Source organism: Patella vulgata, chromosome 2, assembly GCF_932274485.2.
Source record: "Patella vulgata chromosome 2, xgPatVulg1.2, whole genome shotgun sequence".
In the NCBI taxonomy this organism is placed as follows: Eukaryota; Metazoa; Mollusca; class Gastropoda; family Patellidae; genus Patella; species Patella vulgata.
The window spans coordinates 31359882-31431970 of record NC_065880.2 but is presented as its reverse complement, the minus strand read 5'-3'; the positions used below and the strand labels follow the sequence as shown (position 1 = coordinate 31431970).

Below are 72089 nucleotides of genomic sequence, written 5' to 3'. Positions count from 1 at the left end.
ACACGGGGAATCTAACAAAACGAGCACAGTTCCGACACAAAAATAATTATCATGTGTTTATGTTTCAAGATGAAAGGAATTCTATATTAAAAAAACTAGCCATACAAAATTTAAATTAAGATTTGGGAAAATATAATAATAAAAGTGTCGATAACTGTTAGAATTTAAACTTATTGGTCTACAGATGGAGCTACTTTTTTTTAAAAAAATATAACTGATTTTGTTTTCAACTGTCGACGTTTTACGACAAACACGAAACTGTTATTAGAAAACAAACCGTCTATAGCAAGCGGAAGAATAACCTATTTACGATTATGAGCAAGGTGGTGTTGGCACGTGATAATTTTAGGGAAGAAGTTAAAGCCGGCCTCAGAGACCATCATTAACATTGTTAAAATGAATTGGAAAATCAATGGTGACATGCGGCCATCTGCAAACACCGCAAGTGATTTGCCTATTTTTTGGAAACGCATGTAGTCAAATTTCGGTCAAATATTTTCATCTATCATATATCGAATGTAAGTTTCGTACATGCTATATGATACCTGGCTCACCACATAGACTGTTAGTAGACCATGTAATGATGTAATCATGTATATTGTGTTAACGAATATTTAACATAAAATTAGCAAGGTAATTAATTAGAAAACATGTACAATCGTGTTGTAACTAGCCAATATCATTAACCTTCTCCCTTTGGCCTCCGACTGTCGTGAGAAACATTGACTACTTATAATGAGATGTGTCAACAAAAATTGCTACTCAAAAGGGGTAAGGGGGGTCTGGACTAAAAATAAGAAAACATTATTCGTGGTCTGTGTCAAATTAAGAGGGAATGAAGACAGGTGAGAGAGAAATAGAGTTTAACGTCCACCGAACACAAACTAGGTCATCTCGGGACTTAACATAATTCGCTTGTGTGTAAGGGGTCTTTAACAGTGGGAGGAAAATCCATCAAGATAAGTAAACATGAAACAAAATGATTTCCTAAGTGTAATGTATGATTTTTCTAAGTAATGGGGATACATGTGTTATTAAATGGCATTCTCTATTTCCTGTGTCTTTTTATACGTAGTTCCAAAGCTTGGGACGTGACGCATACGAGAAGTATTGCTCCGTGTGATCTTACGACACATTGCTATATTTTGGTTTGTCAATGCAGTGACACACGTACACGATAAATCAATCAATTAACAGATTTGTTCCGGCAAATTTGCACCATGGTGGTACAGGGGTATTAGGGCCTAATCTTATTTCGAATTTTAACTGTCAGTGGTTATTTTACGTGCAGGACAGGTCGTCTGTTATGCGTCCCGCCCGAAAGACTTTGTCCTGTACCAATGACGAAGGCGTAACATCTTTGGAAAATCCCGGCGAACATTCTCGAGCAACACTGTTTTTGCCAGCACCTTACACACTGTGACTCAATCAGTCAGTCGAGTAATGAATTACGAAAATATCATCTCTATCAGTTATTGGAATATGGTTTGGTAATGGATGTCGCGAGGGAAAGTTCCAGTATTTTCGATTGGATACTTCAATCTATTGACAACTCACGGATAGAAATCTTACCCTTCAGCCGTACTATATCATCTGTTCATTAACTTCTTGGTAGGTGGTTTAAATAAATATCACAATTAAACATATGCATTTGCATGTAGATATCCCCATTATGTCATCAGATACTCGATGTAATTATGCAATTAAGGTAATTAATATTCAGATTCCCACCGCGTTACATGCGATTAGGTTATCATAGAAAGACCACCCATGCTGTTTGTTCTATTACATAGACCTATAGAAATAGTACATTTATAATTGGCTAGTCTTTTTGTCTCGACATCAAATATCACCTTGTTAGAGATCTATCATAAAAACATGTTATTATTGCCTAACCTAAACTATTACACTGGTATTATTGTCTGCTTTCATCATTAAGCTGTATACCAATCGATGCTCTTTGTCGTTCTAAATTGATAAGCATTTTCGTAGCTAAGAGAATTTCCCAGAGGAAAGATATAATTCTCCAAACCTTTCAAAAACGGAAGTTGAAAGGAAATCAATTTATATGAATGTCGTGTTTTTGTATCCTAAATTGTATGCCTACATTTTGTCGACTGCAATAAAACCTGGTTTGGGTATTTTGCTCAGCTGAAGGATTTCTCAATTTGCAATCACCTTTTGCTAGCTCCTCAATTAAATTATGCAAGTCCAAATAGCTTCACTATATTCCAAATAAACACCTTACTTCAATCCGACCAGTCCAAGATATGCGTCGCATCTCTTGTATGTAGTCGTGGGGGCTTATTTACTGGGGGATCTCGGGTTCGATACTTTCCGAGAATGTTACTAGGTTTCCACTTGACAATGGTGCAACACATTCTGCACATATAGAACTAAATTGTAAAAATGGTGTACCGATAAATTATGCGGTTCTAACCCATTTCATACACACAATAATGGACACAGAGCACAATTAATATACGAATATAGTACAAAAGTTATTAATAATCCCTCTCTCCCTTTCCCTATTTCATTTATATAAACTAGGCATGGTCATAATCTAAACGTCAGCATTATTATTTTCACTGGCTCAATTTTTTCTCCTTTTATTGCATCGTGACATATTACCTAATGTAATTATATAATGGATTAGATAACTTAGCCCTCGTGTTTCATTTTAACTATTAATTAGGAGAGACGTATTCTGCTTCAACTTGTTATTTAAAAACTAATTACCTGTATTCCTCGATGTTTCTATCATTATTTTGGTTTTCAATCCGTTGTATGGATTTCTTACATTGTTAAATTAAATATCGATCGATTTATTATCAACCCATTTTAGTATTACAGAAGACAAGTTCATTAAACTACTACATATTCATCCCATAATTTAAAATCAAAAATATTGTTCCAATAGAACAAACATGGAAGAACACCTGCATAGTGTCTTAGACAATACGACTTTTACCTGTATGTGGATGCCAGGTTTTTTTATAATCTACCTGCATGTATTCCTTTATCTTAATTACTATTGATTTTCTGTCTAAATCCGTCACTCACGTTAAAATAAAGTTTTTCTGTAACATCTCTTAATAGTGTTTCGTGATATCATTCCAGGCATGATTCTTAATTCCTTTTTTTTATTTTTCCATCTTAAATCTTCTATGGTAATGTATGATTGTGATGTTCAGGCAGTTTTACGCTGATGATACTCAACTCACTGGTGTGTCTAGTCCTATGCTAATCAGAGATATTTTATAAAAAACTACTGACTGTTCGCTCGCAGTTAAACAGTGGATGAAAGCCGACAAACAGAAGCAGATCCAGAAAGTCCTTAATACCGCAGCCCGAATAGTGACAAGGACACAGAAGTTTGATCACATCCAGAGTGTGCTAGCGTCGTTACAGTAGTTATCTGTATAGGTGCGAGTCAGATACCAAATACTAACATTATTGTATAAATTTCGCAATAACGCAACTACTCAATACTTATCTGAACTCTTATGACTATAACCTCGATCTCAAAATAATCAGTCACTAGTTGTTCCAAGATACGACTTAATGTGATACGGGTATACGTTCTTCAGTTCAGCTGGTCATTATGGAATGAACTTCCAAAACAGACCAAGAATCAACAGACTTTTAATCAATTTAAATCCACACTAAAGACTTTCCTGTTTCGACAGTTTTATCAGTAGTCATTACCAAAAGCGTTTGTCAACATGTAAAAGACGCTATATAAAACCTTATTTTTATTATTATGGTTTGGTTTATTTTGCGGTTCTGCCGGTTGTTTTTTCACAATGGGGTGCAGCAAAAGAAAAAGGTATCCTCCAAAAACTTAGTCATATCTTAGAAACATTAAAACAACAATATTTATGGTTGGGATGCTGTTACTTTTGCTAAACAATAGAACAGTCAAGCAGTGGTATGTATGTATGAAATAACTGTCGACACAGAATTATCTCAGACATACTGTTACATACAAAATATATATTTGTATGAGATGACTATACTGAGGGCCATCTGTCCACCAGAAGTTACCGTCTACCCAGTATCTTTGACTTCTGAAATCCAAGTTCGAAGTGTTTTTCCATACAGGTGACCGATATCGTGCAGAACCTAAAATATGACTCACGGTATTTCAGAGTACTGAATCACATTCTCATTTCCCTCAGTTTTTAGGAACAAAAAAATACGCCAAAATCATTCGCATGTATCCAGAAAAGAACAATGTTCGACAAAGGCAAGGTAATTACACTAAAAGTCTGATTAGTGTGATATTGATGTAGGTTTTGCCAACTATTTAGCGATATGAAATAGATAAGAAAACTATTTGACGACAGTGAAACCATTCATTAGTCTATATAATTATATTACATGTCACTTTTAAAATATTACATTTATCATCAGATACTTTCACCATCTCTCCCATGAATATCAGTTCTGTCAAGTGAAGTGAAATGAAATGGGGTTTAACGTCCTACTGTTCTCCTATACTGGGCTAATTAAGACGGGCATACGCCATACAGTGTGCTACGAGGGAAATTTTGCCCGGGCAGCGACACTATCGCCTACTCTTATATCGAATTCCAACTGCCAGGGGATCTTTTTCGTGCATTCCAATATATACACGGGACCTCGGTTTTTCGTCTCATCCGATGGACTAGACAGCTGTCTGCACCACTGACAAGGGGAAACCACGTCGGACAATCTGGATGAACTTTCATGGCCAATGCTGGGATCGAACACCCGACCTCCAGGCTAGCGAGCCAGCGTCTTAATGTCAAGTGAAGCAAGTATAGCCAAGTCTGCAGAGATCTATAAGACATCATATGTTAGTCCCGAAATGCACTAGTTGCGTTGCATGGACGTTATCTCTGCATCTCTCTAGATAAAAAGCAATCGCGCTATTAATCAATAATCGAGACTATTGTCAAATACCGTTGCTACGCTTCGTCTAAACTTCGCCCATAATTCGCATAGAAGAAAATAATTTGAATGATATTGTTAATACATTAATGTTTCATTATCTATTTTTGAACTAGTATAGCAAGAACGGACAGCCCTTTATCTGAATGGTACATAATGCGTCTTTAACATACCAAGGAAAAGGAAAATTCGGAATATAATGTGTAAATCATTTATTTTCAGAATTTTCAATGATTTTAACCCTGCTATTGGCTGTTTTGGTTCTTTACTCACTAAATGTGACCAAGTTATCCTCTGAACACAAATTCTTTATGGACATTCCAAAATATTTGTGAGTTAAAACTTGATATTTTATGTGTCTGTGATTGACGCTTTGGGTGAAATTAATTTCAACGCTCAAATTTGAAGAATTACAAATGTTCTTTATTCTAGGAATTGTAACTATACTATAACATGTATATATCGAATAAGTTTATGACCAAGTACACGCATACCTATATATAGTAATTCTCTAATCCTTAAATCTTCAGACTATATTTATTTAAAGATTAATTATATTTCTTGTATAGAAACATTTGGTTTGGAGATTAATATACACGATAAACAATCAATATCATAATATAGACGTCTATATTGACATAAACATAATCAAAGAAACAACTGGAAGTAGAATATTAATAAATAGTTATTAATTCTATTATTTTTGTCTCATAGGTAAAAAAATAATAATCATGAACGTAAATAACAATGCGGAAAAACTGCACAAAACAAGCCGCAACATCATAACAATTTCGATTATATTTTGGAGAATAAAACTGCTTAATTTTGTGTTAAAGCCCTTAAAATCCTTTACCTGTGATACGTTTTCAAACAACTTAAACCCGTCAGTCTTCATCTGGAAATAGGGACCGGTGTCCCAAGCTGTATTATACGGAGAAACATAGCGCGTAGGTGAAATTTACCTTTCGTTATCAAGTACAGCACATGGGTCATGCACTGTATAGACCTCTAAAGGAACGGCAATAGATTATTAGGTTATCCAACGAAAAAATTGACCCGAAATCTTAAAAGGGTTATGCGTCCGGATAAGCGGTTTTGAGACAAGGTAAATACACCAGTGCTCTATGTTTTTGCGCTTAAATTTCATATGTACAAGTACAAGGTATTTTATTTCTGAGACAGTTAAAATCGAGATGGTCCCTTTAACATGCTAACATGATGAGACCAGTAAATCTTTGAGGAACTAAATGTTAATTTCACAAAACATGTTTCTACTAGTCGTGGCTGCTCAACAAATTTCACCCAAAGCTTTATTATGAAATTTGTAACATATTGGTCCATAGAGTGGATAACCGTGATCATAAAAACAATAAGTTTTGTTTATTTCACCCTTTCTCTTCCATAAATAATTGATGATAATGATAGCCGCTAGACGAGGCTACTCAATAACTTTCACCAAAGCTTTGTCATGGTGGATTTTAAAAGAGCGGGGAAAATATGACGGCAGAACAAAAAACCTCAATGTGTTTTTTCACACTTTCTCTTGCATAAGTAATTGATGATAATGCTAGACGATGCTACTCGATAAACGTCAGCAAAGCTTTGCTAAAATGTTTACTAAGAGAATGGGAAAATGTGACCGCACCCGTTCCCAACCGCATACAATTTTGCTTTTTCTTCCATAAATTAGGGGTGATAATATTCAGGTATGGAGTATAGCCACGGGACCAGATGAGATTCCAGGTAGGTTTTTTAAGGAATATGCAAATGAGATAGCACTTCTGCTAACCCAGTTATTCCAGACGTCGCTAGATGCAGCCAAGATCCCAGAGGAATCGGGGAGGTCAGCTATCGTACCTCTCTTTAAGAAAGGTGGCAAGCATAGTCCTGCCAATTATCGCCCTGTGTCACTCACCTCCACCTCATGCAAAGTGCTGGAACATATCATTCATAGAAATATCATGGGTCATTTAAAACATCATAGCATCACTGATACGCAGCACGGATTTCGCGTTCGACGATTTTGCGAACCGCAACTCCTGATCACCATCCAGGAAATTGCCAGCAGCCTATGAGAAGGAGACAAAGTGGACTTCTCAAAAGCGTTATCGCACCTTGCCATCTTCATGATCAACCGCCCATGAGAGAACAGAGCAGCAAATACCTGGGAGTCACGATCAACCAGGACCTAAAATGGAACAAGCACGTCAACAACATCACCACAAAAGCCAACCGAACTCTTAGTTTTATAAGACGTAATAATGACTGACATCAATATTGTCCTTTAACTGTAGATTCCCCTCTATGGTTTTTAACCAGCTACTTTCTGCAATGCGCAAGGGTAATAGCGTTTGGAAGAACCCTACACTTACAGCTTTACCATGAAGGTTTTCAAAAGTGCGTCAACATGTAACAGCCGAAACAAGAAAAAAACTCAGTATGTGTTTTCACCTTTCTCTTCCATACAACGTCATGATAATTTTCGTGTTAACAATTAAAGCTGGACGCTTACATACATCTAATACATTTAGGATGTGTATAATTCCCACGGGTGTCTAGATAAATACCAAGTGTTATTTTAATGTAGAGTTTTATAAGAACTAGTGTATATAATTTATACTCTTAGACTTAATATAAAACAAACAGACTTCGTATACCCGATACCTGTTTTTTCTAACTACTGCCTGGATTTTATTACATTTAATATCAAAGCGAGGTTGTACAGGTATATTTGATACATATACAACCACTGTTTCGTATTTTATAGATATACTATAATGAAAAACACCTGCAATCCAGATGCGGACGATAATAAATAGTGTGTTTTAAGCTCGTGTCTAATCAACGTCAGATTCCAAACGGCATTTGGCCACCTTAAAACCTACGTGCAAAAAGTTCAAATATTGACATGCGTAAATCCCGACCGGAAGTGTTTCCACGGTTTTAGAGTGGCTTAAATATCATTGTACCGAAAAGACTTCAGAATTCTTAATTAAATGCATATCTGACCTTCAGAATAACTCTGTATATTTTTACACAGTAAAACGACTTTGTTTTAAGATTAACTGCTGACATGAAATAGATAACAGATTATGTCTAACCTATAGGCTATAGCTATTTTGTATTCATTTTTCTGTATCGCACTTTGTATTCCGATTGTTTTTTTTAAATACAACCTATGGGTTCACTAATGTCCTCAATTTATACCCATACTGAGTTTAGTTCCTTGGTTTAACGAACTAGGAAGATATTAAATTTGCTTTTTCAAAACCAGTAGAAGCCGATAGTAAACACCAAGCCCGATACTACTACTACTACCGCTACCAGACAAGTGTTTATTTGTTATTAAGTAAACATTTGTATAATTATGCATTTTCCTTCTTAGCCAGGACCTTGGCAGTGATTATTGAAATATTGAAATACTTTAACTATTATATATTGTTCATCAAATGTTGTGCATGTTACAGTGCGCCAATCAAAGTGGGCAGCTTGATTAATCGAAATGGTGGAACCATCTTTGATATTCTGATGATCTTCCAGTATTTGTAATCAATCAAAAGTCATCTGAATTAATGACAACATTGAAGCATCAGTTTCAATGATGTAGTTCACGCTTTCTTACATAACATCTCCTTATCCCTGAGTGGTCACACGAAATAAACTTTTGATCTTGTTTCTGTTAACACGTAATACACTTAAAACCAGCCTGCTGCGCTTGACAGCGGTAGTGACGTCTTCACACTCTCTGTGTATTATGTAGCTGAAACTGTCGTTTCGTTTCTGACGAATTATTAATATGTGTGGCGTATAAATAGATCGTATGCATGTGTTAATAGCAGAGAGATATATATTGTCAAAACTTAATTCCTAGACATATGCTCAATAGCATTAGTAATGGAACATTTATGTCGACGAACATATAAGCGCCGAACAAATATTTTTGTTTTTTGCTGTCTACAGACGACGAATATGAATATTTCTAGCGCCACATAAAATCACCACAGACGGCGAACATGGTTCTGCAGACGAACGAGTTTTTTTTAGCTCGAGCAATATACTACCGCCCAATGATGTATATTAACATATATGTCATTTCTTAGGCCACATAAAATCAAATGATTTCAAATTGACATATATATCACTTGACATTTGAATGTCATGTGATATGTATGTGATCGCTGTTTTTGTGCTGCGTATCACACAATGTTCAACGAATGTTCGGGTTGCGAACAATTTTGCTTGAAAACGTTGAGAGAATACTCTTCGAAACGTCGCCCAAATAAATCAGTAATTGTTCTTCCATAAGTATGTGTTATAGTTTATTAATTTCCAAATAAGTTTGATTTTACCAAAATTTTGTTGAACATTTTTCTTCCGGTTTTTTTTTAACTCTCAGACGGTGAGTAAACTGATCAGAACAATGTTTTCATGAATGTTCGGCTAAAATGTCCCATCATCTGCGTTAGGCTTAAAAGTGACATAAATTTTTATATAAACAGTATTTTATCCAGAAAAAGTGATTGGGAAACAGACTGGACGTATATCATCTCTCTCATACTCTTTATTACTGAACTAAGTTTCGACTACGATTTTTGTTCTGGTGGGGCGAAAGTTGGCGTACACGTCGAAGAATCCTTGACGGTTGGAATTCGATATAGGCACAGGTGTCCGGGAAAAATGTCCCTCATAGAATACTGTATGTCGTATGCCCGTCTTCATTAACCCACTCGGTGCAAAAACGTAGGACGTTAAATCCCATTTGATTTCATTTCCTTTGGACTACGATTCTCTTATATTTATCACACAATAATGAATTGTAATTGTATTTCGTAATAGTGTTTACTGCGTGTAATGCTTTTGCACGGTTCATTTATTTGCTGTGTAAACGAGTCAAACATAAGTGTAAACGCTATACGGTCTGAGAACGGTACTCGGTACGATTACTGCGCATGCGTCAAATGAACCTTGACCTTTTTTTCCCGCGAACTTTGACAGTTATGTCATCAGTTCTGTCAAAATAGTTGCATAAACCAACCGCAATAATTGTTTTCATCCTCGTTATTTGCATAGGGACTGAAATAAACTTGTCTGACAAGAGTTCTACATTTGGCGTGCCCGGCACGATTCCGAGACCGGTTATTATAGGGTAATGTAAACAGTTCAATTTCTTGAAATTTATCGCGGCCTGGTACCGTGCCGAGAACGGCACGCTTATCCCGGCCAAGTGTAAACGGGGCTTATGTTTAGATATTTTCTTCATAGTCTACCTATTGTACTAGAAAAACATGTTACTTTTTGTAATATCATAATTGGAAACATGAATTTAACCTTTTCACATCCTTTTTTGTATGTTGTTTATTGGCATGTTTTTCATGACAATAAAATACAATTTACAAAATAAAGAGTTATTCGTTGCGAATAATATGTAAGGCTGATCTGCACACCTCCAAAAACTCTTTTCCCAACGTCAGAATGACCCCAACGTAGATTAAAGCTGAACCCACATGTAATATGGAACCTATTGATATTAATATGAATTTGAGTATTATGGTCCGAGCTGGTGAGGGAATTTATACTCTTTTGGTCAAGATTTTAATTAGGTGTGTGTGTGTGGTCATATGTATACTTTATAATTTATTATATATTATTCCGCATATCGTTTTGACATTTTAATTTTAGCAATAAAATGAAATTCATTAACCAACTTGACCCTTTACTTTGTTCACTATGTAGACATAAACCAAGGTTACTCTATTAAATGTCTTTATTTATAGGCTTCTTGTAATAAGGTTCATTTAACATAGTACGATTAGACATGATCTGATGTTTAAATACTGATAACGCACACTTTACATTATCATAAATATATCAACATAATCAACTTACAACTTCATTATACTGGCAACAATAACTGGTTATTGTATTAGCTTTTTAAGAAAATTCTGTACTTAGTTTATATCATGGAGTCACAGTGGTTCACAGAGTAAGGCGTTGGCTTGCTAACTAGGGTCGCACGGATCCGATCCTGGTGTTAGATTGGTTTCACCTAGTCATCGGTAACAACATCTAGTCGTTCGGCTTCGCCGAAAAATCGAGATCATGTAAACATGTTGGCATGCACGTAAAAGAACCCGTGACAGTTGAAATTCGATGAAGACTAGGTGAATTGGGCTATAATATAAAAAATGAAGACGAATTTAACCGGATTAAAGCCGAGAAGTTTCTAATAAAAAAGCAATGAAAAACAAACAAATAAAACAAGTACTAATCACGTGTAAATGCGTCCAGTATATTCGTCGACTTAATAAAATTGGTGGATCTGGACAACCGTTATCTGGTCGATTACTCCGCACTGTTTTATTGTACAATATACACGAATGACATAAATTGAAATAATTCTTTGTTTTCATTAAGATAAAAAAAATGTGTGGGATGTTCATTGTCCACTCTACGTGACACCCCTGGGGGATGGCTTGTGACAAATGGTCAATAGGGATGAACACAATGCATGTTATTGTCGGGGACGGAAAAAAGAGCTCGTGACAAATGGCGAGAATCCGACATCTGCACTCTTTGACACTTCTGACAGTGGTGGATGACCATTTGAATGAGAAACTGACCAATCACTGAATTCCCGGTGGACATGTAAGCTACATATCCAGTGGTGTAAAGATATCGCAAGTTATTCGTGCTTAATAACAATTCCCCGTTGTCCTGTGCGACATGCAAGTACGTGTAAATTTTTTAGGAACATCAACAGAACGTGTAAATTGACACGAGCCACGAGTTCTCTATGGGGACAGTTAATTATAGTCACAGAGCAAATGATAATTTAAGCATCTTAAAGGATAAATTATTAAACAATGAACAAATTGTTGATGGATTTCTGTTTCTTGGTTTTTATTGGACACCAACGCCAAATTAGGATAAAAGTGTACTATACCGTGTTCATTTCGCACATGGGGACAAATCTTTATGGTTACCGCTTTTAATCAAATTTTAATATAACGTAGATTGAATAACCATAATTGATCGTATGTTAAAGTTGGTCGGAGCCACGGTGGCTCAGTTAGTGAGGAGCTGGCTCACTAATCAGGGGGTGCTGTGTACACGATAGTGTACGTAAAAGAACGCCGATGTCCGGTTAAAATTTCCCTCGTAGCAGAATGCATTTGCGTATGCCTGTCGTCATTAGCCCGACTGGAGCAGAAAAGTAGGACGTTAAACTCCATTTCATTTCATTTGTAATTAGTCTGGTGTTTTTATCTTTAACATTCGTACAGTTGATCACTATATTTTATTATAATTAAGACGATTAGAAAATTGGGTTACTTATCCAAGAACCGTAAGAGGTGATAATCTAGACTGTACATGATAACGCTATGTCAATACAACAATAGTACCAGACAAATGGAAATCAGAACGTAATTTTATGTTTTTATTTTTGAATATTGTTTTCAGGAGGGATATAATGTTGCACATTTTACGTTAATTGATCCAAACCCATACTGCCGTGTATCAGCTTAAGGGGGAGAAGAAAAACGTTTAACACTGTACACTAATTATAGATTTGTGTTAAACACTAAAATTCCTGAAAGTCAAAGACTGTTAGATTATTGATTTCCATATTCCTCCATCCCTTCTCTTCATAATGTGAAGTGCTAACCTTCTCCAAAGGGGTAGAAGTAATTTCTAATATTAGCCTAAAAGGTAGTGCCAAAGCAGCAATTAAGAAAATTACCCTCCGATCTAAAATTCCATTTACAATGCATTGTATATTAAATCGGATATGTACGTCTTGAATGGGGCACGCAATCTAATCTCGGTTAAAAAGTGGAACTGTCCTTTAAAATTGACTTCTGAAGATGATATTCTCATATTGTAGTCATTTCGCTCTATTCGCGGTAAAGATCGGGTCGGTGGTGTGAAATAGTTGTGAAAAGGGGTTATATGTGCGAACATCCGTAATTTGTAATGTCGGTGAGGGCTGCAGTGATAAAATGTCTTGAGGAATAAACAGATGTCAAGAATAATTAATATTGCAACTTTTTAATTTCCAAAAGCGCATATACCATGTACAATTAACATGACATCTGTTTATTCCCCCAAGACATTTTGTCACTGCAACCCTTCAGTGACATTATAAATTACGGATGTTCGCACCTATTTATAATTTGTTGTTCACGATCTGTGCTGCACCGACCGCTGAAGATGAACAGTTTTCATAACACAAACCACTTCCTAAAGGGCGCATATATACTTTCGAAGATAAGTCAACAATGTTTAGTTTCGTAAAATATATTTAGTCATGTTCCTTATTTTCATTGTGATTGAAGGCCAACATGGATTAGAGCTTTGGGCAAACTTCTGCGAATACAAGGCGTCGGGAGAACGAAAGCACTTCTGTGATTTATATTCCTAAATGTCAAACAAAAAAAATCGTATGTTATTAAAAGAGAAATGAAATGAAATGAAATGAAATGGGGTTTAACGTCCTACTGTTCTGCTCCTATCCTGGGCTAATGAAGACGAGCATATGCCATACAGTGTGCTATAAGGGAAATTTTGCCCGGGCAGCGGCACTATCGCCTACTCTTACATCGAATTCCAACTGCCAAGGGATCTTTTACGTGCATTCCAATGTATACACGGGACCTCGGTTTTTCGTAACATCCGAAGGACTAGACAGTTGTCCTTGTCAGGCCCTCCGTTCTGCACCACTGACAAGGGGAAACCACGTCGGAAAATCCAGATGAACTTTCTCGGCCAATGCAGGGATCGAACACCCGACCTCCAGGCTAGCGAGCCAGGATCTTAACCAACTAGCCACCGTGGCTCCCCTTATTAAAAGAGTGAACTTTACAATTCTTGCGCATCTAAAAAAAAACTAAAATGTGATGTTCTGACGTCAAACGGTAATCCGAATGTCCAATGAACCCTAGGTGATACAGAATGGTGGATGGTTCACAAAGCATTCTCAGACTTAAGTTAAGAATTTACTCAACTTCCAATCACTGTTTATGAGAAATATCTTTGATCCAGAAACACAAGTTTGCACATAGTTTCTTATTCTTAAGTAGTTGATACATTAAAACAACAAAAGTTTTTTAAAGGGCTATATTTTAGTTAAAATAAGGCAAACAATTTTGTGTAAACTCTTAACTTAAATCTGAGAATGCTTTATGATCCGGTGTTAGCTAAGGCAGTCCCCTCTCTCTTCTCAGTGGTACATAAATGAGGAATTGACAAGAAACGGGCGACTAGTAGTTCTGATGGGGTGTGAAACAGTGGTCCACCAGTGGACCCGTTAGATCACGCGTAACAGAATCCTTTGCAGCGCAGGCCATTCTTCAGTAGCCCATTTGGTGTACAGACAAGTATAAGGACGTTAAACCCTAGTCCGAGTCTTGTCTCTTAAATGATAAACTGCGAGCTATTTCTATTATTATTTGTCAACATAATTTACATTAAAGTTTGAAATAGAAATTTGAGTAAATTATTTAGCTGGGTAACAGCTGATACCACTTGTCCCTTGGCTTATTAGAAGATTGGTGGCATTATCTATTAGTCCACTAATAAATTAAAAATTTAGAACGTACCCTATAAAAAACAATCTTATGTTTCATAATAAAAGTTTCTCAACTCACATGTTTAATGCTGTTTTAGAAGCCTCGTGTGAACTCCTGTTATCTCGTGCTCATTACGAAGATATCTTTAGTGTTTCAACTGATTATGTAATGAAGTTAACCTCGTTAAAGATAATTTATGTCGGCTGTGTTGTTGATTATTACGATGACATTAACAATTAAATATCCTTACTGATATCATACGTCTTCATTAAAAACCAAGATATAATAAATACAGTTATATTTAAAGCAGTCGAAAAGCCAGGTGGGAGTTCAGTTCATCGTTTTAGTCTCTTACATTATAATTTAATTCAACGTTTACAGGGACTGCCGCGCCTCTCCGACCTGCCAAGTGGGTTTAAAGTTCACTCAACACATTCTAGGTCCTTTGGGGACTAACATATAACGCTATTTTAATTTCAGTGGTGGGACACATGAGGATAGGATCCACAGAAAACCCTACTCCTTATCGCGTACAAGTGTGCAATCGACGACTAGCCGTTTTACTTAATAATAGGCGGCGTTAGACCCCGCCTCCTCCCAATGCTAAATTCAAACATCAAATACTTGATATGTTTAAGTTTTAAAATGTATGTCCAACATATCCGTGTGTCATTTCTAAATTTATATTATTCTAAATGAAATGAAATGGTGTTTAACGTCCTACTGTTTTGCTCTATTATTCTAATTTTACTTTATTTTTTATATCTGTTTATGGTCGTAACCTTTTGTTCTCAGTGAAAACTAAATAGTGCCTGGGTCGTGGTCCAGTCTTGCTGTTTTATAACAATTATGTAATATTCTCTAAAGACGTATAGTTATCAATTAATTATAATACATACAAACATTATACCATTATTAATTGTTCCTGGTGTAAACTGATTTTATATGGTAAATGTCGGTTCCGCGCATGTATGTGAGACTTAATATTAGTGTACTGATAAAGGAAGTCTTATAGAACTTCTAGATAACATCCTGTTTGTGTTCTGTTGTGACGATAACGGTATTTTTGTGGTTTTATTTCGTTTTTTATTACGTCTATTATTCTCGAGATACAGTAAGTGGTCTGTACAAACGACCCTGCTCTGGTTCTGTGAATTAAAAGACAAAAAAAATAGCGTACTGATCTTGAACAGAACGGCAAAGAAATCAACTTTTCTATTCTTTGTAGTCAAGTTAACCAAGAATAAAGAATCACGACTGTAGTAATAGAATAAAACATGGAACAAGAGCGAACATGTGTCTTTTAATTATTATCAGCAATCAAAACAGATTAATCAAACCTTCATTAAAGACTTTAATTACTAGATTATTGGACTCTTAATTTGATATGCCAGCTGAGTTGAGAGGATGTCGAGTGGAGAAGCATCTCTTTCTTTGATGTCGCCGTTCACGTGAAGTATCTTCTAAGAGTTTTGATTAGATATTAACATCAATAGAGCAGAAGAAGATTAAAAGAAAGGTCGCCACTTAGAGATGGTGGCAATATGTTCCAAATAATATTTGACTGAATAAAAGGTCTTTAATTCAAAGTATTTAGATAACAAAATAATGACAGATTTTGTCATACATTTCAACATATGACATACTTGTATACGGAATTATTTTAGAGATATACATCATGAACTTTCCTATAATTTGGATTAATAGTATGATTAAGACCGGGTAGTAGTCATCCCGTTTTTCTTAGAAATAGTGAAAATAACGCTAATGGGTGGACCTCATGTTTTTATATCCCATCCGAACAACACATGATTCTTGCCACGCTGGCATGCACTTCCCCCGACATCTGATGATCTGACTCAAACAATCCCGAATGTTCTTCGCGGTCCATACCTGGCAGAGCATTCCATTCAAGAGTACAGTGCCATGATCGCTTGACTACAACGGTCCCAACATTGGCTACTGGAACGAAACTTACTGGTGATATATAGTTTAATTTTATAAGATTCTCACACTTAAATGAGCTAAATCTCTATTCTTTAACACCTGGAAATGAACACAAATAGGCCAGGTCGTAACGCATATAATAATGTAATATGAATGTATATAAAGTGAATTACATTCAATCGTTTCTGTTTTAACTAAAAATCCGAATCAGTTATGTTCGGCGAAATACGGGGGGTTGGATGGCCGAATGGTTAGCCTGTGCGCGCTGTATCATAAGGCCTGTCATTGAGTCAACTGGCGTGGTTTCGAATCCCCGGTTGTACGTGACAAGGAGTAGGGTCGCCTGTCCAATCTCGTGGGTTTTCTCCGGGTCCTCCGGTTTCCTCCCACTGCTAAAGACCCCTACGCGCAAGCGAAATATTGAAATAAAATTAAACCATATGTTAGTCCCGAAATGACCTAGTTTGTGTCGAGTGGACGTTAAACCCCATTTCTCTCTCTCTCTCTCGGCGAAATACGTGAATAGTCTAAAATGAATGACAGTCTTTGGCGTTTGGTTATTCCAGTCCACATCGGTAGTATTCTTCTGTGGGATATGTTTAACCTCGTTCATCGAGTCGCTTCATTACAAATGGCGCTCGAAAGCATTATGGCACGCGATTCATGTGCCAATTTTAAAATTTTCATTTTGTCTTTTCACAGTAAGATAACAACATCAATATTGATTTAAATTTACCAATAAGTCTTGTTTGCAATGTCGAAGACTGCATGGATAATATTGACTTGCCTCCTTTAAATCTAATAATCATTTTAAGACTTCGTAAACAAGTATCATTAATGCAGATGCATATAATTTTGACATAATATTGAACAATTTTGGCAGCTGATTTTCATGATATTGTTCTTTCTTGAACATTGGTACAGGTGAAATTACGTTTGTACTAGGAAATGTCTTAAATATCCGCCGCACTCAGCATATTTCTAATTGCGTACTCACTGATATTATTCTAATTGGTTAGTGTGTAAGCGGATATGTTTTCGTTTTCCTCAGATTTTTTTTTATATTTATCATTTACCGGTTATACTTTGTTATATATTTTACGCGAATAATCCAAACGTGAACACGTTAACCCATCCCGTAAGATATGCCAGCGTCTACTTATAGCCTGTTAAATGAGAATCGTCCTTTATTGTAATGGAAATGTCAAATGTAGCAAAACTTCAAAGACATGTGATCATTAAGCACGTACATGTGTGAAATATGTAGTCATAGGGTACATTAAACTTAATAGATAAAGGTCTACAAGTACATTGTAATCAGTGCGTGTACATATAGGTGTAAGTATTGTCGCTGATTGATTCTTCTTTTCCAGATATTTTTTTATACTGACCCTTTTTACCAGTCTTTACGTCAACACGGCCTTCCCCCAACTGCATCTACTCGTTCGGATGAGACAGTTAGGATTTCCCCTCATAACACACTGCAGAAACTAGGACGTTGAACCCCAATTCATTTCAATTCTTTCGTAACCAGTACAATTTCCCATAAAGTGTCCAACGTTAATATAACATATTGTATTAATGTTATATTATATATATTTAAAGTCTTAAATTGCCTATAGGTACATTTTAATGCTCGGATGTTTTTTTCTATATAAACCCTAGTTATATAACCATATACCTATTTATCACGCTTCATGCTTTGCGGTTATCCTTTATCCGCTTTTCATCAGAAATTATTATTTTTGACAATGAACAAGGATTTGTCTTCCATTCATAAAATGATTTACAACCCATTAACTTATATTTCCAGTCTCCACTCGTCGTCTTTAAATATTATTCATTCGGGGCAGGTCTCTCGATGATGAAAAAATCGGGTCAAAGAATGCAAAATACTAACGTTATTCACTAACATTTGAGTCAAAGTCAGGGAGAGAAAGAGAGAGAGAGAGAGGAGGGAAGAGACCGCTTAAGGTCAATTCGACAAAAACTAGGTAATTTCGGCACCACCATATGATTCTATTTATTTCAACAATTGGCTTTAGCGTTTGAGTGTTTAGCAGTGGGAGGAAACCGGACGGCCCGAAGAAAAAACACGAGTTTAGATAGCCAGAAGTCATTAACAGCCGTCTCCACATTTAAATGCGTCTTGGTTTGAATTACTCCCGTATTGTGGTTATTTTGGGGTCCGTACTTCCAGGAGCTAAGTGATTGGGATACAATAACGAGCTTTTCAGAGCCCCCCCCCCCCCGCTCAAATGGACAAAAATGGGTGACAGGATGACACGAACTTCTATTTTCAAATTATATGATCCTCATTATATTGCTTAACCAGTGTCAGACATGCCACATATCGACTATAGCATGTCCCTTAAAGCCCCAAATTCTCGACGTTGTGGGTAGGGGGACTCAAATCACTACATATCGAGTGTTGGGGGGGCCGACGTTATCTCGTCCCTGGTGCAAACTTAGTGGTCACCACGCATCGACTTAGTTATAATGCAATACAGCGAACTCGTATTTAGCTTCACGAAAGAGTTCCAAATAATCGTGTATTAAATGCTTGTGCTCTACTTCTTCGACATATTCCCTGTAATACTGGTGCAAAAATCAAACCCTAGGGATTAATCCAACATTTGTTTCGCTACCTGTTTCTAAAGAGGCTTACAAAAGGAGGCTCATTTCTCTCCGTTTATAAACACATTTGAAGTTCACTTCAACTAGAATTTAATGCATGTTTTAAAAGGTTTTACATGAAATCTTATACGCTTCACTGGTGTTCAAAATGAAATCATATCCACAGCTCTTTAAAAAAGCAGCCTGTGTAAAATGACCTAAAAATATAAAAAGACATTTGCTTTTTGAACCTTGTAACACAATGCCATTTTAAAATTGAATTGAGAAATTATATCTTCGCCCGGATAACTTTGAACTACAGGGACTATACATATGGTTATATGATTTGAAAAGAAGGCTTGTATAATATATATTTATTTGCTATAGTGGGTTTAGCAGGTGAACATGGGTCCTTATACAATAAACTCTATTTTTTCTTACATTACTTCACTTGACATTGGTGAATATATGATCATGATTAATCACTTATGAAATTTAATCTTGAATCAAAGAGCCGGGTTTGTATAAATAATTTATTTTCATTGAACCGAATAGGGTAGTAGGTACGCCACAGCAGGGAAGCACATCCATGGGTAATTTTAGATGATCAAGTTTACGACATATTGGTCTGGTGTCGTCACTTTTGATAAAATCTGTACTCTGTAACAACAAGTTCAAACTACACTTATTTTATTAATATATCTTTGATAATGGTGATGTGGTGCTATTTCTAGAAGATGGGTGGGATAAACCCAACCTCATAGTTTTAGTGTATGGGTGGGGTGGGGTGGGGTGGGGTGGGGGGAGGGGGCAACTGAAGGCTCTCTGCTTCCAAAGAGGCATCAGTGTTTAAAGGATCTTCGCCGGTCGATAAACAAATAATTCAAAATTTATACCTAGGGTGTCCAAATTAAATTGTATGCAAAATTGGAGACATATTTTTTGATCCACTGTTGAGGGGTATACATATGTTTCAATATATTCTTTATTATATTTAACATAGTATTATCTAATTTTGTATACATTGAATTAGATTTGCATAACCCTAATATTCTAAGAGCAGTCTTCACCCATACACATAAGCGGGAGATTTGAGTGTTTGTCTCTCTCTCCTCGGCCGTTAGATTTGTAATATAATTCACATTACTGTTGTCATGTACACATCATATCAAAGTGACCGCTTAAGCAAGATATTTCAAATCTTCTAAAGTGGTACGAGGGTGGTCGAGTGGTCTAACACCTGCGCGTGTTTTTTTGTCGATCTTCCGGTTTCCTTCCATCGCTGAAGGCCTTTGCGCACAAGCGAATCATTGAAATTTGGAAAATGAACCATAGTCATACCACGAAATGATCTGTTTCGTGTCGGGTGGACGTTATGCTGTGCAGTTGACGGCAATAATTGAATTTTAATCCGAGGTACATTTTTACAATGATTCTCTTGTTTAAAAATACCAAGTATACTGCAGTGGTGAACGTCCAATGACGGACGCCCTTACAAAGGCAGACCAATTACTTCTTTTATCTCGGTACCCCCACCATCTTGCCTCTCTTTCCCACTCCCTGTCTTTTTTAATGGTTCAAAGCAAAATTCAAAGTGTCTTTATCCTGCTAAAATACCACAGATAATCACATTAGTTACCATTATTACATTTATTTCATTGACAGTAGCTTTCAAATGACACCCAGATAAGAAAAGCCTATTATAATAGTGAAATATTATCTTTAATATGTTTTACAAATAAAATATGGCTCTATATTTGGATATTATTTTACAACATAATACACTCCACTGTTATTAGGACAATTAATGTCTAATTTAATCACTTAACATTAGGATATAAAAAGTCGAGATAGGAAATGTGAATATCCAAGTAGTGTAGATATATTTCTTCTTTTTTTAAACCAGCGGCTGCCAGGCAGGATACGCCCACATTTTGCAAGAGATGGATAGAGAACAAGCTGAAAACAAACGCGATTTTTTGTACAATCAGGGGCAATAATCCAGAAAGCTATGGCCTGAAATGTGCAAATATCAACAGGGACTGGGATCTTTGGGACAAAAAGATATGTTTTAAGTTTCATCAAAATTGGATGAAAATTGTGTCCTATAGAAGGTCCACAACCTTCGTATTACACACTTCGACACAATTTGCGTACATTTTGTCGGGCAGTTTCATTTCGATTTTCCCGAAATTCGAATTCAACCTCCATTATAGTGGAATGGTGATGTATTTAAAAGGTTTTTAAAATCGGAAAATCGGAAAAAAATTCTAGAGAATCCGCAAGCTATATTTCAAGTTTCATTGAATATTAGATAAAAACTGTGACCTGTAGGGTGTTCACAAACAATTGTAGACAGACGGACGGTCGGACGAACAGGGGCGACGACAATATACGTCCACATGAAAATGTGGGCGCATAAAAAATATTTTACCCAATTATGCATCTTGCATCTATTTATAGCATGTTTTATCAACCATTTTGGGTTTCACAATTAATGAAATGGTTTGGAACCAAGGTGGCACAAGAATGTGGCCCTGTGTAACTAATCCGGTGGAGGTGGAGGTCTGGGTTCGTAAACCCCCTTTCAATTCACGTATTATTGAGATTTGGTACATAGCTGAAAACATCGAAACTTATAAGAAATGTATTCAAGCAACTTAATGTTCATTTCAATAGGATATATAGATATATTCGAGAAAATATACATTAGTATAAAACACAACAATTTACATTAGTGTAATAGAACATATTGAATCGCTTGGAATTAACGTCCACTCATATACTTGTTTACGCATGCAAATCAAATCAATATTTCTACTTTCCAATATAGAATGATAATCGACAATTTCTTTCGATGCAATCTCATTCCCTTTACAGACAAACTGTTCGAAATCAATCTTTAAACTTGAAATTTTAACAAAATCGATACTTAAACTTGAAATTTGATTGCATTCAGAAGTTTAATGCTTTTAACATACTAGTATACCTGTTCATCTACTTATAACCCAAACGGCTGTTTTACAGAAATCAATATTCATCGTATTATATAAGTCGATTATTTTCACATCAGGTCAAATATTTTACACATGGCCACCTTTTTCATGTCAGAACCGACATCAAAGAAAATGTAAATTCACACGGCTTATTTATAACATGCAATTTCATAACTCCCCATGTTCAAAACGTCAGAAAATCGTTGAAGTTATAGGACTTTTGGGACACGTTAAGTTACAGCTTATATACCCTTCAATTTGGTAATTGTAAAGTATTCACATTGCAGCGTGAAATGACGAGAATAGGCGTTATCATAATCACCCAAGGGAAATCACTCACACAAATCCAAGGATTTTGTACCAGGTTTAATGCAAGTTGTTCAATCTTTCATCACAATTAGCCCAGACTTGCCGACTCTGCAATAATTATTTGTCAATTTGCATTTCAAAAATCCTTATTTATAGCAACATATGTATATTGTTTCCAGTATTAGATCTAGAGCTCATAAAATACCGGATGATCGAGAACTGTAAAATGATATTATCTGACAACGCCTTTTATTTTCGTGTTTAATTGAAATCTAAGCTAATTTTTCTTTTTGGAATTTTGATATTTTGTCTGAACACTGAATATATCAGTGGGCTATTTTAAATTCCACAGTGCTAATTGATCCTGTAAACGAGAGCGCGTTTGCTTATAGAATCTGAAGTGGACTTTGATAAGGAAGACCGACATAGGCCATGGTAGGCCATTTTGTGACCACTAGTTACAAGACTTGCATTACGTGTACCTGTGAGTATACACGTGTGGACTTCGGGTTTTATCCTATTTGAACTAACAGAAACACGTTTACTTGCTATGCCCTCCGTGCTGCACAATCGCCGAAGGGAAACCATACAGGCCGGCAAATCCCGGCCATCACCAGGATCGAAACCAGGACCTCCTGGTTAGTGAGCCAGTGCCGTTGTCACTGCGTTGCCGTGGCGTCCATCTTATCTGAGCGACAATACAAACTTTCTTTGAAAAATCCAAAGGTCATGGATTCTGGTCGTGAATCAAGGACCCTAATCAATAATGAAGAGAATGTTAAAATTGGAAAATCCTTATCGTCACTAAGTGGTTTTGAAGCAGAAACAACAATTCAATTTAAAAAGATTACAGAAATTTGACCGGAATTGCATTGCGCATGATGTCTAGCAGTAAAATATCTTTCTAATTAGGTATCAAATAATGATGGGGTGTGGCAGTCAGTTGAGTCACCAAGTCGTCTTCCTGAAGAAGTCATCGAGTCAATCAACTTCAGTCCATCAGACAGAATCAAACAGGAAATTCAGATTACACAAATTGGAAATGTTTTAAAAAAGTGACAAATCTCACAAATAATTGATTGACTTCATGCAGTTATCGGCTCTAGAGAATTTCTTCAAATTATGTGTTTCCAAACATTTAGCCTTCATTTCTGCGTTCTTTATAATGAACATGCGTTCGGAAAGGACGGGCGTCTCATTAAAGGTATTGTATTACAGTCGGGTCGATGAGGTTATCAATGCGTCTAATTCTCATTCTTTCTAAATAGTCTGTCCCCGTTTTCAGTAATGTTTTCTTAAAATTAACCCTGTAGCGGTTTATAAATACTTTGGGTAACTCACTTGATGACAAATGTGCTTCTAGCTACGACCGATTACACCTGAATACGAAATTGTTCACGAGGGGAAACCGATTCAGCAATTCAGCCTGGTTATTATTGGTATCTTGGTGGGGTTGGTATATATCTCAAATGAATTCGAGTTGGATTTCGAATTAAACGTGTACTGTCTGTAACATTTCGTTTTAGCCGCGTAAATACTATTGTTAATGTTGCTTGTGGTTCAGCCGCATGAATATACCCCAGTTTGAAGAAATATCCTTATCATAGTCATACATACTTGTCACTGTATCAGTTCGTTATTTAGCAATATATAATATAGAGGTTTTCACTTTGAAGAGCATGCTGTGTGTATGCAAGGTATACTACGGATTAGAACCGCATTATAAAATAATATGCATGTACTATTTTTTTAATATGGGGGCTATTCAGGGCATATATCTCTGTTCTCTGTGTGTAGAATGAGCTTCTGTGGAAAAGAAGTAAAACTTATTATGTACATGCTTACACAAGAATACAGATTGATCTGAAATTTAACGGAAACTTCAAATATCCATAACTTAGGTTATACGTAAACGTTTTAAATAATTTACCGTTATGTTTTCAGTAAGATATTGGGTTTGATCTTAGACTCTGTTTTGGACGTTTTATCTAATATGTCGCACTTTTCAGTAAAAAAGGTTGTCCCAAATAAATAATATTCTATATTCAGTTACTAAACTGGATTTAAAATATATAATAGTATGTTAATATTCATTGCGAGTTCCCCATTCTCCCATCTGGCCTTGGTGAAAAATGTTTGGAAACAAGTTGTCAGCAGTCGTTGTGGGAAATGACAGCTCCAACCGATGTAGTTAATTACCAGCCTAATAATTGTCTTTGATTCAGTATGGGGGAGACTTATAATATTAAGAAACTGGAAGACAAAAGAGGGGAGGCAATTAACTAAACCAGCGGGCCTTGAACGATTTCAACCATGCATCATTTCAAAACAACCGTTCTAAATGAAATCTTAATCCAGCACGGAAATTAGTACGATTATTCACGTGGATGGCATCTCAAATAATCCGACCGTCTTAAACAAAGAGGCTTTGTTTTTAATTTCCCTCCATGTGTAATATAGTATCATCATCGTATTAAGGGAAAACACGAAACGATGTTGAAAAAACACTAGTCCAAGAATAATTGTTGCTGTTATTGTTCATAAATTTGTCATGAAGATGATCACATTTTTTAATTCTTGGGTTTAATTTACCCTGATCGACTTTTATACCAGCATATTATTGGATAATTTGAATTCTTTAAGAGGAATGTCAGGATATTGTGATCCTAAATCAGACTAACATGGGATGTAACATTAATTAATAAATCCCTCAAAGATGGAGCAATAAAAATTGACATAATGGAAATCTGCTTTCAGATCAAACGTTATGTTTATTTAAAATGGAATAATTCTAATTATGGTTGAGTTATTATTAGATTCGGACCATGAAGACCCCAACCAAACAAGTTACGTTTTAAATTTTGCTTATCTAAATTTAATATTGGCATACAATCGGTTCCGCTATTTTTAGATTCAATCACATGTTTACGTACCATCCAATAAAAACCTCAACCAGATACATTTTGATTTTCTGGTGTATAAACTGCTAAAGGTGTTCCAATTTGTCCATAGGAAGTTCCATCGTTTAAACTGTTCTAGTTGTTCAATTTATCCATGACGAGTTCCGACAAATGAGGTTATTCCTATTATCGGTTAACTGTGACTAGCATTTCCTATAAATGGTTCAAATAAATGGGTTAATGCTGTTCATAGAAGTAATTTGAACCGAGTCAACCTTAAAATGAAATATGGCATGGCGAATTACCAAAACCGCTATTTCCATTTTAGTTTTGAGTTTGCCGTAATCACTACATCAGATGGGAGCACGAGCAAGGGTGTCTATTTAAGAACACCAGATCCCACTTCTATTTACTAATTAACTGTTGATGCAATTTTCTGATTGTGAAATGAAAAAGGGGATTGTTAATGTCTTACCCTTCTGCACAAACCGGGATAATGAAGATGAACATGCACCATGTAGTTTGCATTTTGCCAGGATTCCGCCTATTCTACATCGATTTTCGACTGTCAAACGTTATTTTACCTCCACGGGATATCTTGTTTTCGTCCCTTGTAAGTGAAAGCGAAAAACCACGCTGAAAAATCCCGAGGATCTTTCCCTGCCAACGCCTTAATCGAAACCGGAAGCCCCTGCTTAGTGAGCCAGCGTTTTACACACTGAGCCACCGTTGCTCTGTAGAACATTTCTTAATTCAAATTGGTTACACGGTATGCTAACATAATATAGCTGCGGAACACGCGCTTATGAAATAAGGGATGGATTGTATAATTAGTAATTTGACTTGAATGGATTATTTAACATATTGGTGATTTTGTTAAAGAATTAAAACCTATATTACCAAATATCCCCATTAATCTTTTTCAACTTTAGAAAATATCCTAATTAAATGATCATTCATTTTGCTTTTGATTAAACAATTTTCCAAATTAAAAACATTAAATCGTCGTTTCCCCTGTTGGCTAATAATCATTGGAATTCAGATGTCTGTATTTGACAAGGTTAAGAAATCAATAATGAATTAGATTAAATGAATTTTCTGGAATAGCTGTGATAGAATTGCAGACATAAAGTATTATTCAAAGTGTTTTATGTCAACCAAGGTATAATTGTACCGGTTTACATGTTTATACGATGTTTACGTCATGATTACAAAAGAATTTCGATGAAATCGGAGAAGTCTATAGTCGCTGATGTAATTACTCGTATAAAACGAAAATAAAAACAGTTCTGGAAAATTGGATCTGGATTTTTTTTTATCAACAGATTTTACAAATGGCGAGTCAGCAATATATCAATGTACATATGTTTTAGAAAGCACAAGCATATCTTATATACGACACACATCAGTACAAATACAAACCCTACAACTACAGCATAACAGTGCATTTTACGGTGAAAACTAAGGATTACATCTACAAAAGGGCATTTTCCGATGAAAACATAGGAGAAATCACACCTACAACCCAACAGGGTGTTTTACGGTGAAAACTAAGGAGACATTACACCTACAACGTAACATGGCGTTTTACGGTGAAAACTGAGGAGTAATTACACCTACAACGTAACAGGGCATTTTACGATGAACACTGTGGAGAAATTATACCTAAAACATAACCTGGCATTTTATCATGAAATTGAAGAGAAATTACACCTACAACATAACAGAGTGTTTTACGATGAAAGCTGAGGAGAAATTACACCTACAACATAGAGGGCATTTTACGGTGAAAACTGAGGAGAAATTACACCTACAACATAGTGGGCATTTACGGTGCAATTACACCTACAACATAACAGGACGTTTTACGGCGAAAACTGAGGAGAAATTACACTATCAACATAGAGGGCATTTTGCGGTGAAAACTAAAAAGAAATTGCATCTATAACAAAACAGGGCCTTTTACGATGACATCTAAGGAGAAATTGTTAATATGTTCCTGTACTCAGTGAAGATTATTGCTACAGAAAAGAAAAAGAGACTTCCAAAAGCTTATGCTCTGTATTAACTCCACGATAATTGATATTCGAAGCAATTCACTATTGGTGTAAGATAATTATGGCATAAAATAGATGGTGTAACTGCTTTCAATGCCGAAGACACGTCCTGAAAATTATGAGTTGCTTTTCCATATTTGAATGTTTTTATGGTTGATGATCTCTATATTAGCCATGCGTTACGATAATCAAAGTTTGGAGCGAATGACTATTCGGCTAAAATCTGTCTTATATTATAATCTCTAGATTGAAGACAGATAAATGTCAGTAGTGAGAATTTCTTGTGGGTTATAAGTTATTAAACTAGGGTCGATATCAAGTGTATATTGGATTTAGAATAAGATTCTACGGAAGCCTAAAGTGCGCAATGCGTATTAAGAAGGTTTTACTGATCTGTGTCGTCTTTATGGGACTTGATAGGCTCATTTTGACATTAACCGGGTAATTACTCAGGAAAGACCTGGCTTTTATTATTAAATTGCTGGAAATACCAATTGAATTATCATGTCCATTTGCGCCTTGAGTATTAATTTTGATGGAATTGTGCGCAATACTCACTATTATTATTAAGTCAAAACGTATTTTAAAAGCGAAGGTATGGCTATAATTGTCCTTGCCTCGAAACTATAAAACTATTACTTTGTATCAAAATACATGAGAGATTTAATTTCAGAACGTCACTGGTTTTGTTTCCCAAGCTGTATTTTGTATGTACAAAATTGCGTTGATGCATACCTAACAAGTTCAACCCTAAACGCTGTTGATTCCACGCCACCTTGTCCTAATGACGAATAATATTCGTAGTTGGCGGTTTAACATCGGCTTCCGCAGTAATAGTGTCGCATACAATCTGTCGCGTAGAATTTGCTCTGGAATTCCTTCATAAATATGGTTTCAGTTGCTCGCAATGGGCCACCATAGTAAGTTTCCATATAATGATGAACAACTTGAGAGTCAAGAACTAATGATGCCAGCCATCAATCCCAATATTTCTATAACACACAGAATCATTAATTATCTAGACTTTCTTACATAAATCGTTATATATTGGATAGAACTAGCTTCTTAATTAACAATGTTGTCCACCAGTCCATCCATTTGTTATTATATTATATTGAGCTTTAGACATTCCAGCGACCTAATAGACAAGATAAATCTTCGCCATCCTTTACCAGAACAGTCAATATTATAGATATTCTCTAATTAAAACCATTACTTAATGAAGTCTTCAAACAATAATCTTTCCTTAAAGAGCCTGGTGGTTTGCTTCCAGGTGCCAACCATGTCTCGAATTATATTGAGTAGTATGGGTGTCTTGTCCGAAGAATGGTAAGGTTGCCTTTTTTTAGAATAACTGATATCATTTCCCATTTGACGGGTTACACCACTAACATTTTGCCAAAGATTTTAAGTCATATCTCTCCAGGTGTGAGAAATGACGCTTCAGTATGAACTCCTAAATCAGAGGTAATACAGTTTTTTTTTTTTGGGGGGGGGGATAGGTCAATCTTTTGGTCTTAATAAAACGAGATCTTAAGCTTTACAATTTTTTTGCAGGCCCAATGGCGTTTTTAAAAAGTAAATATTATTCAGTTATGTATTTAATTTTCTTCATTTTAATTTACCCCATGGTTTGATTCAACATCATGTAGCATTCGCAATTAACAAATTTCATTTATATACCAACAGCAATCTGGTTGTATTGCGCCATATTTTCATTGCAAACATTTGTATACGCCCACTGCAAAATGGGGTGTACATGTATACTCGGCAAATGGCTGGCTGTGGTTTATATGTGGATATTATGTATAACGTGTAGATTATTTATGTTTTAAAAGTTTATATTTTTGATTTATTGCATTAGTTATCTGTTCTAACAGACTATTTAGTTTGACGCGTGCCATTTTGATTTGTTACTTACTCTGAAATAAGAACCACATGCAATATAAGTGAATGTTCAAAAGTACATTCATTATGATGCCTAACACCAGCATAACGCAATTAATCAGTTAGAAACATGCAGATGATAATCGATATATAAAACTAAACATGCAACAGCCAAATGTGATGTTTATTTAAAGCATGCTCGCTTTGGGGTTACACTTTCGGATGAAACCAAAAACAACGGAGTTTAATATCTCGTAAACGAAATACCTCCGTTATTTTGCGTTGGGACTTTCATGAAATAAGGAGAAAATGTTTGCCTGAAGTGCCACCTTTCACCTATGCCCCTTTGAATTACAACTGTCAAATTTTATATACCAATATATTATGTATGCATGGCTGGGCAACGGTTTTTGTTTCATCTGGATTCTGGACGACCAGGCAACGGGCTCTACCCCCGGAAATTGTACAACTGGTTGGATTATCCCAAATCTCTTTCGCAACCCTAGCCGTGATTCTACGCTGAGCATGCTAACCAGGTGCCCAGTTCCCTGACCGCTCAGCTACCTCGACTTCTAACCCTTAATAGTTCAATTTGTGGTTGATATAGATGTAGCTGGTGGTTTAACGTCTGCTTCCAAAGTAGTGATATCGTTCACAATTCATGGTATGTATATACCAAGAGACTTGGTGATCGAATACCTAAGCCATTTATTTCGTGTCCTTTTAGATTTATTGATGTTATTTGTGCCTGTTGATATGTCTGGTGTTTCGATTAGAATTACTAATCAAATGCCTGTTGCCAATTGAAATTTACAAACCCCGATCCATTCCAGTATCGCCTTATCTGAACGAACGTCGGGGGGCATCTCGCTACAGCGTGTTATTTTTCAACCTCGACATAACTTCTTCCACAATTGAATTTGACGCTATTATGATTTGGATTGTGATCTCAAACAAATTTATGTGGCCCGTTTTGACTTCTTTTGTCTTCGTTCTTTTAGTGCCAATTCCTAAAATAAATACCGAATTAAGAAAGTTTGAATGAACCAGTGTCAGCTGATGTCAAACACCAAACAATCTTCTTTTTAAACACAGGAAGCCTTCAAATCCCCATATTTTTTTCTGGTCCAATTTAAATCGCATATCAATCCCTGGCCTTTATTTCCCTGTTTCCTTTCATCTAATTTCCGAACCCAGTTTTAAATTTCGTCTCGTTCGTGTCCTCGCGTGATTGCATTCTTAATGACATCTGCCAATTTGATTTGAATTGGGTGGCAATTAAAGACGTCACGACACGTGCTGATGACGTTATGTTTATGAGTTATAAAGTGATGAAGATGACGATTGACAAAGTAATGATGTTATAAAACTTATTACACAGTTTGACCCTTCAACAATATCAACATTTACTATAGTTGTCACCAATATTGAGTAATTATAGTTGAATATAAGGCTAATAATAGCCGAGATATTGAATTCTAGATTGAAATTATTAATTAAGAAAATTACTTCCTGGGTCGCCATGTCAATTTAAGTTTATTTTACAAATTAACGAAATATTGAACAAAATGTCAATTTCGGAATGTTTAATTCATAATTTCCTCGATAATTGGATTGTCTATCATAAAGGTCGTATGCAGCAATCTATCATATAGCAAAATATACAATGAAGATTAACGTGTCATCAAATTAGTTTTACGGGAAGTCCTAACTTCATTTTCATTCCAAAACCAGAAACAATTTGCGCTCACAATGTATCAAAGTATTTACAATTGTGTTTTTAAGAGAGAAAGAAAATCGTGTAACTTCAAATTATATCACATTTACCAAACTTTACTATTTCCGTTATGAATCGGTATTAAAGTCGTCTTGATAAAACATTAGACACGCCCCTCATCAGTTATTGTCTCAAAATATTGGAACTATTGCTATTAAAACTTCAAGATGGGACATTGACAAACGCGTATTTTTTTCAAATGGGTATTATTGTCGACGTCCAGACGAAACAATCGAAACAGACTCGGTACAAATTGTTAACCAGTCTCCAAAAACAGTAACAGAAGGCGATTTAGTTGAAACGTGATATCAATGTCAGTTTTAACAAAATTTTAGTATTTTGGTGACTTGGGAGTCAGCATGTCACCCAAGCCTGTTATTTTAATTACAGGACCAGACACAGTCTATAAATCACGATGGAATTTCATATAAATTGGTTGTTAACTAACTGAAATGGCCTGTGACTGTTATATATTACGATTTTAATGATAATGGTCCACCTCCATGGATATATAACTCGATCTGCTATACAGATCACTGACAAGGGTAACGCCATTTGTAAATCGTTGAAATAAACCAGAGCCGGTTACAGGCGCTTTATTATCACCTGATTGGGCGTTTGCTCGGCACGTCACCGTCGTGTATGACGTAATGTTATACTGCGCATGGTTAATTTATGTCAAGATTACCACCATTTCCGGATGCCTGTTAACATCATCTTATAGATTCATCAGACAGATAATTTAATTTTGAAAATAACATAGCTACTTTGTATTTAAATAAGAGGACACCATGTCCTTAACATAATTAAAAGTTTTTATACACGACCAAAGAAATATAATTGACCATTAGGTTACAAAATTGGACATGTGTACGACAGTGCACGGCTAGGGAGAAGATGACCCGCCCGCTCTTCTCACCACACCAATTTTTAAACTCCGCAACGAAAATGATTTTTTTTAAATCTCCGTAAAGTGACATTTCTAGGTACAATAACTTGTTTTCTTTACCTTCTTCATATGTACATAATTAACCTGACCACAATATCATAGATAATGTATTGGACATGAAAATTGTAATAAACAAAAAACAACAACTATTTTGCAGCTATTATGTAACATACGTTATAATCTAATCGGTTGCGTTACCAGGATGTAAGATTTATTTTTAGATAGTTATTGGGTCGTGGGTTTGCAACAAGATATATATATGCCAGATATAGATACAATGATGTGTTTTTTTTAAACTGTAGAGGGTTTACTAAGTTAGTAATATCCACTACCATGGCAGTCATTGGCGCAATGACAGATCCTTCTATTATTGAAAAATGTAGCCTATTTCTATTCACCATATTACAACAATCGTACAGTTAGATATAAGAAAACCCAGAGATTAATCCGGACAATGTTCAGTCAATTCGTAAAAACAAACGAAAGGTATTAGCACCTAATTTTACTCCCGTCAAAACATCTTTTTGTTTTTAACACCTACGTTTGACATATTAATCCAGACATCAAAGAGAATCGCCACCAGTAAAATCACCTGTTATTAATTACACCCGTAATCAATATAATTACCTGTTGTCTCGTGCCAGTCATCCGTAATCTCCTAATCCGATTATTGTCTCTGCCGCCGGTCATTAATTATCCCAACAACCTGGAATCAATTATTGGCAGGTGACCTCTATAGAAATTAAACAAATAGTCGTGTTTGGTCAATGATTGACAAAAGCAATGCATTTACTTTTTTATATCGTAGAGGATTTGTCGATGCAAATGCAGACCTGAAAATATTCATTTGTTATGCCAGTCTTGTGAACAGAGAGATCAATAAACACCGAAGTTTCTAAAAGAGTATTTATTTGTGTGAATTGTTTAGTATTCGTTATTGAAATAGCATTTGCTGTTCTTTGGTTGAAACTACAAAACCCCCAATAGACTACCCCAGCTCTGCATGCACACGGAAGGCCTGCGGATATGGTGATTATTATGGCAACACTTTTAACTGCGAGTGCTAGGTTTGGCTACAAAATGTCAGTAGCGGGTTGGTATATTAATTGAATAGCATATTTAATTCTTTCCTTCGAGCCATGCAAATAACCAACACTCAACTTTAGATGAATATATTATTTGAACGAATTTCTTGATGTTTTCACAAAGCTATACTATTCCGTGTGATCCAGTGTGGCTGTATATCTGATAAATGATTGGCATCAGTCATGTTCTTTGGTTAGATAAAACTTTCTCGAATCTTATCCATACTGACTAAACGGAATCACACGAGTGGTAAATAAAGTCGTAACTTAATTATCTGGTAATGGGTCGGTCAAAATGACCCGGGTAATTCACTATGTGATGTAATAATTGCCTCGATTATTGCCCTGGCTAACATTAATAGCCTTGTATAGAAGATATAAATCTTTGTTCTACAGGGTTAATCATCACTGGATTAGTAAAATGGCCGAGTTAGTCTAATTTATTGGTCATGGATCCGTTATGCTCTTTAATGGGACTTACGCTTAGACACAATAAAATGTTGTCTACAAAATTTCCAAACAAGACAACCGACGATACTTTGTTATCCCTAGACGGTCTATTTTAATTGGACCAAGATCTGTAATCCTCTGATTTAATGAGTCACATTAAATAAAATGCTGTCTAGAAAATTTCCGGAAAAAAATAATTAGAATCAAACGATTTGTGCTACTCTTAATGTGTTGTCACCAACATGGAAGTAACGCCCATAAGAACACGAAAACCATATGACATTACATTTATACCCGCAATCCCCCATAATGACACAAAATCACCTGTAGTCTTTTGACCAACATGGTAGTGATTTCATTTATTCGAGCAGTTGCTCCAGCTAAAGAGTTTTGTTCTTTCCAACACCGACAAATGAAAATTCTTTGTGATCTCCTTTTGACGTGTATAATATAATAATCGATATTCGAAACACCGATCTGATTATAATATGCAATCCTTCGATAAATCTCTCAGCAATGGTTTAGCATATTTCTTTCAAATTAGCATAAAGTCCAATTTATAGTAGCGATGAACTGAAAGTATTATTTCTACCGACCCGCCAATTGACGGTATGGCACTGATTTCCAGCGTCCCCACGAGCTTGCCATTGGTAGAAGATAGACCACCCACTGTTTCAGCAAGGCAACGCACCAGAAATTATGCATGCCTGGACATGTATAGTACATTCCAGAAATTAGCCTCAGAAATATCAAGGCAACTGTGTCCAGTTTCGCATTGAGATTATATGATCCTCATAACATGATTTGTCTCAGTTACAGTTCTGTCCTGTACATGTGATTTTCAATTGAAACTAACAGTGCATCTCCTATATGCGTTCGTGGGGTTTGACGTCCATTTCCACCGAGATTGATATCGCAGACAACTATATCCTGTCTCTATTGAACTGAAATACTTTACAATTTGGCCACACAATCTCAAAACCCTAAGGGTCCTAAACCGACCGTAGGCCTATCGCCTCTACTTTGTTTTTCTGAACACCGCTGGGCCACCCGCTATGACAGTTAATCAACTGATCAGGATACAAACCCGGAGTGAAGAGATAATATCTTAAATGATAATATCAGAAAATAAATGTACTTTTTTATCATACATATTTATCCATTTTATCACCAAGCTCAACTTTCTGGACAAACCAATTGCACTATATATAGACAGTTGGTTTTACGAGGTTGGGGATTTGATCTCCAGAACGTGTCACAGTCTAAGACATAAGTGTACGATCGCGTTTAAACGTGTACGTTGTATGACAACACACTAGAAGTGTTTTTTTTTTAAAAAATATATCCGTATATGATTAATACCCGAATGTCAATAGTTCTGAGAAAACAAAACACACACACACAACAATAACATCCAGTTAGAAGAATTGTTCCTTAATACCTTATGTCAATTGTTTTAACATGACAGCACATTTTTTTTTTATACTTTTGAAAACCCATGGATTCATTTACTACCTTTGGGATTTTTAATTTCGGACAAAGGGTTTTCGGATTTAATCTTCCCCTTCTAGACACAGAATGTTGGCATTCTTTGAAGTAAAGGGGTTCCACCAAGCAATGTCTTGCCACATGATTGGGATTTTATAAAGTTTATCTACGTGTGAGTCCAGATTGCAACAAAGAGTGAATTATGCGACCACATGGTGACAATCAAATGTAATGACATTATTTAGAAAGTATCGTTGTTTTACGCACAATTCATAGAAGACCAAATTCTTCGGTTTTTTTATATATATTTATAAATTCTTTTTGTTGTCATTAATATATCATGCAGTATTATCTTTTCATTCCTTTTATGCTTTGTCTGTTGAAGTAGAACACGAAAAGTTAGGTGGTTTTCTATTGTGTTTCAGTGCCACCATATTGTTTTCTTCTACAAAAAAACGTATTTCCCGTTTTAAATAAATTGCAGACCATGAAATTGAGCTTGGACACCCCTTGATGGGATTTATTTTACAACTAGTCTTCGACGAATTGAAGGTCAAAGTTTCGATTCAAGATACTGTCTGAATTATTTAATACATATTAGGATATATTAAATAATTAAAACTATAGAACTATAATAACAAAACAGTCATTGTTTGACTATCATCGAAAATCATTTCTTACCGTCTTTTCTAGTAATTTAAATAAATTCTACCAAATGTCTGCCATCTTGGTGGTCAAAAAGAAACGTTAAGTGCAAGACAGATGACTGGTACTCAAAAGTGATCAAGATGGTCACGATTAAGAAACATTTGTCTTATTGTGGTGAAGTGCGATGGGTCACCCCGGGGAATCACAAACTGTTTTTATTAATCGTGTTAAACCTGGGTGTTAAGTCGTTTGATCTGTACTCCACCATCTTGATTGTGTTGACTTGAAACAGTTGGAGTCTTTTGTCTTTAAATTAGAAGTTATTTCATGTTTAAGTCACCCCAGATTGTTCCATATTAATTTTCAATAAAACGACCTTTTGTGGGATGAATTTTGTTTGCCCATGCTGATTAGAAACTGTGGATTTGTTTTTGATGGAAATTATCAGTAATGGTTGTAAACGTTTAAGAAACACTATACACCTTGTATTTGTGAAAGGACGCCATGCTGGGTAGCACTTAACATCCTAAAAAGTTTAATAAATGGATAAGTAATTTAATAACCGAGTAATGCTTCTTTGAAACTTCTGGATATGTGTCATGCCTACAGTCAAAGTCATGTGTTACACTACTTAAATATCCGCACCACAGGCCTGGGTTGGAATAACTTATTGTTTGCGTGTTGGTAACTTTTAGATAAAATGGAAGCATTTATGGACTAAACATGATATTGAACAACAATGTGTTTAATATATAACAGAAAGATAAGATATTTACTGCACACCACTCTTTTAAAAGTTCTTGTATTTGTTTAGGCTTCGAATCCAGAAGAGACACAGGGAGTGGATCATGCAAGTCTTACAAGAAAACCCGGGGTACACATGAGAAATGTACGTAAACGATCCCTTGACATTTCGAATTCAAATACACCCCCCACTACCACATGTTACTATATGTTCATCTCAAAAGCACCCATAATTCGTTTCCATTCCATGTGGGGGGGATGTCTGAATGGTTAGCGTGCGCGCGCTGTATCATAAAGTCTGTCATTGAGTCAACTATGTAAATAAAATTAAACCATTTGTTAGTCCCGAAATGACCTAGTTTGTGTCGAGTGGACGTTAAACCCAATTTCTCTCTCCATTCCATGTGTATTTATGTACATGTATTGCCTGTACTGATTAATTCACTCTCTTTGATTTTCAAAGAAGTGTTTTAACATTTTTATCTGGAACTGGTTCATAATTGTACATATCTGGCGAGAATTGTATACATTGCCATCTACTTAACGTCGGGTATAATACAGTAATTAGAACGGAAGTGAGGCAACATTCACCATTTGATTAGAAACTAATATTATTACATTATCTGAAACAAGGGGTCTTCGTGCCACCACCCCCTTCAAACATTTAGTCTGTTTTGCTGGTGAAAAGTGTCTAATCCGTTCTGTGCTCGGTGCGAGCGCTTTGTATTTGGACTATTTCTTTCTGATGACAGTGAGCGCTTACGGACAGCCAGCCTCTGGACCCATTCACTTGATCTGATATGTGAGTGTGTTGTTTGTTGTATTTGTATATTGTGTCTCGTGCAATTGCCCGTGTGGTGCGGACATCCTCCCCCACCCCTCACTTACTATTGTGTTGATGTTTTTAGTATGTTAGATATGTAAATAAAATCTACCAACCCCAACAAAAGACGGACTTACATGGAAATGACAAGAGTTATTTGCAGATTTAAATAATAACTTAAAATTCATATCTGCACTGTTGTTACCTAGTATATTTTTCTTAATTTGACTGATTATTCAACTTTTTTAAGAAGCTCTAGTTTGATATCGTATTTGAATAAAAAATATGCACACAAGAACTGTGGCTTTCCAGTTTCATTATGATCTCTTGTATTAACATATATATTCAAACATTTTGTGTATTAAGTTTCAAAACATAATACGAAACGTCGTCTTGACGCAAACTTGACGTGTTATTAATATTATTTATATAATTATCAACTGCAGACCTCGAAATTTTAAATGTCGAACAATAGTATACAGCCACAATTTGTAACATTTTCGCTCATTGACAAACAAAATACGAAACCTCGGCTGTACGAAAAGGTGTCGTATTTTTATAACAACATACACTAATAATAATTGTCTTATATAGCGCTACATTATGTCCAATAGTAATTTCTAAGCGCTGTTCAGCCACATTGTATATTATGTGGAAAGTATCTCCAGAGTATATTTATGATCACACCACTCGTACACCTTATTAAGGCGTTAAGCCCGAACAACAAAACACAGACTGTGTAATTGAAAAAAACAGAAAACAAAATGATCAATTTAGGTTGTTGTCAAATTCTACCTCCAGCGATTGTAATTTCCACAGAAAACGAAACGAAAACATATAGGTGTGATTATGGCTTCCGCGAGAAGTGGCTGGCATCGATTAAAATTGCCTAGTGTTAAGATATGTTGTTTTAAGACTGAGGCGTTCAAGGTTGATTAGATTTAGATAAGTGTATGTTTTGATTTGATTATATATCTGATAGGTGTGTCGTATATCTGTCATGTCACGGAATTGTTCTATTGTCATCATCTTAGATGCCAAATCCTGGCAGATCTAAAAGTTTACCCTAATTAATAACGATTCGAGTTCGAAACCTGCTTTGGTGTGATCAGTGCACCGTATTCTTTATGTTAGGAACAGACTACATTTTGGTATTTAGTGTTGAATTGGCTATTTTTAGGTGGTTTCCCTATCGTTATCCATGTTTAAATATTTTACAATACCCATTTATTTCACAGTAAAAGCAAAATAAACGGTTAATAATATATACCCTCTTTACTTTAGCGAAGATATAACTTTTCAAACCGTAGATACCTGGACCCTCCCACCAAGAGCTTGCTGGAGCTAAGAACAGGCCTGTAAGAGGTCGTGGTACCATTTGTTCGATCGACTATCTTTAGAATGGTTAAATATAGTCCAAGTCTCTTCCACAAATACACTTACCTGTAGATTCGGATTTACCTTTTAATTCTGTATATGAACCGACTGGTCAGCGATTGCGATTGACCTCAAATTCATAAATAAAACAATTTATATTAGATAAAGTACATCAACTCTCGACGTGTTCCAGTTGAGAAAGGGTAATAGTTCCTTTTGCCGACTAGATTCACAGCGGCGTGCGTGCGTAATACATCAAATTGAATGATGACAAAACTGAAGCTATGTTTTGGAACAAATAGACGCCTTCAGAACGTATCTCAAACAAATGTTAAAATTGGAGACTCGGTTATTCAGTTAGCTAGTGCTGTGAAGGATCTTGGTGTTTATCTAGATCCTTGTTTGTCTTTTGAAACACAGTATGATAAGCTGCGTCAGTCCTGTTACTTTCATTTGCGACGCATCAGTGATATTCGACATCTCATTACAATTGATGCCGCCAAATCTCTAGTACAGTCACTAGTTCTGTCCAGTGTCTACGAAATCTTGGACCCATTTATTTATCAGAACTGCTAACAGTATATCAACCAAATCGGTCCTTGAGATCTTATTACCAGAACACTCTTGTCGTTCAATACTCAAAACTGAAACATTTTGGTGACAGACGTTTTAGTGTAGTTGCTCCTAAATTGTGGAATGATTTACCACCGAAAATCCGAAACAGTGAAACTCTGACTACTTTCAAATCACAGCTGAAGACTCACTTATTTCGAGAATGCTACGAGAATTAGACTTTCTATTCACTTTGTATATAACTGTTGTCTCATTGCGCTTTGAGCATGCTTTTGGATGGATTTGGCGCCCTACAAATGTACATTATTATTATCATAACTAGTGTGGATGAAATGCCGAAAGTTAGCGAAACAAAAACCATTTTGATTTCATTTAATCCATAGAGCCGACCCATGTCAACATTAAAAATAAAGGGTGCGCCGCCATTAGTCAAATAGGGTAATAATCTTTATGATCGATCACACCAAATACATTTGTCTGAATTTGAACGTACAAAATGATAACGGTTTAGCATTAAACAACTACGGGAGTACCTGTAGTTACACAATTTAGGTGATATATATCGTGAACAAGTAGAGTTGTACAATTGACATTGAAGACTACAATATTGAATTTGTCATTAAAAAGTCAACTTTTTATTTATTTTACAGATTGGAAAGCGAATATTCTAATTAAGTAATATACAATAAGTCGGGTAACCCTGTCATTCCGCCAGTTCAAGGGTATTCGTGTAGAAGAACGTATGGTAATTAGTTAAAGCTAATCTGTCGACTTATCTGTAACTTATGTTTAAATCTGACACTAATTTCACTTAAAGCTATTCTTATTCTCACGAGCTCTTATATACTTGTCAATATAGAGGACTCTTCAAGTCTCGAATATCACGTCGTTAAATCGATCTTGCCATCTCGATATCACCGTCTAGAGAGAATATAGCCTATTAATGCCGGAGTGTGAAATGAAACTGAGTACTCTCGTTTGGTCCTTATGAAATATATAATATAACAAATGAATGGCGCCTTTATGGCTAATTTAAAATTTGTGACAAGTATATATATTGCATATTTTATATATGGGCCGAAGATTGTTTTTTACCATTTCGTGAAAAACAACCAAAAGGGAAGCAGATATTTCGAATAAAAAATATACAACTGGCTTACGCTCTTCGAAACGCCTACTAATACCAGGGAGGTTATTGGCACATTTGACCAATTTCCCCCAAATAGGGGCCTTGCAGCTTACCAATTAAAAAATTTTCCAGGCAATCTGGCAGCAGGGTGTGGTTATTTGCAGGTATTGGTACAAGAAAAATATATGAATGAATAAATGAATATAGGCCTAGTTAAACTTATTCATATCCTGTAACTTCGGGCCTCCTAAATTGGACCCGCATTTTAAACAACCGGCACTGGTTACTGCTTTCCAGGTGGGATTCACTTTTCTTTTAATAAAACCCGTTTTTCTTTGCTAAATCCTCTATATGACTGTGTTTTTGAATAACATTTAAGATTGACTAACTTCTTAACTCTAATATTGTAGCAATACATTTCAAATGTTTGGTAAAGTGATTGTGCTAATCATTTGATTAGAACCGCCGTAATGATCGAGACTGTGATCAGTGACGTGTAATGTGATTGATGACGTACGTGTTACGTGTTGAAATATGCTCTATAGGGTTACCAGCTAATATGAATAATTAGATGTGCGAGCCTCGGTAATACTCATTAGACAAACTCAAGTCCCTTGATTTATTCCAGAAATCTGTCACGGCCAGTTTGATTGGCACTTGGCTTGTATCTGTTAAGTGCTAAAAATTAGAAAAATTTGTATTTAACTGGAAAATTGTCACAGTTGATTATAACCACTTCTTCAAATATATTAACCAGACCAGTGTCAAAATTCACCATTTCCCGAATCCCTAGTCTGGGCAATAGTTTGTTAAACCATCCCAGTCGTTCCACATACTTTTTTCTAACCTCTCTGCTCTGGCAACAATCTTTATGCACTATATTATTTCTAAGAACCAATGTTAGTCTTTGTGGGACCCTACACCAGCAAGTCTTTATGTTGTTTTACATATTAAATTTTAGGCTAGTGTAATTAAGATATCGCTCTAACCTTTAAAACAATGCAATGCACAAATGGCTACCTTTTGACTGTTGCTCATCACTTATGGCCGTCTTGTCTCCGGGGTTTAAACATAAGTTCTGATATTTAGGATAATCGACTGTCTGATCTCTTAATCTGATCAGTTTTATCTTCTCGATCAGAAAGGACATGACCTCTTTAGTTTGTGCATGTATATAAAAAAATATTTCGAAGAGACGTGTTGTGACCATATGTTCGAGATAAATGTTTACATTTAAAATTTTACTCCCGTGGAATAAGCATGATTTGATATTGCCACTGGTAAACAATAGGACCGTCGAAATAAAAATTGAAAAGTTGCACACCAGTTCCTGTAAATTCATTAACTTAGCTTCAACTTTAGGAATGAAAACTGCTATGCATTGCACATATTGGGTGTATATCTGAATCAGTGGGTTTAGGCTGTTCCCCAACCAACATTCATTTAGCAAAATAACATATATTTTTACACACACAAACTCATAATGAAAGAGGTTCTGGTTCTTAAAAGAGATTAATCTTCTCGTACATCAACATTAATCATAATATGGTCAGCCGTTATAGACCGGTCTACATCTACTACATACACCCGTAATCTCGTTCTGACAACTAGAAATCCCTTCATAGTCAGCCGTTAAACTACAGGTCTAGATCTACTACAGCCATCCATAATCTCATTCTGACAACATGAAATCCCCGATCAATCTTTGATTATATAATAATCATATTATTAATCCTACTTGGCACCATTTACTCGTTTGATATAATAATACGCATTAGCTTTGTTCTACTTTGCTTTACCCTGATCGGTTGTCCATATACAATTAAAGCACTGATATTACGATTGGTGCACATACGTCTTTACATACAAATAAAAACAAAACAAAATATATAGAAGTATTTCGCCTTTTGTCGCTGTTCGACATGTTTAACTCACATGTCATGAACCTGGCTTAAAAAACCAATTTGGGGCCTAATTTACACATTCAAGCCCGCAACATAAGGGAAGTGGTACTAGATGTTATAGAAATAATTACTGTATTTGATAATTTAAGAGTACATTTGCGTATTTAAACCACATAATAAGTAAACAAAATTCTCTGTGGAATTCAACTTCGTTAAGTCTATAAGCTATATCCTCAAAAATGTCTTAGCTATGTTTTACAGAGACATATATTTGGGACCCCTGTATAGAGCTTTAACAAAACATAAAAGCAAGAACTTATAATATACATGGGTGGTGAGAGTGTCATTTTACTTCTTTAGAATTTGAGAGCGTGTTTATGAAGATTTTGACTATCATATTTCACTGCCATGTATTCACGCAGATGTATTTTTACTTTTTATATATGTATTAATGTTCTAAAACTTGCCGCGTTTATTTGGCACCATGCTGTTCTGTATTAATGTCTGGTAGACCCCTAGTTGTCTTTGATGAGGTTTTTATCATATGAACGAAGCTGGTGATAAAAAATGTTGATTTTTTGATTTATTAATTCACGAGGGCAGCTGGAATCATGGCTGTGGCTATGTTAATTTATTTAGTCTGTGGTATAAAACAGATTAGAAGGGTTTAGTCCCAGCTAGATCACCAGTAATGCCGCCGTAATGATTGTACTGGACGATACAAATCAATACTAACATGGTTAGAAGCACGTGTTAATGTTTACATCACGTGACAAGAAGGCGTGTTAGAGATAATCTGATTGGCCAATCAATGTCATCACTCAACGTCACATGACTGACAGTTCTGTTACACACGCGAAGCGTATCGCACGGCAATAATAGAAGGTCAAAACAGCCCTTGTGGTACAAGGAATGTGTTATTAATGAAAAGACGGCTAGAGACCAGCATGTAGAAGAGTGTTGTAGTCGTTTTAGTAGGATTACATTGTTGACTTAGATAACAAACGAATGAAGTGTTAACAGTCAACAAATGAAGTGTTAGCCATGATGTGAGGAGTTGACTCTAGAATCTATAGCAAGTGACAAATAACTCAACAAAGTGGATTAATGCAAAGGAGCTGTTGATCTTTAAACTTGGTTTTATTGTGAAATTCTAATTTTGAAGAATTGAATAGAACATTGTAAAGTTCAAACACGAAGACTTATTTGCACACATGTCAATACCTTGGATTATCGAAAACCTATTTAGTGAAATGTTGATTTTTTTTCAAAATTAAATCATATTCCACTAACTGAACCAATTGGTATAGTAAATCGTGAAGATAGTGAAACAGATTCGACAAACTTTTGCCAATACTAAGGAATGGTGACGATCTGTGAAGGAAAAAACATTCTAATTGTGTGTTCTTATGATCACCTACGTTCATCACCTAGCGACACTAGAATGCGATAATTGCATGTTTTTCCGCGTTAATTAGATGCAGCTGCTATTATTTGTTAATGTGGTTGATTTGTTGTGTAGAAAACATCAGAGTTTATGGGCAAGGCTGTTTACCACCATCTATTCGTAGCAATTAAACCCATTCTGTCGGAAGAAACTGTTTCATGCCAAAAACCCTGATAAACTTTAGCTCTTCGGTAAACGAAAGCAGGTCTTGGCTATAAATTTGAAGAGTGAGAGAGATAGCCGACTACGCTGGGTAGTAAATAATTTTATTTGGTATTTCTATTTACACCGGAAACAATTTCGCATTTTTCTAATTTAGGGATCGTGGAAGCAGATTCACGAATTTACATATTGTTTCTTTAAAGCTAAAATACTTCACCTAGACTCAACGTAGGCAAATATTTGAGGTGATAAATGTAAGATTTTTTTAAAGCTAAGGATATATCTCGAACGTTCACCATGTTGTCATGGTCGGATTCCGATCACTAAGATGTGGAACTAGAGGATTGCTCTTCGGAAGAGATGGGAGAAGATATCGATACTTTTGCATCATGATGAAGTCTTGTGTGTTTGTAATGTGCGCGTGTTTTGTGTTGGTAACTATGGCTAATCCTGTAGACAAAAGTCTATTACAGACAATACCAACTGAGAATTCTCTGGGACATGTCCCGTCTAGGTTGGAATTAGCTTCTAAACACAATCCCCGACATGGCCGAGTATTACAGCGATCGGATTACTACGATTCCATACCGAAAAGTCCATTGCTAGTGGAAAATGGAGAGAAGAAATCCGTCGATAACAATGAGAAGGCTATTTATGTTGACGATGATAACCAAGTATTGTATCTCGATTCACCCGAGCAGGCTTTCACGCAGTCAAACAGACCCCATATAGACAGCTCAAATAATAGAAAAACATCGGTTACAGCTACAAAGAGACTTCCACAAGCTTTAATTATCGGGGTAAAGAAAGGTGGAACACGGGCCTTATTGGAGTTTTTAAGGATTCACCCTGATGTACGAGCCCCGGGCCCAGAACCCCATTTCTTTGATCGACATTATGATAAAGGACTTGAGTGGTACAGGTATGTAGGCTATAATTATCTCCCCTTTGAAATCTCTTTAATTGATATAAAGAGTTTGCTATTAAGCAAGAGTGAGAATACAAGTAGGGATAAAATGCTAGATTTATCTTGTGTCAAACAGGTGGCGATGTTTGTTAGTAAATTCTTATTTGGTTTGTATTTTGTAGGGATTTGAAACACGCAATTATATTATTTTATATAAACATACACGACGTTGCTGTTCAAGATACTTCTAAAATGATTTGTTTAGACTTAGGGGTTGTATAATTGTTGTAAAAAATGAGAAAGGGCTATCTCACTCGTACTGTATCTGTAAAAGGGTTTTGATATGATGAATGTATACAGTTGATAGTTTAAATAGTTCAATTTGTGACACTCCAAATTTCAACCATGTGGCATATACGAGGCAGTGAATACTCGCCGTTTTAGAACACCAGATGTATTTGAAAGCTTCGTGGACATGTATATGCAATTCAAGGTACCACTCTAAAAACATGTGTAAGATATTTACTGGGGAGATTGTTAATGTTCCTTTAAATTGCCACGTTCGATAACAAATTAGACATATATTAGTTTAAACATGTTATACAAGTACAAGAACGGCACGACATTTAGTCATAAAATGACACTCCAACCCTTGCACCAGTGCATTATAATTACCAACATGTTCTCCGTATAGGCCAGACTACGGTAATTGACAGTCCGGTATTTTCGCATTCACATGGTAACCCCCATGAACATAAAGTACATTATTCCATTTATTTCGGAGAGATGCATCTTTTTACGGTGTGCAGCAAAACCTCGGGCATAACTGTGATGAATGTTAATGGAATCGGAAATAGTTTTAGGTACACTATACGTCATGCAGAATACTGTTTGTATTTGGAACCCAGATGGTGCGAACTACAATCTTGTGAGATGTTAGAATACAGCATTAAGCTAATATCAGAGAAAGCAAGCAGCATATTAATCAATATAAGAGGCTTTCTGTGGACCACCGTGGTCTATAGTTCTTGTCATGTGCACTAAATCTTTTATCATCCGAAGCTCAAACCAACATTCTTTTCATGGTAGATTTGTAGGATATATGGTGGAAGTTCAGGTTACATTTTCATTTCTTTCTTTAATTAAGAAATAGAATTGGTTGTAGTTGTGAGAAAGTTTAGTTAGAAGTAAATCTTTTATGAGCTGAAGCTCAACCTTTTCATCTTGTCCATGGTAGATTTGAAGACTATTTGTGTGATTCATGTTAGACTTTCATTTTGAATTGTTTGATAGGTTAAAATTAAAATGAAGGGTAGTATAACATCTATAGTATAACATCTATTATTACCACCACTTCGAACTGGGCGTTAATGTCCGCGAAATCGCCAACAGGGTATAACGCCTTATACTACCTCTATTGGTACGGTAGTTAGCCTAAAGTTTTTACATATTGATTTAATTTGGAGATAGACTTTACTCGTAAATAAATACATCTGGAGAGGCCAGGGATTAAAATGTATGCTTTTGTAAGTTTGTTTTATTAAATTTGATCTTTTAAAGAATACAAACACACTGTAAGACCGTACTCATACTTCAATTATTCGCATATGATTGTATTTAACCCTAAAGTTTATGCAATTCTAGTGAACCTATTAATTGCTACACTTGAGTAAGCACGACATCACTTACACGACCAGCCTTATGGTGTGATTTTCGATCATACCTAATGAAATTGGTAGCTAGACTAGGTGTGTCTGGAGATTGTCTTGAAGACGTAATTTGATTAGCTAGGGGGCTATTTAATTAGTGTCTACATGTCTGCCAAGCTGTGTCTCCATCAACGCCCAGCTAACTATTAAACCGTTTATTATAGCGTTGTACTTCTCAGAGCACGTGATTTAACATGTTGGCTTACGAAATATAGCGATTAAATAGACGTGGGAGTATTACAACTAATATTGGACGTTGTTTTAGTTCATATATACCTGTTAATCTCGCCACAGCACATTGAACAACAATTGTCGGTAGAAATGGCACTAACAAGCGGTTGTCGTGCAACTGACGCCCGCATTTTACATAGATTGACATGATTTCACAAATATGTTACCAGTCATTATTTTGATTTGGATGTACAAGTACATGTAATTACAGCCGACCGGTGCATTTCTAATCTTGAGGTCAGTGTTGTTACGGGTGTCTCACACGAGGCAGGATATGCTTACTCATTTATGAAGACCATGGCTAATTGATGAGAGTGTTAGTTTCATGTGCCGAACAGTGTGATTATTTTATACATCTGTTTTAAACTTTTATATATTTTTGTAAACTTAAACTAGCATTTCGCACCGTTACCACATGTAGGACAAAGTACAATTTGTTAATTAACCTATTCTGTTAAAAAATAAACGTAGCACATGTTTTGCTCTGAATTTGTCACTTTTTAACAGCAACATATTATTAGAAAAAATTATATCTTAATATCCCTTACACGCGTGTCTGCGTTGTTGACACACACAGGGGATAAGCCATTTCGGGACTAACATACGTCATATTTTTATTTCAATAACTCGCTTGTTCGTCTCGAAAGCGCGACACTTGACTCATTGGCAGACGTTATGATCTAAAGCGTTAGACCATGCACAGCACCCAGGTTTCGTTTGTGTAAACATTTAACAGCTGGAATACGAACCACAACCCCTGATTTCACACGTAACCCTATTAGTTGAAAACATTCCCCAACAGAACCCAAGTAAAATGTCGACGTGACGGTAAAACCAGCCCCACTATATTTTAATGTGTGATTAAGTTGGTGATTCTCAAGTGGACTACTAAAACTTTCTCTGGAGTTTATTGTGTAACACTCGTGTCCAATTTGATTATCCGAAGTCACACCGTTCTGTAGCCTTCTGTTCGCAAGTTGGGATTGATTGATATCATTTTACATAGCCAGCCTCTCTCAAGTTTTTGTCGAAGTACACTTTCGATGTAATGCTATACTATAAGGGTAACTCGATCGAGGTACGCTTACGTTTTACTAAGCATCCATATCCTTAATTGATTTGGAGATATATAGCGAACAGTTTTTGTGGCTATGAAATGTTAGAACCACGGAGGCAGATTTTAAGACTGTTCAATAGTATGTACCAAATCAGGGTCAAGCTTGATAACGCCAGTGGAATGCATTTCGTCTACTAAAGTCACTATACTGTAGATGTATATCCCCCAGAGTATATAGAAGCTATTTCAAGAAGGGTAATATACTGATGGCTAACTTAGAGGCAGTATCTGTTCATCCACGGTGACGGATTTTATTGCTGTCGGTCGGACTAGATTACACTTTACGACCCTAACTAACGTTTGATTAGGGTTTCATTAGGTTAGATGAGCCCAGTTTCATCTTTTAAAGATATATCAGATAGACGTCTTTATGGGGTGAAAACGAGCGAAAGCGTGCTCACGAGTAAACAAGTTATAGGGTAGCTGGATGAGCAATCAATGAAACAAATTGGTGAGATTTTATAAGCAACTTGATTCTACCCTCGTATTAGGAGAAAAATCAAATAATTACTGTGTGGGCGATAGCATTTGAAAGCTGATATTTGGTGTGAGCAACCTAAAACCTTAAGTGGGTTTTCTTTAAAATTCAAAAATATTTATATTCATTTTCAATGGCACTGTTCGTGATCGTCTAAATCACATAACCTATGGTTAACTTTGTCTCATACGAGAATCTCCGCAAAGAATAGTGCAAATTCTTAACCATCTCTTTCCACCAGAAAGCGGTAAAATTGAATAATGAATGAGAAAACCCAATCCCGGGACTGACTGTATCTTGCCTGCATGTGGATGTTATTACAAGGCTCAAATCAACTCTAAACAAGAGGTAGCGCTCAATCACCAAACTAATTCTTGAAATTACAATATAATTCCCGCTACTCGTTACATGAAAATGCATCTGATGAGCTAAACTCGTTTCCGAATCGAACTCGTGATCATTTACTTGGGGTATTGTACTACTAAAAGCTGACGTGTAGTCTGCTTCGTCGCAAAAGAACATGCCTGACAACTGAAGTGGAAAAAATAGTGCATTATTTTTTAGAAGAGTAAGATTGGCAGGAAGCCTGGCACAGCCTAACACTGGATATTGATCACGCAAGGGTTAATATTCTTCTAGAAAACATTACATCATTACCCAATTCGAGTGTAAGAAAGCCTTGAGCGTTTTTGTTATTTTTTAATACGGCTTTCTATCCTATTTTTTATGGAACTTAGTCATCCCTTCAGGTCAAATCAGACTTTCACAGAAAATGAAGAAATCGTTTTACAGACTGATAGCTAGAGTAATTAATCATTTTCTAGTTGCTTTTGTTTAAGGGTCCATATTAACCCCCACGCAGTTTAGCGCAATGGGATAATTTTCGCCGTCTTGGTATTATTATTTGTTGGGAGAGAGAGAGAGAGAGAAATGGGGTTTAACGTCCACTCGACACAAACTAGGTCATTTCGGGACTAATTTGTTGGACATTATATAACAAACGATTGCTACTTATATTAATATATACATTTTACTACATGTACATGTGTGAACATTAAAACCGCCGATCGTCATTTAAATTTGTTTAATATCTTACAAGCCATACAACTGTGAAAGCTGAATCTCTAAAAGTAGGCCTAATGTCAGTTCATTCATTTTTTATTTTTATAAAAATGTGAATTAATTAAACGTTTAGCAACATTCGAAAGAAGATATAAACAAGTCAGCTTTGTGTAAACCCCTTTGATGGTCACCTGTTTAATTCCACTGAATCCAAGCCGAGGGATTGTCTACATGTACATGTACCGTTGACAACTTGGTTTTTGTTCTTAAAGGGTCAATCTCGATTATATTTTGGAGAATAAAACTGCTTAATTTTGTGTGAAAAGCCCTTAAAATCCTCTACCTTAGTGCCGAGCAACTAACTCAATATACGTGATACGTTTTCAAACTACTTAAACCCGTCAGTCTTCATCTGAAAATGGGAGACCGGTGTCCCAATCTGTATTATAGGGTGTTTGAATAAAAACCAATCTGATTAAAATACAGATCTATATTTCGTTTCGTTTTTTTATACTTTCGATGGCCTACACTACCTGGAGATCTGACCGGTTGTAGCAATAGGTCGCGCCATAGATTTCATACGTGCGGCTTTTGACCCTATGACGTCAGACATTTGATTAACCAATCAGCATTGATGTTACTAGTGGATTGATTACCCACAGTTCCGTGCAAAACACGCCTAAAGCTCGCTGTAACAGACCGTGTCATTGGCTAATTCAGAACACGTCAATGATAACAACTCTTCCAGATCCTAGTGTAGTAAAGACAAGTAAAACGAAATTTTGAACTATAAAAACGAAACGAAATAGGATCTGTGTTTTAATCAGATTGAATAAAACCTGGCTTTTATTTTATAAAAATAACGTGTAGGTGAAATTTACCTTTCGTTATGAAGTACAAAACGTGGGTCATGCACTGTAAAGACCTTTAAACTAACGACAATAGATTAGCAGGTCACCCAACGAAAAAATTGTGCCAAAATCTTATAAGGGTTACGTGTCCGGATAAACGGCTCTGACGATCACGTCAAAACGACTGTATATTTTGAGCTGAAATTTTGAGACACGATAAAAACTCCATTCCTCTATATCTTGGCTCTTAAATTTCACACGTACACGGACTGTTATTTCTGAGACTGGATAGTATACCTTTAATTAAATATCAAGCAATATTAGGATGGATTAAGTCGTGGACAATTTGATATAATGTACACGTACCGTCCGAAAACTGCACATAATTGTTAAGAAACATTCTACATATGTATTTTTTGTACAATGTACAATACGACATTTGACAAATTAAACGCGGAATCGAAAGAGGTATACTGTAAAAGTGGAGCTTTTTCTTCATAAACATAATTTAGATTTTCTAGGTCTTAATTAGTAGAGTTTGGCACCAATATGTAAAGTGGTTCTCGTATTGCATTAAATACTAGGGTATATGAATACTGAAATTATTTGTATAGAATGTATTCTAATGCAAGGATTTGTATTATTCATAAAGCCCCATGTCAACAGAGAGTAAAACTGAATGTGAGCTTGATTGGTGGCGACTGATACAATTCTTTTGATAATAGTAATAGCTTCCAAATATTCTCAGTAGTAATTGAACATATAACCAACCTTCCAGGGTTATAATAAGAGGTTTCGTTACAAAACGTGAAATCAACTTTGGGGAGTTAAAGATGATGAACAGAATGGTGTATTCACCTTATTCTTATTATATTTGAGGTAAGCAAAACCGTGGCGTGTATCAATTAACGATTTTATAGAAAATAGAAAGTTCGGGTGTTTTAAAATATGATAAATTGTTGAACAATATTCTTGTCTTAACTTGACCTTCATGGACGAATATTAGTGACCCCAAGTGAACGAATACATGCATTTTGATCCATAATTTCTCCAAAAACACAATTTATAAAATAATTGTCTGTAATTTTAGATGAAACAATTCACAGCAGCACATACTCAACTTAAGATGTTTCCCACGTGCTGAATTACTGAAGGTATTTTCAGCTCTCCTTATTTCGCCAGAGGGAAGACGGATTGTGAGAAACAATGGCGGTGTCAGTAGTTTGCCATCCGTTCATGACCGGAACAATAGAGATAGAAATAGAATAGTTCCGCAGTAATTATAGCCTCTAACCAAATAACACACACTTCACGCCCTGAGGTTACAACCCCTGTCTAATACCAGTAATACATGTTTACAGCCCGTCTTAGTTCTTTAAATTTACTCTGTTTGCTATCGCCGATATTCGTTAAGTCAAAGCGTACAAAACGTGTCTTCCTGCTATCATCAACGCTTTCTTGACTCATTTTTGGCGGGGGGCTCGTGCTCGCGGCTCGTGCCTCGGGACGGTGTTGTGGATGTTCGTATAGTTGATCTTCAGGTGCCCGTTTTGACAATTTCCGAGAAAACAGTTTCCGTAAATCAATCCCATACGAGATAGTTAGTGAGTGTGTACTAGCGCTAAACTTTGATTCTAATGTGGAGTTTCCAGGTCTGATGTTTCTGCCCGGAACAAAGATCGATGCAACAAATCGACCGTTTTGCCGCCTTTTTGTTATGAGCACATGTAGTTTCTAAGCCATGCCAAGTTAGAAAGGTTAGTGGCGAGAAATAGTTATACAGGTTTTCCTCTGGTTTTCCGTTGTGCATGAAGAATCAAATTGCCCGAATATTTCAACAACCATCAACAAAATTGAACAAATTCTGTAATTTTTTAGTGGGGAATGTTGAATCACAATTTCGGCCTTTTCAAAAACCTGTTTTTTTCAGTCATCAATGATCATTGACTGGCAGAAATTCATCTTTTCCTTGATTGAGTAAATTAGTTTTTGATATTGGCGGTTAGGAGGAAATGCACTTTTTATGATAAAACAACGCAAACTTCGTTTTTTATTCCATCGATTACCAAGCTGCAATTTGCAAACTACAACTGGAGTGAGCATGGTCTTTCGGTAATAACATTATCTAATTGGTCATAAAAGTTGTTGGGTGATAAATTGAATGTATCTCACGGTGTACTAAATTTGTGTTTCCTTGTCATGTCAAAATGGCTTACAAAGTAAATATATGTCATTATACTCAATTGTCATTCTATTGACAGACCGCAGGCTAAAGTGTAAATTTGTATACCAGTGTATTTAGTATTAACATCAATGTTATTTCTACACGATATTATTTCTATATTATAAATGGTTTAAATTGTATATTAACACAGTATAGTATTGATATAGATGTTAATCCTACATTACTTATGATTTAAATTGTATATCAACATAGTGCATATAGTACGAATCTCTCTCAATATTATTTCCACATTATAAATTGTATATCGACATAATTTCCCTATTAATATGGATATTTTTTATACATTAAAAATTATTTAAATTGTATATCACCATAAAGGACACTTTCGATTGTTATTAGCAGTCAAAGGCCATATATACAATATTCAACTTTCGCTGTCAGAGCAAGCCTTACTTAAATACTTTATTCTTCAGTTTCGGGAATTAGTGTGAAGAGTAAAAAGTGTAGTATTGTTGGTATGTGACGTTATAGTTGTGTAAACGTGGTTTCGTGCAATGTTCAGTAGAGAGAAACTGGGGACATTAGATGTAATATAAATGAGCTCTTAATGATTAAATGCATGAATGAGGTGATGTTTAAAGTCCTACTGTTTTGGCCCAACCGGGGTAATGAATAAGAGCATACGCTATGCAGTGTGCTACGTGGAAAATTTTGCCCGGACCGAATTTGCCAAAGTTTTTTTTACGTGCATGTCAAGATGTACACTAGACTTGACTAGACTACGTTCGTTTAAGACCCTCCATGCACTGATATATAACGTTAAAAACTTTGCCTTAAAACAAACATTTATAACAACTTTCGTTAACAGTTTAACTAAGTATAGTAGGTTCCAAGGCAGCACGTCGGAAAAATAACCCATCCGAATACATGAAAAACAATGGTTTACGTAGTTACATGGGCTCTTACCGATTAAAACATCAATCGTTCAATCAATACTTCTATTCAGAAGTTGTTAAAAATCACGAAAGTATGCCTTAAAACTACAGCATCAGTGGTCTTTCGCCATCTAATTGATTTTTTAACTGATTATTAAGAAAAAAGCCGAGTGAATTTAAGTAAAAACAATTAGATCTGTCACAACTAATGATGTAATGGAAGAATCCAGTCGTCTTCGTTTTAAGGACAGAAACAATGAAGACGTAATGTCATCTTCGTGACATCTAGCAATCGTAAAGGCTGATTCTTTTGTGATTCAAGAATTTACGATCCATTATCTTAGAGCCATTAATAATCGACAAGAATATAAAAAAATCTAATCCTCGTATCCTTAAGTAGCATCTTTGATCTTCTGTGTCAATCTCTGTGTCGTTGAAGTTATCGACTCCCCAACTGTCATTCTCTAATGTTAAAAGATAGTAAAAGTCAAAGACTATAAATCACCTTTATATTGAAGAGTTGATGTTTGTTCTCGATTAACCTGGTGTTCAAGTGTACGGTTGTTTGTTCAGACGAGCACTCTTGATAAAATGAAGTGGGTAGCTCTGAGTATCCAGTATTTCTGATTAGTTTATTGTTCGTAGCTCTTGTAGCACGATGTCAAGCTGCAATTTATTTTACTCCCAATAAAGAGGCCAAGATTCCATTGATTTTGGAAATGGAATGGCTTTCAAAAATAAACCCATTTAGATAGAATTTTCATATTATTTTTAAAATAGGCGAGATTACTTCTGCATTAAGACGAGGGACTTGACAGCAGAGGCTTTGGCGATTGAACAAGCACGTGTACTTATCTTGTATCAATGTTAGTCTTTCTTTTCAAGCCTGTTTATCTTTCTTCGCTACTTCACGTTGCTTGCAATTGTTAATTTAACTTGTACAACAGTTCGGTATGATTTATAATGGATTAAGTCAATATTAATTCTTTTGATTAACCTGTTCGACTTCCGGTAGTTAAAAGGCTATTTCTATAGGAATATAGACATACCTTACAAGCATAAACCGTTAGATTAATCTTTATTGAAGTAAAAGTAGGTAATTACAGCGCGTTGAAACGCGAGTCTGGTGTCGTCTGTGGCTATATTTAATTTCGGCAAATAACCGGTAATCATAAATTATTCAGTACACCATAAAAATACATATATAACGATTTCTGGTTTTAATGTTCTGCGCAACCCGGGAAATGAAGTGTGCTACGGGGATAAGTTTGCCCGGGTACTGGTGCTACGACCTACTGAATTCCAACTGTCAGTGTTTTGTCGTGCACGCCAACGAACGTGTACACTGGATTTCCACCCTAAGGACTAGACACTTTTCCTTGACTGACAAGTGCGAGGCACGCTGGAAAACCTGGAGGAACCTTTTCGGTCAACACGGAAAGGAGCCACGGCCTTACACACCGAACCAACACGGCTCCTGTATCAAACGAAACGCGAAAATTTGGGCGTACGTCTGTTTGCATATTGATCTTTAGACATACAGTATGTTTTAAAATCAAATTATGGGAAAATACTGTTGTTGTTCAATTCTCAAACGATGCATTGTGTATAATTGGAGATTTCTGTGTATAGGTGTACCAGTTGGAAATTATCAAATTATCGACCCAGACGTGCCTCTTGTATTTATCACATAACCACTTACTCAGTTAATTATATTATAGTCTTCTTGGCGGTTTCCTCAAATAGATATTTTTATGATATAAAAGTTAAAGATAGGCGGCAAAACACCTCTCGATCTCTCTCCTCTTAACCACATCCACAGATCGTATTTCACTTAGGCATGGAATAATTGATAAGACGGCTTGAAATTTTGACTATAATTAGAAAAAACGAAAACTAGAATTAGATGACTGAATAATCTCAATAAGGAGGTTATAATTTATAAACGTTAGACCAGACTAACTTTGACAGGTAACCGATATTGATCCCTGTGGTACGTCATGAATGGTGGCAGCTTATTCGGTAAAGGGGGCAATTTCGTTTACGAGTTGTTGAATTACGTCTGGATTGATCTCAAATAAATGCTGATAATTATGTCCCAGATGGTAAATTGAAGTTGCTGTGTATCTGTATCCGTGACACTGTTGCGTCTTGAACTGAGCAGTGATAGGGTAATTTGGTATAACCAAAGATTGTCTGCGCATAATGACCCTTTCTGGTGGAGAATACCGTACACGTATATCGAATAACTTGTCCTTTAGCGTCATAATACACTGTATACGTTCTTAGTAATACCATGATCCACTGTTCAGTTTAAGGTTTATCTTCTACACGTAGATGTAATCTGTATAATGTTGAACGTATTGAAAACTAGCCATACCGTAGCATACATCTAAGTACCTCCATTATTTTACGCAAAGTCAATCTGTCTGTTCCTGTATTATGTTCGCGAAATAACGGGATGTCAAATCTAGCCGAAAGAACCCCAAATGAATTTATAATCATAAAACTGAAAGAAATGATTTCGTTGTCTGGGATAGTTGGAACCACTGGGGAAGTATGAACGACTGTGTCCATTCATGCCTTACAAATTATAGAAATGAGTGTATGATATGCAACAAGAATAGAAAAGTGATCATGTCTCAAGAGTGTTCATTGATTAGAAACATTGTATATATGAAGTACATGTGGTATCAAATATAGATCTGTGCATGTTCTATGCTGTTTGATATTATTATTGATATTCTGATAGTCTTAAGTTTCAAGGAAGGTCTTGCATAAGAAATAAATCAGAAATGTATATAGAATTATAGTAAGGGTGGCGCCGGAATATAGAACAATATATTTAAATTCTACCAACATAAAGGAAAAAGAGACAGTTGTCTTGACACAAGGACTGGAATCTGGTGTTCTGTACCAATATTATCTATATAAATCTGCATATTGTTGGCGATGTTTATAAGATTTGCCCGTCGACATGCTGATGTAAAACATTCCTGTTTGATCTTTCCATTTCTATCAGCATTAATCAGCTTATGATATCTTCCAAAAATGCCAAATCAATCATAAGCTTAATCTATATTACAATAGCTCCGAATTAACTTCCTTCATCTTGCATTATTTATCATTTAATCTAACTCATACCGGGGACACTTGCTTGGAACTGCATAATACGAAATATTAAAGTCACTGATACTACATCGAATTTAGGCCGAGAATGTTCCCCTGGACTCACTAGCCGGGTGGAACGAACAGCTGAGATCCCACCTATACGTTGGCGTGCGCTTTAAATAACCCTAGGTGGAATTCGCCGTAGAGTAGGTAGGAGCGTCGCTCTCCGCACTATATGTTCCTAAAAACTAGGAAGTTTAACTCATTTCATTCTATTTCTTAGTGGGGTCATTCTAGTCTACTGCGGTGGAATTCGCCGAAGGGTAGGTAGGAGCGTCGCTCTCCGCACAATATGTTCCTAAAAACTAAGAAGTTTAACTCATTTCATTCTATTTCTTAGTGGGTCATACTAGTCTTCTGCGAGTGTGTTACGCCATTCATCCAACTCCGGTTTGGTGTTCCAAAAAGATTAAATTACCAAAACGAGCTGTGGATGGCTGAATGGTCTAGAGCGTTGTACTGATGCTTTGTCTGTCGCCAATATGATCGTGGGTAGTCAATTTCAGAAACATGTTAGCTCTGCCTGGAATAATGTAGGTATGTTGATTGATTCCTTATGTTATTTTCAAACGTCGCAGTAAAGTCACCCCTCGCTAATATTGCATTGAATCCAATAAATAGTTCTTTTATTCTGACTAAATGTATAACAGCGAGTCAATTACAAGCTCAGAGCGTCAAAATTTTCTCAGTTGAATAAACCCGAGTACAAATAGAAAGTGACATAGAAATAGAGATGTTTGTGATATGAGATGTGATTTATGATATTATTGATCATGAATACATGAATAACTACAGATGATCTCACTGATAACATTTAATGAAGAATTCCGCACGTTTCTTTCGCTTTAAATAAGAAAAAGACACCGTATAATAAAACACAGCATATACAATCAACATTATGGCAATACAAAAACAAAGTAACGTTGATCTTAAATACAATCAAAACACAGAAATATTCAAATACAATCGAGCATCAGTTTTGTGGATTATCCATTTGAGTAGGCCTACATGTATCGGAACTACATCCATATTTATTATATGTGTTGCATTTTATGACTGAAATATTAACTTGTATTTGACCAGCCTTTATGTGGAAAATAAACGCGGAATGTAATACTAAAAAAATAAACGTCTGACGATGTTAATAAACAACATACAACTAGGATTAGACAATGCATTCATTTCAGCGTGTATTGAATCCTTGTTTATTTGAAAGGGGGAGAAAAACAGTCAAAGCACATGCGCCCCCCCCCCCCCTCTGACAAAACTATAATGGAACAATACTTAATATGTTGAACTTTTTACGTTTATCTATGTTAAAATGTTCAGCCCTTCGAATGAAATCGCCAAATCTGTTTTTAAAAACGACGCCGGCACTTTTTAAAGAGCTAGACAATGCCATTGCCATGAAAGAATTTTTGTATTTTTGAAATAAAAAGAGCATGTCTTTGTTGTGTGTAAGTACAACATAAAAACTCGCTGTGTACAACATAAACACTCGCTGTGTACATTAAATATATTGATACCAAGGTTACGGGAAAAGTGTGAAAAATTTGAAAAGTTTCTTGTTAAAACGATAAAAGAGGTGATAAATGATTTTTATGGTGTAACTAATATGATGTTATATCAGCTTTTCTCAAAACCTAGCTTTTTCCAAATTTTTGACTTGAAGAATCAAATATAATGGGTCTATTATAGCCCGTAGCCGTGGTATTTTTTTTTTTAAAATAGGAATCTTATCTTTGTTCGTGCTGAACGGCGGTAGGTAGGTCGTTAGATAGAGTAAATCAAGCTTAGATTTAGCTGAAAGCGATTGCTAGTATTATTTACACAATCGGCGATGATACAAACTCCACGAACAATTTCATAATAGGATCTACATGTAAAAGTTTGGAATATATATATATATCGAAAAAAGTTATATCTGAAAGGGGTTCCCGTTAAACTCTTTTATGTGTTGTGATCAACATAATACTGTATCGGTTTGGTACTAAAAGTCGTAGTGACAATTTATCATGAATAACACATAACGAAGAAAACTCTCACAAATAAGCCATTATATAAACCATTGCTTGGAGTCTCAAACCAATTCAAATATGATTAGGATACAGCTTATTTGAAACATATAGATGTTTTGTGGCAGATAAGTTTTTTTTTCAATAGTGGTCCATTGATGGTTTCTTTTCACAGAGGGTTGTATTTGTTTGATATCCAGGTAACTAAAATACATCACTGATATATGCATGAAAGGAAACCATAGCGGTTGTTTTGAGTACATAAAAAGACAAGCATTTGGACATGTAAGCCTTGTTCCTACTGCGGTTCGGTGTCGCAAGCAGGACGGGCGAGTATGTATACTTTGTTGACGGGAGATGTAATAAAGGGATCTCGTCTACAGGGTGTACTTGCATGTATGTAAACGATTAGCAGCATATATCACCGGTATGAAATAACTCAGCCCAAAATTCAATATGACCAACTATTGTGTTTTGATGTATAGATAAATGCAATGAAAGCAATAAGATTATAATCTAACTTTACAGTCTGTAATTATCTATATAAAATACTTGATCGGCTAAAAGTTCAAGTTATCGGTTTGCATCTGAGCACGATACTTCTTAAAAGATCGATTTGCCACAGGGCTTCCTTTCTTCTTAGTTCACATTCTTCGCTCCGTTAAAACCTCATTCATCAAGTTGGACTGACTACCAAATCTCACGGAACTCCTACAACTGCTTAAACGGTACAGAAAAAAAGGCTTTTTATATGCCAATATTAGCATTGAACCAAATGATATTCTACGGTAGTTTTATTCCTCGGTTTACGACACATTTCCTTTTAGATGCGATTTGGTCAATTTTCCTGTCTTTAATAATGGATGTTTGATGGGAATAACATTAATAGGATTGGTAATCTGAGTACACAGGAAAAGGTTCAAGCAAGCATCATGCACCATCCTACCATGTTCATGTATAATAAGTTTTTCTGTTATTTCTTTTTTCTAAAAATAACATTTTTTTCCCCTAACAAAATGAATTTTATCTTGAATATCGAACACACGGTATTTCAAAAGCTGCCATTTATAAATACTTGTATCATTTATTATAGCATTTGCCCGTGATGACTGCAGGTCGTTTGGATAGCTGTTGGACGATTCCTTTATTCAAAACGTTATTTCCAGAACGGCTGACACGAGCTGACATCCTTTAGTTAACCATGTGTGCTACAGTGATTGATGACTTGAAACTTCCATCTCTGTTTTTTCCTCAGATTACTTTATTTTTTTATATTTTCAGGGATCAGATGCCATCGACGCTGGAAGGTCAGATAACCATAGAAAAAACTCCATGTTATTTCGTCACAAAAGAGGTTCCGCAAAGAATTTATAACATGTCTAAAGATATCAAACTTATCATTGTTGTAAGGGATCCTGTGACTCGTGCAATATCAGACTATACCCAAGCGGCAACAAAAAGACCGGCAATGAAGCCGTTTGAGAAAATGGCTTTTATAGACAATACATCGAGAATCGTCGACACCAAATGGGCTGCGGTTAAAATCGGTGTTTACGCTAAACATTTAGAAAAATGGTTAAAATATTTTCCTCTCCGTCAAATTCATTTTGTGAATGGTGAAACACTTATTTCAAATCCAGCCGGCGAAATGGCCAAGGTGCAGGATTTCCTAGGATTAAAGCGAATCGTCACAGATAAACATTTTTACCTAAAAGATAGTCGAGGTTTTCCTTGTCTTAAAAAGCGACCGGGTAGTGGGAGACCCCATTGTTTAAGAAACAATAAAGGCAGAACTCACCCTCATGTGGATCCAACAGTGCTTAACAGACTCAGGGAATTTTTCAAGCCATTTAATTCAAAGTTTTATCAGATGACTGGTATTAATTTCCGTTGGTCATGATTTGTGACTGAATAAAAATACTTAAATAATTGTGATCGATCTGTGATGGTGCCGACTGGAGAATAACGGACATGTAGGGTCGTTGCTCGATGTAAACAGACATTGGTCATTTGAAGGTGGCCAAGGCTCATCGAATGCATTAATGACAACTCTAAACAGAAATCCTACATAAATGTGCATGTTATTGCTGCTACAACAAATCTTATGTAATGAATCTAAATGTGCCTATACCTAGATCGGCATGGTCATGCAAAATGTTACATGTAAAAACTAATTGTGATGTACATGTTTGATCATTAATATTTAAGTAATTAGTTTGTCTGTTCGACAGATGTTCCTCGTGAACCAAGGGCGGACCTTACTTCAGCAGCAATAAAAGAACATGCCATGTTGCATAATACAGTGGCTATAGATGATTAACAAATATTGCCCCGTTATAAATTACAGTCTTTATTAATGACACACGTCCTGATGATAAATGACGTGTTTCGTTAGTCAACACTAGTTACAGATATGTGGCTGCAATTGTTCATAGAGGGCGCCTTGATGACATGTTTCAACCAACCGTAGTTGATGTTAGATAAATGATGTAAACATGATCTGAAGGTTTGTTGACCAGACTTGCAAAGTAGACTTGGCGTAATCCGATTTCTTGACATACTCGAAACATTTGTTGTCAGCTATTCACGCAAGAGATAGTCTCGACCTAAATTACGGTGCTGAAGACTATCAGTATGCATTATTACCGTACATCGCGCGTGGCTGCCTATCAAACATGGCAGTTGACGTATTTACGGGAGTTCCTCACGTGGTATGTCGTAAAACCTGCTGTGGTGTAAAAGTTTACAACTTCGAGGTGTTAAGATTAGTCATATGGTAGAAAATTATGGACATATTTTAACATCATTACCCATTTTAACATAAACAAAACTTCTGCATATTTATGTGATATTATTTGGAGTTTTTGTCATGTATAACGGTATCTTAGTAAAAAAAATAACCGAATGAACTCATTATAACGCCACAGAAATCGTATATTAGTCTTAATACATGTATAAATATTTTCAATGATCGGATAAATATAAAGTAAGATCACAGCAATAATCCTTGGTGTCAATAATAAGTTTACCACCATAATGACTACTAGAATTAGAAGCCAGTAGATAAACATCCCTTCCTTTCTGTGTTTTTACTCTTGTTATTTATGGTGGGCACACGTGGTATAGACGTTCATGTACTAAGTGACATTATGGTTATAGTAGCTTCATGACACTGAGATTCTAAGCACAGAATTTGTTGTAAAATATAAATCCGCTTCTGCTAAATATACTTCAGAGTTAAAATGGAAGTACTGATCCGATGTCCATGTATAACACATTCATCTAAAGCTCTCAGATCTACAATGATTGCTCTTCTGTCTTTGTAGCTGTTGATAAATGTTTTAATTAATGGGATATCTTGATTTACATATCTGGGTATACATTGTATAAAATACTAATATCTTGCCCAGCATTCGAGTCCCATGCTTCCCTGTACTAAAATGCTCACATTACGTATTGATTGTGAATATTGAAATGTTAAGCATGTAGTCGGAGATACCACACTAGAAAATATTTCTGGATATGATGAAAGTGTTTGATAATTGTAATGGTTATTTATTATATTATGCAAAAATTAGAAATCAAAATAATGTACATATTATGCACAAAGCAGACACAAACTCTTCTCAGATCCAATCTAAACTTCTTGTACAAAAAATAACTGCATTTGATAGTAGATTTTTAGTAGAAAGCGAACTTTTTGCAGTAGTGCTTGTCGGGTTAATATCCGTTATTTAGGATGAGTAAATTCTGAAGAATGAAATATAAAGGATGAAGGCTTTCTAGAATACCGGATGTCGCGTTTAATTTGTTTGGGAGACTGGCATGGGCGGACACTGCTCGGTCCGTTATTTTGAATAAAATGCTGACCAGTTTCAACTTTGTGTTTTGCAAGTGCCAACAAGAAATGAACTTAAGGCACGGAAACGTTCCAAATATTATAGAGACACAGTACAACGTTACTAAACTAGAAAGCCCGGAATTTAGTTGAGTGAAAATGTCCAATAAACTGGATCTGAGAATATTTTAGGTCTTAGACTTTTTCGTCAGATATGTGTGTAAAATGTATATTTGTTTGTACATAGCTCACCTAAAATGTGATACGTTATCACCATATACATATATATATGTACATATTGATAGTATCTATTGTTATATTAAAAATATATATCAACGAGAAACAAAATAAATCAAATATTATTTTCTATTAAATTATTTAGTTGCTATTTTCATGTAATTTCTGGTATTTATTTTAAAGATGAAGTCATGTGTATATTTTCGCAGCCTCTTACATCGAATTCGGTTTAACGTCCTACCGTTTTGCACCGAGTGTGGTAATAGTCCAGGAGCTAATGACAAAATAATATGGTCATCAGTTACAAAAGGCCTGACCCCCCAAATTTGTAGTGGGTGTCCATACGAGTAAACACCAACTGGTCAGATCGGGCACTGCTGGAGCATATAGCCAAAGAAGCTCCTTAAAGTATCCCTCAAGGGGCCAAAAATTAGGTCATAAGTAAAATGGCCGAAACTTTCTAGAAGCAAATGTATCCATACCTGCAGTAAATATTTCACAAATCTAACCAAAATTTCTGGGGCCTTGTCCAAGTCAGACCACGCCCAATATCTCCTCACGGGGCTAACAATATAGTCATCAGTTACATGGCTGACAGAAACAAAGATCCATACTTAGAAAATATAATTTTCAAAAATCAAACCAAATGTTTCGGGGCTTTCCCCAAGTCAGATCGCTCTAAAGTATGCCAGAACACGCCCTTAACAGAAACAAAGATCCATACTTCGTAAATGTAATTTTCAAATATCTAACCAAACGTTTGGGGGCTTTCCCCAAGTCAGATCGCTCCAAAATCTGTCCGAACTTGCCCTAAAACAGGGGCTATAATAATATCAATGGTCATCAGTTATATGACTGAAACTTACCAGAAACAAAGGTCTATATTATGTATCAGTGCATGCATAATGTGATTTTCGAAAATCTAACCATAAATGTTGGGTCTTTCCTCAAGTTAGGGTGACCTTTATAACATAGCCCACCCTATTCCCTCTATATAAAGCTTATAATAATGTATTATCAATGATACCTTTTTGAACCGCAGCAGAATTCAATATACTAATACAAAGTAGAACATATGGTTGTTAGCTACATGTATGTGAAATCCTCAAATGAGAAATGGTATCAGGTTTTGTAAAAGTATACCATGCCCCATTCACTGCACTAATTATAGCTAAATGAATAGATAGTTTAGGCCTAGTATTAAATTTTTGACTTCGAACGTTCTGTTTTCCCTTTGTGACACATTACAACCCCCATTCAACAATTATTCACCATACCATACATTATTCACGGCACATTGCATTAATTACAGCTAATGATTAGATAGTTAGGATTAGTATTGAATTTATGTCTTCAAACGTTCTGTTTGTCCTTTGTGCTTGGAGCCACGTTGGCTAAGAGGGTAAGCCGCTGGCTCGCTAGTCTGGAGGTGGCGTGTTCGTTCCCTACACTGGTCTAGAAATTTCATCGGGATTTTCCGACGTGGTTTCCCCTTGTCAGTGGTGCAGGACGGAGGGCCGGACAAGGACAGTTGTCTAGTCGTTCAGATGGGACGAAAAACCGAGGTCCCGTTTATACATTGCCATGCACGTAAAAGACCCCTTAGCAGTTGGAATTCGATAGACGAGTACGCCATAGTGCACTATGGCGGATGCCCGTCTTCATTAGTCCAGTAGGAGCAGAACAGTAGGACGTTGATCCCCATTTCATTTTATTTCCGTTTGGGGCACATCACAACCCCCATTCAACACTCATTCAGAATGTTATTCAATCTTACAACATTATGAAAAAAAAATAATATTTTTATTTGAATGGTGTAATACGGAGCTGTGCTTCTATAGATTTTGCTTTTCTGAATCTTTGATCATGAATAACCACCTAATGGATTCTGAAAAATGTCAGTGACAGATGAATTATTGAATTTATGAAATCTATCAATTTACATAGTTTTAATACACTATACAATTACTTAAAGGGCATTTTGGTCTGGAGAGACCTGGGAAGCCTTTTTCAATAAGGCATGTATATTTGACTTTGGAACAAACTATTAACGCAGATGCTGCTAGCCAAAGAACAGGAACCAGCCCATTCAATAATTCGATTTTGGCTCGAAAAACCATTAATTTATTTTTAAAATTGGATCTGCAGCCAAAGCAGCCACTATGGCCAGGAAGTAATTCCTATTAAATGAACAAATTAATATTAAAAAGAGACTGATTCAATAATATTCCACCCTAATTCCCTCCTATATCTCCTAGTTATGTTGTCAACGGCACAGATGATACTAATAATCCTGCAGGTAATATGGATGTTATTGTTCCACGGATTTATGCTTGGAAGTCGGTGTTTTAGCAACCAACATTTCGTTGTATAAATGTGAACGAATTACACAAGAACCTTGGAGCAACGTTATCAGAGTCTTTACCAGCATAGCACACTCACTGGCTTTGATCATACTGCATAATTTAGGCGGGAAGGGGATGTTTGTACTTCAAAATTAATTGAAAAAGCTGTTGATGTCCTGAAAGCCTTGTCTGCTCTTTTATAAAAGTAAATACGATTCTTCTGGTGTAAATACTGTTAATGAAGGATTTGTTTGTATTGTCTATGCCATAATATCTAAAATATCTTCAGTGGATGACATTCTTCTAGAAATATTTTTAAAGAAATACAAACCAAACAATTGGCGATATGTGTCTCTCTAGTATTAAATGCATATAGAAGCGGACTCTTTGCTGTCGTGCCGATGCATATTAACGTTGAAAATCAAGAGAGCGAATCACACTTGTACTGTAAGGATAAATGCATCAACGAATATTCCCATAATTACCATTCAGAATAATAGCAGATTTGTTTTATATGATGATGAGGTAACTCCTAGATCAGTTGACAGTATTTGCGTAGATGAAGAGGATACCCAAGAGAGCGAGGACTCCATTGAAGAATAAAACAATTCCCATGGCCATCGACAGCTTTTTCTAATAATTTTAAAAAAAGGTCGGACTGTCACTGTCCAACTAAAAGATGCAGTAGAATCGCATGGCTTGCTCCTAAAGACTGATAAAGCAGCTCCGAAATTCTTGTGTAACTTATTTACACTCGAAATGGGTGTTCCTATAAACAGCCAAATAGCTCCAAATCATGGGAAATATCATCGTTTTCATCTAAACCAAGTTCGTTAAACAAGTTGAATGATTATTTACCAATCGAGTACACTGGACTGGCCCCTATTCTTTGGCTAGAAGAACATCTGCGTTAACAGTTTGTTCGAAAGTCAAATCTACGCCATTCTTGAAAAAGGCTTCCCAGTTTTCTTCAGGCAAAAATGTCCTTCAATGAATTGCATGAAAACGAATGAACAACCAAGCATGGTTTGGCTTACAGTAAATGGCAAACAAAATAATGAGTTAATTTTGGCAAGCAGTATAATTCTTAATCTCCAGTCCGAATAATTTTGGGGTTATGTGGACTAACATTTAGCAATTAACGGAAGGATAGTTCAAATTATATAGTGTATTAAAACTATGTAAATGAATAGTTTTCATAAATTCATTAATTCAACTGTCACTTACATTTTCTGCAATCCATTAGGAGGTTATTCATTATCAAAGATTCAGAAAAGCAAAAAAACCATATACATTGTAGATCAAATCAACGCTCAAAATATTACAGCATTCCATCATTTGTTTTGGAAATATGTGTTTGTGTTTTACACTATGTGGTAAAATGTTGAATAACATTCTGAATAATTGTTGAATGGGGGTTGTGATGTGCCACAAAGGGAAACAGAACGTTTAAAGACATAAATTTAATACTAGGCCTAACTATCTATTCAGTTAGCTATAATTAGTGGATTGTGGCGTGAATTGGGCATGGTATGCTTACTCTTTTTACAACACCTGATACCATTTCTCATGAGTATTTCACATACATGTAGCTAACAAAGTTTGTCCTTCTTTTGTGTTTGTATTTTGAATCCTGCTGCTGTTCAAAAAGGTATCATTGATAATACATTATTATAAGCTTTATATAGAGTGAATGGGGTGGGCTAAGTTATAAAGGTCACCCTAACTTGAAGAAAGACCCCACATTTATGGTTAGATTTTCGAAAATCGCATTATCCATGCACTGATATATATTTATGTTACGTTTCAGCCATGTAACAACTAATGACCTCACAGAAAAAACATTTTTAGGGCGTTGTTGGACCGACTTTGGAGCGGCGATCTGACTTCGGGAAAACCCCCAAACTTTTGGTTAGATTTTTGAAAAAAAAATATTATCCAAGTATAACCATATTATTAGCCTCATGAGGAGATATTGGGCGTGGTCTGACTTGGGGAAGTCATTAAGACATTTTGGTTAGATTTGTGAAATAATTACTACAGCTATGGATACCTTTGCTTCTAGAAAGGTTCAGCCATGTAACTTATGACCTAATATTTGGCCCCTTGAAGGGTACTTTAAGGTGCTTCTTTGGCTATATGCCCCAGAAGTGCTCGATCTGACCAGTTGATGTTTACTCGTATGGACACTTGGGGAAATTCTTTAAGACATTTTGGTTAGATTTGTGAAATAATTACTACAGCTATGGATACCTTTGCTTCTAGAAAGGTTCAGCCATGTAACTTATGACTTAATATATTTTTTTCATTTCTTTTATTGCGGGGCGGGGCAAATGGTTAGCACGTGTGCGCCGCTGTATCATATGGTCTGTAAGTGATTCAACTGGCGTGGTTTCGATTCCTCGGTTGTACGTGACAATGAGTTGGGTCGCCTGTCCGACCTCGTGGGTTTTCTCCGGGTCCCCCGGTTCCCCCCCCCCCCACACACACTGCTAAAGATCCCTACGCGCAAGCGAATTATTCAAATAAAAAATGACCTAGTTTGTATCGAGTGGACGTTAAACCCCATTTTTCTATCACTTAATTTTTGGTCCCTTGAAGAATACTTTAAGGTGCTGCTGTATATACCCCAGCAGTGCCCGATCTGACCAGTTGATTTTACTCGTATAGACATCCACTACAAATTTGGGGGGATCAAACCTTTTGTAACTGATTGCCATATTATTTTGTCATTAGCTCCTGGACTTGAAGAAATATTGATACTATTTTAAATTTTATATTATACCGTGTGATGACCAATAACAGAAGGAGACTGAAATTTGAGTTGATGTATGGACTTAAGTCCAAAACAGGATATGTGTAACAATGCAAATGAAATGTGGTTTAACATTCTACTTGTCTGCACCACCCGGCCCAATGAAATCAAATGGTATTTAACGTCCTACTTTTCTGAACCGAGTGGGCTAATGAAGACAGGCATACAGGAATAGAGAAATAAGATGACTTTATATTTCATTAATTAATATATTTGGCAAATTAATAGTTTCACACATATTCACATATGTATTATATGTAGAATTGTACTTAAATCAACTTAGTTAATAACTGATGGGTTGACACATAAAAAGAGTTATTTAGTCAAAACATGTGTCTATAAAATACCACGAGATATCACGTGCATGGAAATTTACCATTGCATCATTTGGTTTAATTTAACCAATCATATCGTTAATTGCTCAGGTTCAGGGCCATGATCACACTTGATTGTGCATGATATCCATAAGTCTTATAAAAGAAATCATAGTAAACTTTTAAGTCAGACTTCGGCTGTCTAGGGTGGAGAAATGGTTTTAGCTAGTATTGTTATCTATTATGCTTGTATCCTAATGTAGAAGCGAACTGTTGCGTTGTTATTCCTGGTAAGACAAACGTCTTAAGAAAACAGTTAGAAGTAAATACACAACGTGAAGCAAAGTAAAGACAGTTAGAGACAAATTCTAGAGGATCACAAGGCTACAGAAATATGTAGTAAGAAAAGATGCATGGGTCGAACGTAGGATGTGGCGACCGGTCTGGCATCTCCCGCCCTCCACGTCTGACAGAAAGGCCCATGGTGCTACAGGTGGTAGGAATGAATTTAGAGCTAGTGCGATCGACTGTAGTGGTTATAACGGGGCCTAGCGAGCCCCAGTATATTTTTACTTTTACCACCAACACACGTCAGCAAGGTATGAGTAGTAGAGATTGTTCTTAATATACACCACCCCACCCTACCAGCCCACAGTTGCCCCGATACTCACCCTAGGCAACAGCTAATTGTTATTGTAAGAAATTCACCTACATTAAACATACATTATGCAAGAGCTAAATCTGCCTATTGCAGGTCTTTTTTAGGCCTGAAATGTTATCTAAATTATTAATTAGACATTAATTAACTTATTCAGACCATAATAAACTCTCGATGGCATCGCTAGCCCGTGATATTTACTGGATTAGATCCCGGTCTGCTGCTTCTGATTAAATCAAAAAATAGATAATCGAGACTATGTTTTTATCGTACCGAGTTAAGTAATGATGATCGCGGCTAGGCCCACAATTCGATCGCTAAATACTCGGTTCAGGGTGGATCAATTTGACTGAAATTTTCAGCCAATTTCCTTTACATTATCTAGTTTTTATGTGGACGTATTATGCCGTCGCCCCTGTCCGTCCGGACGTCCGTCCGTCCACAATTGTTTGTGGACTCTCTACAGGTCACAATTCTTATCCGATTTTGACGAAACTTGAAATATAGGTTTATCTCCAAAAGATCTCGGCTGCTTTCGATATTGGCATGTATCGGATCGAAACTTCATGCATTATGGCCCCTGATTGTACGAAAAATCACGTTTTTAGCTTGTGGACCCTAAAGAGGTCACAATTTTTATCCGATTTTTTTAAAACTTGAAATGTAAGTTTATAACCCAAAGATCTCGGTTCCTCTCGATATTCGCACATATCGGACCGTAACTTCCAGAATTATGGCCCCTGATTGTACGAAAAATCGCGTTTTTAGCTTGTGGACTCTATAGAGGTCATAATTTTTATCCGATTTAAAAAACCGTATTATTATATCACCGTTACACCCTAAGGATGGCTGAGTTCGAATTTCGTGAAAATCGGCCCAAAATTGACAGACAAAATGGCCGCCGTTTGTTCTCAAATAGTGTAAAAATATCGTATAACAAGGTTGTGGACCCTATAGAGGTCACAATTTTTATCCGATTTTGTTGAAACTTGAAATGTAAGTTTATAACTCAAAGATCTCGGTTCCTTTCGATATTTGCGCATATCGGACCGTAACTTCCTGAATTATGGCCCCTGATTGTAAGAAAAATCGCGTTTTTAGCTTGTGGACCCTATAGAGGTCATAATTTTTATCCGATTTAAAAAACCGTATTATTATATCAACGTTACACCCTAAGGACGGCTGAGTTCGAATTTCGTGAAAATCGGCCCAAAATTGACAGACAAAATGGCCGCCGTTAATTCTCAAATAGCGTAAAAATATGTTATATCAAGGATGTGGACCCTAAAGAGGTCACAATTTTTATCCGATTTTGTTGAAACCTGAAATGTAAGTTTATAACACAAAGATCTCGGTTCCTTTCGATATTTGCGCATATCGAATTGTAATTTCCTGAATTATGGCCCTTGATTGTAGGAAAAATCACTTTCTTCTTAGCTTGTTCTCTATCCATCTCTCGAAAATGTGGGCGTATCCTGCCTGGCAGCCGCTGGTTAACTATTATAGTGAGAATTAAAGGCTCTTTATATAATCTCCCATAATGCATCTTTAACCGTTTAACACTTGGGCTGCCGATAAGCAGGGATCCTTAGACCAGCCAAACTTCTCTACAACACAGATATATATTCACATATCCCGAACTAGGGAACAGTATTGTCGGATTGTCCAGGGATAAAATACCTGTATGAACTATATCACCGTTCTCCAATTTTCTTCAAGGAATTGGTGGTTAATATTTGCATGTACCAAGTGCTAAAATTAAGTTTCTTCAGCCGTCGGAAATATTCCCTTTTACAGACCACGTTATAGAAATGTGGTGTGTCTTTTTTCGTATTACTTTCTTTAAATTACTCTTCAAAAAAAAAGTAGGGGATATTGAAATGCAAATACCTATGCAGGTTGCGATATGATAAATAGCCATGGACATTTGACATGCTTTGAGAGTATGTTTACAGATGAAGAATTTATCGCCCCAACAGAACCACTGAGCCGCACATGCGACACGCAATAGCGCCATACACGTGGAAGGGGTTCATTGTCAAATTTGACACTTCAAGGAAGGGTTGACGAAAACTGCCACGTGCTGGTTTATCTATCCATGTTTGCTATCCTATCCTATCCTTGCATAAGATTTACTGTTTAGCGTATCTTTGCTTTAGTGTGTTACGTTTAATTTAATCAGGAGACGTGTTCGTCGACGTCAACGGACGACACTGCAAGAATTGGCCGTGGCACTGCAAGAGGAGTGGGTCAAATTGCCCCAAATGGTGATTGGGTGGTTGAATAGGAGCATGCCACGACGAATTGCTGAATGTCTGAGGATTGGTGGAGCAATTACTCATTTTCACTTTTGACGGTGTATCTCTTTGCGAGTGAAATGGGGTCGTCAGATAAGCCGCCCAGTTGAGCTGTTCATGTGTAGGCAATAGGCCTGTTATTAACATACACTGGTTACCTCTAATAAAAACAGCAGTGCATTTCCGCAGTTTTGTATTGTTTCTGAATATCCCCTACGTTTTTTTGAAGAGTATATATAAATACTAACAACTTTTCTAGTACTATTGAATTGATATAGCAGTGTCCAATCCTTTTCTGTGTGATATAGCTTGATCGTTGCTCACGTACCATTAAACTCCATTTCGGTCTTTCTTATTGCCACTACTTATAAAACTGTGCCACCATATTGTCTTATTGTGGAAGGATGTGGTGTAAAACCAAAAGAATCATTGAAGCTTTGGTAATTATCTTCTATAAGTCTGTTGTCTGGGACATTTACTGATTGTCAACTTTTAATCTGTGTCTCATCATGCAATAGTGATTGGTCTTAACTCTTGACCACATACTGAAACACGTCTGAAATAACTTGACAATCGTTAGACTAATGTTTTATATTGTGCCATAATCTTACTATTTCAAACACACAGTCACAACTGTCCTTGTATTTCCGCAGACATTGTTCTCATACATTGTGGACGTACCAATAATGTGGGTAATATTACTAATAATACGTTTTTAAAAATTGAATATGTATAATATTTACCTGGGAAAACTTTCTATTGTAAATATTTCCGTCGTTTCATTGAGGAATGTGGTGTTCAGTCACTGTTGAAATACATTAGCTATGTGAACTCCTCAAATGAGAGATTGTATTTGTATTAAATGAATGTACTACTTTACTGCACCATTGGGCTAATGGAATGAAATGGGGTTTAACGTCCTAATTTTCTGCGCCAATCAGTGGTCTAATGAAGACGGACATAAGCCATACATTCTCTTATGAGGGCAATGTTGCCCGGCCAGCAATAGACTTCCAACTATAACGGGTTCTTTTACGTACACAATCATGTGTACACAGTTCCACCACGGCCACCCGAACGGCCAGACACTGTGCTTTGCCAATGAGAAACCACGCTGGAAAATACCGAGGAACGTTAATGAAGACAGAACAG

General features: G+C 36.0%; 1 protein-coding gene across 1 annotated transcript; it reads left to right on the top strand.

Annotated features, from left to right (window-relative positions):
- The first annotated feature begins 43058 nt into the window (after window positions 1–43058).
- On the top strand, window positions 43059–62645 carry LOC126811082 (heparan sulfate glucosamine 3-O-sulfotransferase 6). Its single transcript, XM_050536558.2, has 2 exons — window positions 43059–44694; window positions 59715–62645. The coding sequence occupies exons 1-2, from the start codon at window positions 44078–44080 to the stop codon at window positions 60331–60333; spliced, it is 1236 nt and encodes a 411-aa protein (XP_050392515.1). The 5' UTR covers window positions 43059–44077; the 3' UTR covers window positions 60334–62645.
- Window positions 62646–72089: the final 9444 nt, after the last annotated feature.

What these genes read in the sequence shown, in the direction of transcription:
- LOC126811082 (XM_050536558.2), top strand. Translation starts at nt 44,078, where the DNA reads ATGGTCGGATTCCGATCACTAAGATGTGGAACTAGAGGATTGCTCTTC. An exon ending in AAAGGACTTGAGTGGTACAG is followed by an intron (nt 44,695 to 59,714) that starts GTATGTAGGCTA and finishes TTATATTTTCAG; the next exon opens with GGATCAGATGCCATCGACGC.